Here is a 72,089-nt window from a genome sequence, read left to right as displayed (position 1 = left end):
CATATTCCAAACTATAACCTTCCCACAAAATCACACACCTACACCATCCCTGATGTAATTTTTTCTAAACTACACCCTACTAGCAACCAACACAGTTTAGTAACAATCCCAGAAAATGTAACCCTAAAACCTAGAACCCGAACATATATTCCAGTTTCCATCACTCCCCCCCTCCCCCACAATATCCTACTCACACCCTCTCAGGAAACACTCCTTACATACAATATCCTCATACCCCATGCCCTACTTAACACTTCTTCCCCTCTGTTACTAATTCATAACCCCTCAGAGAAACCAGTCACTCTCAAATCCAACACCCCACTTGGCCAAGCAACCCCATGTGACATTCTAGTAGACATGACAGACACATCCAACACTGATATGACTACCACTACATACGCATGCACAGAAGACAATATAGAAAACACAAGACTGAAGGAAAGTCAGAAAAAATTTGACCCATCTTGCATCAGTATTAACCCTGACTTATCAGAGGCAGACAAACAAAAAATCATACAGTTAGTATTCGATTATGCTGATGTTTTAGCTTGGAAAGGCGATAAACTCACCACAACCCCAATTTATGAGTACGACATTGACATTGGCGACAATCAACCTCCATATATGAGACAATACCCCATTCCTTTGAATCTTAGAGAGCAAATGAAAATTGAGCTTAACAAGCTCTTACAAGATGGCATCATTCGCAGGTCAGAAGGTAGTCCATTCCGACACCCAGTTCTCTTAGTGCGCAAGCGAGACAATTCGTTCCGCGTGGTGTCTGACCTTCGGGCACTGAATAAAATTATTCAGCCCTCTTCTCTCCCAACACCTAACATTGATAACATTTTAGCAGATATGGCAGGCAAGAAATATTACACAACCCTTGACCTTAAATCGGCATTTTTTCAGGTAAAATTAACAGAAAGGTCGAAGAAAATGACCTCTTTTGCAATTAGTAATTGTGGAAATTACGAGTATGAAGTACTGCCAATGGGATTGAAGACAAGTAGTCAGGTCATGAACAATGTAATGTCTATGGCTCTATCTGGCATAGATAGTTCCGAGATATCTGCATATACGGATGACATAATTTGCTACACAAACTCAGTTGACGCAATGCTACAAGTTTTACATAAAGTCTTTGCTAAATTACGTGCAGCCAATTTGAAACTAGGGCCAAATAAATGTAAATTTTGCTTTGAGGAAATTCCAGTCTTAGGCCATCTTGTGTCGCAAAAGGGATTTAAAATTTCTGATCACATCCTGCGTGCAATCAAAGAATTCCCTCCACCTAAATCTAAGAAGAATTTGAAATCCTTCCTAGGCATATGCAATTTCATCAGACGCTATGTACAAGGGTTTGCGGAACCCGCAGAATGTTTGTTCAAATTACTCAAAAAGAAAGTAAACTTTCATTGGCATGAAGAGCATCAGAAAAGCTTTGAGGCATTAAAAGACAAAATTATTTCCGCACCCATTCTTAGACCTTATGACCCAAAGCAGACTTCATGCGTATACATCGACGCGTCATACCAGGGTATGGGTGGTTGTCTTATGCAGAAGGATACTGATGGAATACTGCATCCGATAGCCTTCTGCAGCAGACACCTTACAGACACTGAGAAAAAAGCAGACGTCTTTTCTCTTGAAATTGCAGCTGCCTTTTATGTCCTAAAATCATTCAAATTCTTCTTAATCAACACACCTTTTATAGTTTTCACAGATAACCATGCATTGTCTTACCTTAGAACAACAAAACAGTTGTCCGGGGTACTTGCTCGAAGATCACTCTTCTTCCAAGAGTTCGACTTCCAAATCCACCATATCCCATCATCACAGAATGGTATTGCTGATGCATTATCGAGGAATCCTGTAGACCCAGCCCCTTCCTTGCCCAACGACACAGCACAAGACACTTTCCTTGACACAGACGAGGAGGACATACTAAATCAAGTCTTCATGTTACAATCCGATGACTTTGACATAGGTACGGCACAAAGAGAGGACCCATACTTACAAGCATTAATCAAAATTCATGAAAACCACCCAGATGCTGATCACAAATTAGAGAAAACAGCCTACTCATTTGTTCTTGACAACGGAATCCTTTATAGGAACACTAAATTTTCACCAGGCTATAGAAGACAGTTATGTATTCCCCAAAAACTAAGAAAAGAAGTGTTTCAATTAATTCACTGTAACAAAATGATGGCCGCACATCAAGGTGCTGCTAAAACATACTCCCATCTCTCTTTACGCTACTATTGGCCTAATCTAAAGAAATATGTGTACGCTGCAGTACGCAAATGCAATGAATGTCAAGTAGCAAAAAGAGCTCACGGAGCCGTACAACATACACTGCAAACGAGCCCACCCGCTAGTCATCCCTTTAGCCAAATACATATTGACGTGTGTGGACCACTGACTTCAACCTCTGACACAGGACACAAATATTTTCTATCCGTTGTTGACAATTGTACCAGATTTGCCATAACTACAACCCTCCCCAACCATGATGCCAACTCAATAGCTAACGCCCTTGTCTCGCATGTTTTTCTCATTTTTGGTCTTCCAGAGACGATTATGCTTGACAGGAGCTCCCCCAACTGTAGCAAATTAATACAGGAATTATCCAAAATTACTGGTGTCACATTAAAATTTGTTGATACTGCTGCCCACTTCAGAAATGGTGTAGTCGAATCATCTTTTCACTACTTGAAATCCATCATGAAAACTTATGTGGTACAAAAACAAGGTAAATGGCATGAACTTTTGGCTAGCGCGACCCATGCCCACAATGTAAGTACACATCTTGGCATGAACAACTCCCCCTATTTTTTGCTATTGGGACAACACCCTAGGTTAATTGCAGATGCTGTTCTCCCTACTAATCCCAACACCACTATCCACTCTAATGAACAGAGAATGGAACAACTCCAAGCCGCTCGAGAACTAGCACACAAACATTTAGCAAAGCGATTTGAGCAGCAAAAACAATGTGCCGACAAAAAGACACAACAAACAACCTACTCCCCTGGACAATTAGTGTATATTTTGGACACTACCCCTCATCCCCACATACCCAAGGCATTTTCCTCCTCCTACAAATTTCAAGGGAAAATAATTTCACAAAACGACGCCAATTCCTATTTGGTGGAATACACCGATGGTCGTGGCAAACTGAAAACCGATGCTATCACGATTCACCGTTTGAAACCAAGGCACCTTGACTCGGACGAGTCTGTCACTTAAATATTAAATTTTTCCATTTTTCACCGTTGCACAGTCCATTCACACCTTATAAATAATCTTTTCGCACCCACATGTCAATATAATACTTGTATTTTCGCAATTTTTGTTTTCGCAACGTGATTTTTTCACCAAGCCGCACACAAGAACGAGCACATGTAAAAACGGAAGTTCCGCCATTTTGATTCACGTAGTACCCTCTTCTTCCTGTTCCCTCACTCCTAAACACTGTACACATAAAAGAGTCGGGAATTAACTTTAAAAGCAAGTTCGAAGACTAAAATAAACTTTTAATATTCCACAAAGTAATAATAATAAAGAAGTAGAAAGTAAAAACGGCCAATCAGGAACGTAGTCTCTCAACTGACTACTGGTTGAGTACGTGAATTTTCCACTCGCTAGCGACAACGCGATTTTTTTCTGTCTGCAGCAAGCAGATTGTACAAAAAAAAAAAAACTCGCACAAGTATATGCGCATGCGCGACCTACCCGTAGACGAATCTCGCACAGCTGACGATTTAGTAATCGCCTCGGCTCGAGCAAATACATCGCGGAGCACAAAACATAAACAAATGGTAATAAAATACAAACAAATAAAAATGCAGAAGTTTATATTATAAACTATTCAGTCTCGAGAATCTCTTGCATTACAATTTGTTAATCCTTCTCTTTTATAATTTTTCATTAGTGATCTTTTACCTTTTTATTTGAGTAGCTTACTCGGAAAACAATTTTTTTTCCATCACAAATCTCATGCTTAATACATAATATTTTTTTTATGCAAACTCCGTTTTAAAATTGTATCTTTGTCCCTTTCAGGGTTCACTACCGACAATGGCAGTAATGTTGCTACTTTCCTTTTTTTCCCTCATTTTTTCGGTCACCACGGCGACTGAACATGTGAAAATCATCTCGGGAATTTATCTGAAAGAACTACCAGGAACCATCCCTTATCATTATACCATCCCCATCTACTACAATGTGAAATTACAAATGCCTAAACCCCAACACTTCCCATCAACACTACATAATGCCATGTGCAACAAAGGTGAAGAAGATTCCAACCAATGTAAACTTGCGGTCCAACTCCAAAATTTTCATTCACACCTTTTTTCACACCTTTCCCTCTTCACACGACCCACCCCCAACACTTCCGTAGTTAGACAAAAGCGTGCACTCCTTGGCTTTATCAGTAGCATTGCTAACTATTGTTGTGATTTTGCCACTACTAAGCAACTAGAACCCCTATTCCAAAATGCTCATGAAGTAAAACAAACGATATCTCACATTAAATTACAACTGCAAGCTAATCATATTTTCTATCAAAATTTAACTGGTGAAATTCACTCTTTCCAACATCAGATTGAGGATGTTTTTACTGAATATGCTAACCACTCTGATAGTTTGGCTCGAAATCAGGAAGCATTGATTAATAAACTCAAAAATTTAACAATCAAAGATGCACATCAAGCACAGGCATATCTCATCGAATTTATGACCCTAACCTTGCAGCTTAGCCAATTTTTCACCCTTTTTGAATATGAGAATACCATTAGCAATTGTAAACATCATTTTCTCTCTGAACATGTTGTATCTAAAACAACACTGCACCGAGACTTGAAAAAGATTCAAAAAAATATTCTTCCTACTGGATTTGATATAGCGATTCCTCTCACACTTATTGACATGTATTATCAGATACCACTGTCCCAATGCAGAATTTCTCCTGATGCTGTCAATATTGAGTTGAAAGTGCCTATCACTTCCACTCAGAAGAAATATACACTTTATTTAGCAATCCCTGTCCCCTTTTCATATCAAAATTTAACATGTGTAGTGTCACATAATCCATCGTATATCGCCATTGATGATTCTCATAATGTTGTCACTATTAGTGGTACAGACCTTGAAAATTGTCAGGTCCATACACAGAAATTGTGCCTTCTGCCTTCTCACACAGGAAGACACGATGGGCTCAATTTCTGTTTTTCCAAATTGATTCAAGCAACAACCGTGGCTGATACGATGAATGGGTGTACCTACGCATGTCACGAATCCCACCTCACTGATGTGGTCAAATTAGATTTAAATGTTTATGCAATAATTAATCCTCCTCCTACCATCACCTTTTTTTACGCTAATGGCTCCACTTTACATTACAATCTTACCACTTTTCACGAACCCGGTGCAGTATTGTTACACGTGGCTTGCCGTACAGATGTACTTATCACCCCCGATATCAAAATTCATGCTATCTTTCCTTGTGGTTTCGATCATTCAACAATCCACCGAACAATTCATATCCTTCCTGCTGCCTGGACCAACAATCCCAATTTTCTACTCGACACCCATTATAAAATTTCCCCCCTTGTGAATGCAACGGCTCTTTATCATAAACAATGGACATTTCATATCCCTCACCTTAACCTCTCCCAATATAAAGTTCTTGACATCCCTCCTATAACTCCACTTTACAGACATGCGGATTTTCCTATCATTATAATTTTTGTCTGGCTCACATGTCTCACTCTAGGTGTCATATACCAATTTAAACTTCTCCACATTCCCCTTTTCTTATGTTTTACTTCTAAGGCTCGTGCACTTACCCCTCATGACCTTGTAAAATCTCCTGCACATACAACCTCCTATCTCTTCTTAATTTTCATAGCTCTCCTGCTTCTTTGTATTTGCATTACTTACATGTACTTACGTCTAAAACGTCACACTTCTTGCTGTTCATGTTGTCACCGGCGAACCCCATCTCCTCCTAAGACATGTTCCGTCCCTATTATTAGTCCTCCTATTTCCTTAGCTACTATATCTCAACGTCCCGCACATTCCCCACCACCCCCTCCCACTCTTCGTCAACTTACAACTCCCACTCGCTTAGCTCCTCCTCTTCCCACACGTATCACCTTCGATGATGGCTACTGTCTACCCACCCCTGTCATTTCACTTATGTCACCTTCGCCTCCAACCTTTACTCTTCCGCACTTAGGCGAACACCTTTTATTATAACTTCCCCTTCCCTACGCTTGTCGGCTCCCCCTTGCACAACGTCACCATCTGGCCATACTACACTCACGGCGTTCTCAAGCATCTCTTCGGCAGTTCCGCATGCAGCCAGTCACCCAGCAGTCGGTCAGCGAGGAATCATCATGGCGCAGCAGTCATCCTGGAGCAGCTGTACAAGCAGCCAACCAACCAGCGGCCATCTATTGCAGACATCATGCAGCCAGCCAGCCAGGAGACCTCCTATTGCAGCACACACCATGCAGCCAGCGAACCAGCCTACATCTTATTGCAGACATCATGCAGTCTTCATGCGGCTCATCATGCAGCCAGCCAGCCAGCAGGCATCCTATTGCAGCCAGCCAGACATCATGTAGCCAGCCAGCCAGGAGACCTCCTATTGCAGCAGACATCATGATGCAGACATCATGCAGCCAGCCAGCCAGGAGCCTTCCCATTGCAGCAGACATCATACAGCCAGCCAGCCAGCACATATTCTATTGCAGACATCCTGATGCAGACATCATGTAGCCAGCCAGCCAGGAGACCTCCTATTGCAGCAGACATCATGATGCAGACATCATGCAGCCAGCCAGCCAGGAGCCTTCCTATTGCAGCAGACATCATGCAGCCGGCCAGCCAGCAGATGGCTTATTGCAGCACACCATGCAGACATCATGCAGCCAGCCAGACACCATGCCGCCATCCTGCACCAAGCACATAAACATGTAGCCAGCAGACCACAGGCAGCCTGCAGCTCAGCATACCACCAGTAGTCAGCATTCCAGCTGAACATGCAGCCAGACCCGTGCAGTACCAGCTATACCGACAGCTCCAACTTTTTTTTTTTTTATTTTTATTTTTACACATTATTATATACAGGGTTTTTATTTTTCTTTACTCAATGTACCTTCAATTATTATTTCAAATATACTCTCCATAACCATCTCTACTCTGCTTCGTAACCACTCACAGTGGATACATCTTGGCCAGGGGAATGATGAAGGAATTGGGAGCATAAAAGTCGAAACATTAATTTGCCTCAAACATCGCTCAGAAGCTCGCAAGTTGAACGCTCATTCACCCCACATTCCACCGGATGCAGAGCCGAGCAACTAGAATTTTCCACTCGGCTCTGCACAGTCAGCAAGGCAACGGCCCTCGCCGGCGGTGAGTGCACCTCCACTGTAAATTTCCATCTGCATCCAGGGATACCCCAGGTGCACAGTGGAGGTGCAAAGTCCACCAACCTATGACTCAAATCCAATGTATAAAACCGCTGGAGACAGTAAATCGATCTCTCACTTCGCTCCAATATCACCACCAAACTGATCGACGAGAAGAGGACGACGGCCTGCTGAGAGATCGCGACAGTACGAGGCGGCAACAAGCGAGAAGTCCATAGCAGTCCGGATTAAGCCAACCGAAGAATCTGCAAGAATAAAACAAGTCGCCGAATTGCCCGCCGTCTCTTATCGTCATCTTCGATCTCTCCAGCGGACACCTGTCACCGTCGCCGACGCCAGAAGCCGAGGGCCAGACCAACAGCAAGGGGTGAGTAGCGTTCAACAACACAGGCTCCCAACAATCCTTCATCAGCCTCCTTAAGGGTAGAGGTGGTTAGCCAAGTCAAACTTAAGACCTACTGTATTTATCTGAGCTACGTCCCGGCGTGACTCGATCCCGTACCTTACCCGACGTCACGCTACATTATATAAATGTCTGCATATGTCCATAAAAATATGCGGGCATTACAGGCCGCAAATGTCGGCACCTCCGTCAGCGCCGCCCGCCACGTTTCTCCCGATCTCTCGGCTGCAGATCGAAATGGACGCACGGTATAAAGCCACAGTGTTGCCAGTTTACGGAACAATTTCTGGAATTGTCAGCCATGTGGACACTGGATGGACCAAATTTGGAGGAAACCACGACAAGAAAAATACCACACTATGAGGATGTGTAATTCCAGTGCTGCAATTTTGAAAAGAAAAAAAGAACTGAAATTACGACATTCAGAAATTTTTCTTAATTATAGAAAATTTTGAAATTTGGGCCTTTGTCCACACTCCCCCAGGACAATTAATTGTCAGACTTTACCTTAAAGTGGTGCTTTTCACTCATTCTTGCATTTAGAATTTAAATTTTCAAAAAGATGCACTGGTCGAGAAGTTATCTTCTATTTATCCCGTAGAAGAAGAAAATTGAATTTTTTGAAAAAATTGGCATGCACCTGTGCCCCATCCCCCCAATAGACCAAAGTGAATGAAGAATGTGATATGTTGCAGTGGTACATTTCTACAACCATGCAAAAACAAAGGAAAACAAAGGACATCGTCAAATGGCGCTTAATAATAGCCATGTGGTCCGGTCAAATTTCAAATATTGGGCCTTTGTCCCTGTATTTCCCCTGGACCTTAAATTGTGGGATATTAGTTTTTACTCATTCTTACATGTACAATTTATTTTTTCAAAAATATGCATTAATTTAGAAGTTTTTACCATTTATATAAATCTATCCCATAATATTATGGGGGTAACGAAGGGAAACAAAGAATTTTTCAAACAGCGCTTGTTAATAATAGTATCAATGCATATATTGTTTGGTAATTTAAGTATTTCATACTTTCATATGTATACTAAAGATAAAAAAAGAAAGAAGTGAAATATTGTGTGTAGTTTTCAAATAATGGAACATTAATTGCTGCCATGTACTGTTGGTCTATATATCGACCATCCGTCATCAATAGAAATACAGGCATGCTCGAAATATCAACCATCCGGCCACTAGATGTTAAAGTACCGATATAAAGTAACAATACTATGGGGTCAAACCAATACGAATGCCTGTGTATCAGTGTCTGTCCGATCGATACCAGTGATATTCGTATCATAAAGTATTGGTTGAAATTCATCACCGATACCAACTGATTATTTTCCGGAGTTTTGTTGCTTCACTGGGTCCACAAAAATGCCACATGACACTTTAGCATAGTGTGATTATCATGGAAATTATGTAAAATTCAAAATTTTCATTCATTATTCACCAGTATGGTGTGAAAAAAATAATTTTGTTATTAGATGTAATTCTTTAAATATTTTAAAGTAAAACTAGTAATGTACATATTAATACTAACATTTAATTAATGTTTAATTCATATTGTAAATCTTCAAGCATCAGTATCAGTGAGAATTGGTAGGATATTAGTATTGGTTCAACCTTTAATATACTATACAGGGTGAGTCAAAAGTCAGGTTACATAGATCAATGGCCACCATGGTCACCAGACTTCACACCCATGATGTTTTAATCGTGGGACATGTACGCTAAGAGAAATGAGAGCTTGGACCAGGCCCGTACACAGGATTTTTTTGAGGGAGGGGGGCCAAGCCCGAAACAGTGGTTATATATATTAAAAATCAAAGAAGGAGAAAGGAAACACTCACCGGACAGGGGAAAAATTCAAAATTTCCGCTAACTTAGTAGCATCCTCGGTGTGAGAAGAAAGTGACTGAATATATATATATATATATATATATATATATATATATATATATATATATATATATATATATATATATATATATATATATATATATATATATATATATATATATATATTATTGTCATGAAATATACGTTTGTAAATTATTAAATAATTAATTAATATCATTAAACATATATAAACACATTAATTTGCTAATTCCTTTAACAACTGATTCAAAATATCAAGAAATTAGAAGATAGGTGAAATGTTTTTAATAAGTGTTAGATTTTATTTAATTATTGGTTTCACGTTTATTGTGTTATATTTTTATAATGTTCTAGATCTGTTAATGGTCTCTCAAAAGGAAATATTTCCTTATCAGAGCTGCAGCTAGAGATTTCAGCACCCAGGACGAGAATAGTTTTTCTCACCCACCTGCCTAGATGTATCTGGAATATTTAGACATTGAAGAAATATTATGTAACTACTCTTTTCCATTGAATTCGATGAAAACCTAACATTCAAGAAATATGGGTAATAAAAGGGCAGTCGGTTCGGTTGTATATCCCACATCATCTTCAAATTCGATTGGAAATTAAAGATAACTAGGTGGAGGGGCAGAAAATAAGAAACTTTAAGAAGACATTACTTTCATATTAAATTAACATGTAAGTGCTATGTTCTATTTCCAACGAAAGGAGGTGAGAAATGGAGGAGAAATAACAAGTTGGTCTAATTTCTGTATTCCAGTGGCGTAGGGTGACAATGATAACTCTTTGCGCAGCTACAGCTCTATTCTTTAGTAGTCCAATTTGATATAATTTTTTAATCTAATCTATGACTACTTAAGTAAGTTTTAACCCCATGCTGTTACCAGCCCTAAAGAAAAAAAGAAAGGGAGAGAGCAAGAGATGTATGCAACATTCACACACAGACAGACATCATTTTTGGTTCAAATTCAAATTTTCTTTATTGAAGGGCGAGGTTCAGCCTGTGGCTGTTCTTCCTTGTTTGTATGTGATGATGATATTATTCTTAGTTATGTATGTTTAAAGTCAAAACTAATTGCTTATTTTTGTTGTTGGTTGGTTGATTTAAGTCCACTTTATGCACGGTAAGGCTAATCGGGGTCTGGACCTACAGTTTAAAATGGAATCCGAACCACTATGTGCCTCCACCAGGTATCGAACCAGGGACCCCTTGATTACAAGGCGACGATGCTACCACTGCGCCATCGGGGAGGCCATTATCTTTGTTATAACACAAACTCTTCCCCTCGAAAAATTTTGATGGTGGGAAAATTTTAATAGAACAAGGCCGTTGGTGGAAAGGTGAGAGGGAGATTCCCCTTCCATCAAGGGAATTTGTACCCTGGATGTGACCACCAACTCTATGGTAATATTGCAGCTGGACGTTCAGTTGTAGTGTTGCAATATTATGGACTAAAGTAAGGGGACAAAATTCCACTCAGCAATACCCCCCCCCCCTCTCTCTCTCTCACTTTCTCCCTGACCCAGCAATCAACAATACAGTTGCTTACAGAGAATGGCTGTCGCACGGCGAACAACTTGGTGCTTATTGTTTAAATTCCATTCTCAAAAGTATTTGAATAATACAGTATTCCAAAATTAACAATGTTTGCAATTTTCTTACACCAGCACCACTGAACAGCCATGATTACTAAATTATTAAATATAATAGACTGCAGACTTCTCTCTCCAGAAACAACACATTCATTCATGAAAGAAGATAATTAAAATTCTTGCAAAAACCTTAAAAAATCGTCCATGTTATTTTCGTACATTTTTATAGGTTTGCATTAAAATATTTCATGGCTCGAGGGGGGGGGATGGCCCCCTTGCCCCCCCTCTTTGGTACGGGCCTGGCCTGGACCATCTCAAAGAAACCCACAGGGACCGTTACATCCCTCACTAGCAGAGGTCTTACACAACTGGGAGCGTCAAATTGAAGCATGCTTTCAAGCAGATTGTGCACATTTTGAACATGTACTGTAGCTGTAACCATTACATAGCAATCACGTTATGTCAGTTATTTTTGTATACACTGTTTTCTTATGTAACCTGACTTTTGCCTCACCCTGTACTATAATAAAATAATGGCAATTGGGAGTAACACGCAAGCAACAAGTGACAGGCAGCTTGTCGTGTCATTTGGTACAAAAGGTTTAATTTGTTTCTGAAGGCTTGTTTCCAAGTGAAAAGAGCCACCTGTAGCTTGTCACTTTGGTTTGAAAGCTCGAGCATCTAATAGTTTGCACGGACGACACTAGATAGTGTACGGAAATGACAGCTTCTTTGCTCAACCAAATAGCTCGAATGGGCAAAATGATCGGTATACGCTCGAAGTTCAGTAGTTCACGTAAAACCGAAATTTTTCTGTGGTAGTGGGCCCTCAAATATGGATCGTGAAGCGAAAGACACAGTGAAATTGAAACTAAAGTGAGTCATCATCTCTATGTTAAAATGAAGTTTAGCTGATCTTATTAATACATAGCGGTATATGAAAATGAAGGTGAGGTAAAGTTCCCTGTGCATATAGCACCATGTCATGAAGGCACATTTAGGGGATGTGAGGGTAGGGGCTCACACATTCTCGATCTCACCATTTTGCTCCGGCTGCCTTTACCCCTCATGGTTGACCCAAAGTACCATTGATTGGAGGCTGGGTGAGCCCCAGAGCCACTTAATGTGGGGACAAGGCCAGAAAAATTCCGCCCTTAGATCACCCACCCTGGGAGTCGAACCTGGGTCTCCCGCGTGACAGTCAGATATGCCCTACCGACTAGACCACCGCAGCTCTATGAATTACATAAATATTATCGTAAGTATTGAAAATGAAATAGATCATTATGTGCTGAAACTACCAGGGTGAATTTTTACATGTAGCCTACTATTGGTGTCACATTGAAATGATATTTGATTCTACAGGGTGGCTCAAAAAGTCACTTAACACCCTCGATACAAGGCCACTGCAGCAAGCAACATGGAAATGGTGATGACCAATCATTGCCAGTCCAAGGGGGAACCACATTGACGCCACCCGCATGGTCGGTGGCCATCTTGATGTCCGCCATCTTGAATTCAACTTTAGAATTTTAAATGGGAAGGGGGTGATATGATATATCAAATCAGGCTAGAATTTCATGAAAAATGCAATGGTGAAGGTTTTTTTATGTATCTTTAACCAGTAAAAAGTTATGACTGAATTCTGGTACCAATTTGCTCCTTTTCGAGGTGTTAGAAAAATGCCTTAAAATTTGTTTAGCGCATCGGTAACACATCAAGATCAAAGTGATGTCTAGGGAGAGAAGTTTGCATGCCATTGCACAAGATTTTAATCCATGAAGAGCTGCGCATTATGAATGGTTGTTGCGAACAATTACAGTGTGACGCTTCCATTAAATTACAGATTTCTAAACTTTCTTATGAACATAAACATTAGCCTTGTCACTGTGAAGGACTTCTAATTCAATGGAAGCGTCACACTGTAAATTGTTCGCGACAACCATTCATAATGCGCAGCTCTTCGTGGATGTATCCAATTAAAATTGTGTGCAATAGCATGCGAACCTCTCTCCCTAGACATCACTTTGATCTCGATACATTACCAATGCGGTAAACAAATTTTAAGGCATTTTTCTAACACCTCGAAAAGGAGCAAATTGGTACAAGAATTCAGTCATAACTTTTTACTGGTTAAAGATACGTCAAAAAAAACCTTCACCAATGCATTTCTCGTGAAATTCTAGCCCATTTTGATATGTCGCACGACCCCCTTCCCATTTAAAATTCTGAAGTTGAATTCAAGATGGCGGACATCAAGATGGCCACCGACCCTACAAGTGGCGTCAATGTGGTTCCCCCTTGGCCTGATAACGATTGGTCATCACCATTTCTATGTTACACGCTGCAGTGGCCTTGTACTGGGGGTGTTAAGTGACTTTTTGAGCCACCCTGTATACAAACAAGCTTGGGAGATGTGTCAAATGCAGTACTCTAATATCCAACTTGGCAGTAATATTTTTTTGTTAAGCATTTATCCTTGAAGATGAATTCTGTTGCTTTTGCAGGAAAGTCAAGAAGACGTGAAGAAGCGATGTCTTGCAGCAGAGCCCCACCATGGTGAGCATTGGTGTAAGATCTCCAAGGACATCAAACATTGGAAATTAAAGTTTGATGAGATATTGGTGATGGTAGCCAAGGATATCCCCATACCTGTGTGAATCAGTTAATATGAAAGAGAATCTTCAAATTTAATGTCATGTAAATAATAAATGCATAAATATTTGTGTGGTGTGAAGAGACTGGAGAAATAACATGTGGTACGTGTGACAAAAAATAAATACTTGTTGTTTTGTGTGTATGATTCATATGTTATGTATGAAGAGAATACTTTTATTTGAATAAAGATGTACCAAGTTCATCACACTTTTATGTTCATTTGTATGTCAGTATAGTGAATGCCAGCTAGGAAGGCATTTCTAAGAGTGGTTATAATGTGTCTTAGTGGATTAATGGAACCAATTTTTGTCAGTTCGGGTCCTTGGTTTCATTTTCTTGTACTTCTGTGTAGACCAAAGATACAGAATATGTGAATTTACCCAGAATTGTCATTTTAACCACTTTCTAAATAACATGACCATATTTATGTCTGTCGATAATGATATTTCAAAACAATAAAATGTTTGTTGAAATTTGAGTCGTGACTATTATTTGCCATTATACAGGGTGGTCCAAAAAGGACTTTACAACTTTGTAAGTGTATAAAAATTTATTTGGAAATGTTACAGAACTGGTTGTGGTGTCATTTTGTAACGAAATATATCAAGCTTGACTAGTGGTGTGGAATAATACTGAATTCCTCAAGTGCCAGCAGCGGTTCCATTAAAAAAAAAAGCTGCATTCACAGGTCAATAGTGAGGATGGCTAGGAAGGCCACATTCACTTCCAACAAGATGGTGCACTACCTCACCGAAGTCTGAGATTTCTTCAATGACAGATTTCCAGGTTGAGATGGGCCAATTGCATGCCCACTTCATTCACGTGATCTGACATCCACTTTTGGGTTATGAAAGATCTAGGAAGCTCTAGCTAATCTAGACCGAAGTCGAAGAAGTGATGACTGATATGCTGCTGCAGGTTTTGCAAGAAATTGACTTCACATGGGATATCTGCCGTATTACCAATGGGAGCCACATTGAACTGAAAAAGCTTTTTCTAAGCTAAAACTTCATGCATTTCTTAAAAAAATGGCACAACCAATTCTGTAACTTTTCTGCATAATTTTTTGTACAATTACAGATTTCTAAAGTTATTTTTTGACAACCCTGTACACGTGCAGATGAAAATAAATACAAAAAAGGAACATCCTTTCCTATTACAGTGACTTTTTTTTTCAATACTAGAGATGAATCAATATTAAATTTAATAAAAAAAGTACCAATAATATTTTTACTTACTGATACTAACAGCAAACAGTTTACCGATCTAATATAACATTTCAAGTGGTCCTGGAAGGCGACGAATGGTTCATTCACCTTCTTAATTAATGCATGTAACCAGGTGACTGAAATATGTTTTGTCTTAGTCTCAGGTACGTGGATTATATTAGGGTGGATGAAATGAAAACAGAACAGGGGCTACAGAATGAAATCAACAAGGTTTATTTCAAACGTAATCTCCAAAGTTACACAATCATTTGTCCCACTGTTTCACCAAGCGGTCAATACCCTGCCTTAGAACTCGCTTGACCGAGATCGGAACCAGTTGCGAACATTGTCCATGACTTCATTGTCCGCGTGGAAGTGCCAACCCTTCAATGCCTTTTTCAGTGGACCAAAGATATGGAAGTCGCATGGCAATAGATCAGGGATATACGGTGGGTGTTCCAACACTGTCCACCTGAACGTCGCCGTGTTCTTTGTGGCTGCACGTTGTCATGCAGCAAAACCACTCCAGAGGACAACAGACCAGGCCACTTGGCCTTTATTGCTGCCCGACCACCTGGGCATATCATGCGCTCACGCACAACTATCTAGGGCGAGTCCATTATGCAGTAGGAGGTTTCCTTCCTTACTTCCCGCTCTACCTCTATATGGGGTTGTTGCCATACACATTCATAAATATAACCCCATACATCCACTGTTCTGTTTTCATTTGATCCACCCTCATATTTTTATGTAATGAAATAACTAAAATGACAGAACTGTGGTCTATTTATTAAAATATGAACAATAAATTGATACCTCAATGTGCTTATATTGATTATTAGCAGAGTACTGATTAAAACAAATTTAAAGAATAATCAAAGCTCTGAAGGTTACATAATTTAGAACTACATAATTTGTATTCATGTCCAGATATTATTAGAATAATTAAATCAAGAAGACTTAGGTGGGCAGGCCATGTGGCACGAATGGGAGAGGAAAGAGGAGTTTACAGGATTCTTGTTGGGAAACCTGATGGTAAGAGACCTGTAGGAAGGCCAAGACAAAGATGGAGGGACAACGTTGAGATGGACCTAAAGGAAATCGGTAGGGATGGAAAAGAGTATATAGATCTTGCTCGAGATAGGGAAAGATGGAAGGCCTGTGTTGCTGCAGCCATGAACCTTCGGATTTAAGAAGGCTAGGGAGTTAGTTAGTTAGTTAGTTAATCAAAGCTCTGAAGTGTTATTCTTTTATTTCTAATTATGGATTTTTGTTGTCTGTAATCTTTGAAACTGCTTTATTAGCAGTCAGATGGAATCTGGATGTGGCATCCTGTGACTTATCCATAGATTTTGATTCCGGGGATCATCATTAGCTTCCACATAAGTTAGCTAAGAGATTTAACATCACTGTAATCTCCTAAGAATAAAGCAGGATTATATGGAAAAACAGAGAGTAGCATGCAATCCTATATGGAATTCAATGGCTTACTGTAATTTCTCTTGTGCCCCAAAGAAGCATTCTTGGCCTGCTTGTATTTGTTTAATTTCTTGATAATCTAGTAAATCATTTCACTTTTAATCGAAGTTCTTTCATAACAACCCTTTTTCCATGAACTACTAGGATCATAAACCTGTGACATCATTGAAGGATTCAATTGTAAATATTGTTGAAGAGATGTGATGGTCTTCTGGGACATTCCAGCATTATGTGTGCAACATTCACACATAAAATGAAATATGTATATGTCTATTATTAAATAATTAAATATAAATTATTTTTTATATATTTATGAAATTTATAAACTAGCAAATTAATTTCTGTACCAACTGACAAGAAATTGCAAAATAGTTGAAATGGTTTCATTAGGTGTTGGATTTTATTTAATTCTTGCTTTCTATTAATAATGCCCTCCTCCGTAGTCGAGCAGCTTAAGGCGTTCACTCGTCTTGAGATCGTTCGCTGCGGGACGGCGTAGGTTCGAATCCGTCTCTGGTCGGAATTTATTCGGCCTACGTATAGGGCCGGTGGCAACCCACCATCGTGAGGAAATTGGGAAGCTCCGAGTGAGTGAGCGTAACCCGATCGAGAAGACCTGCAACAGCTGGGGGCTCGTCGGGCTGATCCCCCGACACTCCAATACTGGTCTAAGATCTCCACGCTCTAACAGGTGACGGAGGAACAGTGTGGGAGGGAGACCAGCAGTCGGTAGGTAAGCCAAGGTCCTCATGGACTGTAGAGCTATGGGTTATTTTATTATTATTTTCTATTAATAATGATCAATATTTCCAACGGTTGGCCCAAGGTAAACATACTGTTGTGCATCAGTAATTTTGGCCATGATTCCGACGTTGGCCCAACACATGGTTTTTATGTTGGGCAATATACTGAAAACTAAAGAATAGACAGGTTTGTGTTCTGATATATACATAATTTATTGAGGCCAAATGTAAACAATAGTACAAATTATTTATGAAAGTTAAAAAATACACAGCACTTTCTCATGATTGTTTTCAAGGCACCATACCTTCAAGTGGTAGCACAAAAACCTTCTAGAGTTTACTTAGTTTTCCACCTTTCATGGAATTTAGTCTGCACATAACATTGTTTAACCACCTTCACAATAAAACCTGTAAGAATGTTCTTGTTCTGCTATAGCTAAAGAGACAAACAATCAGCAATTCCCAACACATCTTCCATCCATGGCGGCTAACAAAGAACTAGTGAGTGACTACAAGTTAAGAATAATATATGAAGGGCTCGGATGTAAAACATGGTGACACTTTGGTCATTTTTGTGTTACAAAGTAAAATGTGCCATCCTTCTCAATTTTCGAGTTAATTTGCCGTGATATGCAATTTGCATTGGATTCGGTGAAACCTTGTGAAATTATTAAACACAACACGGAAATTTATCTACAGTATAGCTTCTAATAACGTTTTTTCTTAATGAACTCGGAAACTACTAAAAAGTCACTTACCATGTTTTACACCCGAGCCCTTCATGTAGGGTTACCAGACATCCGGTTTTTCCCGGACATGTCCTACATTTTAGCCGTATGTCTGGAGTCCGGGAGGAATTGGAAAAATGTCCTACATTTTGAACGTCACATAATTTGAACTAGGGAAATGCATGTTTCAGTGAAAATATTTATCTGCTGCTGGTTTTATTGATTGATTTGGTGTTTTAAGTCCACTTTATGCACAGTAAGGCTAATCGGGACTGGACCTACAGTTTAAAGTGGAATCCGAACCACTGTGTGCCTCCACCGGGAATCGAACCCGGGACCCCTTTAATACAAGGCTATGCACTACCACTGTGCCATAGGGGAGGCCCTATTACCTGCTGCTTGAATTTTTCTCTTACAACCTGTGCTACACAGCGATCGATCCATTGAAGTGTAGACCTCCACGTCGCTGTTTGCCTTATTGGCAAGCGAGGCGCTCGCAGCCGTATGTCGGCAGACTCGGCACTGTAGACTGTCCGTGAATCAAGCAATTTCATGGACATCGGAGGGGGACACAGGGGTCAGATCCCCACGTGAATTTGTCCTCATCTTGACATTTGAGGCGGGTTTTGCCCCCTAAAACAGTTTTTTAGCTGAAACAAACAAACACGTTTTTCTTCCTGTGGGTCCCTTTATACACCTGCCAAGTTTCATGGAAATCACAGAGGGGCACTTAGACAACCTCCTTTGTTAGTCTTACACTTTGTAATTATATAACACTGCATATATTATAATGTTTTAGTTTAATTTGTAAAACTGTAACTGTAGAACAATTGTATAATTTTTGTATAACATTTCTATCTTGTTAAATGTGTTAAAGGTTTCATCCTGGAATGGAATGTCTCACATTTATGTGTTTCCATTTCCAATACATTCGAATGAATACATATTCGTTTCAATGGCATTTACAAAATCACCTATGACATTTCATGTTAAACAAGTAAGATTATTTTTGTGCACAAGTGTGTTAGCCGATGCGTAGCAAAGTATTTTAGGAACAACACTCGAAAAAAAATCTTGAAGGTTTCTTTGTAATCGAAGATCATAATACCTTTTAAAGTGTGGTAATATTATAATGGGATTGAGATACCAAACTCTCGGATCTGGATCCGGATTTTTGGATCCGTAATTTTTGGATTCGGATTTTTCGGATTCAGATCTGTTTGGCCATCCCTAATAGTGATCTGGTAACTCTACCTTCATATTATAATTCCAGTATGTGCTGTGACTGAAATATTCGAAAAGAAACACTGTTACATGTCACTTATTTTACACTCTAGAATTTACAGCATACTCGTGAAAGTTGCCTTAGCATGAAAAAGTTGTTTTTAAAACTGATTTTGACTCACTTTTCCATGGTTGGGCAAATATTGGCAACCACCGTTGGCCCAATGCAAGACCAACGTCAATTTGCCAACCTTTCCCACGTAAAAACTGATGTTGGCTTGGGATCCTTCAACATTTGTCAAGAAAGTTTCGAGACAGAGGCTCTGATTGGAAGTAGAATTAGAATTAATTAAAATCAGTTTCACAGCAGGTGGTATGGTTGATCGCAGCTCTTTCTGTGACCATGAATGTACGCGAGATTCTGCCAGGTGGTAGGGTGGCAAATAGTAACACAGCTGTCTTCGCTGCTGCGGTATTGTGTTCCTGGTAATGATAGAGCATGGATGTGATATTCGATCAGCATGTGAACATAAAGTTTTGTGTGAAATTAGGAAAGACAGCCACCGAAACCTGGAACCTTATCCAGCAGGTGTATGGTGAGCATTATCGATGTCAAGAGTATGAGTGTTGTACTGGCAAAACAGTTTTGTGAATGGCAGGAAGCCTCTCTCTGGGCAGCCTTAAACATATATATGGGAGCACCGTATATATAAAATAAATTAAAATACCTATGCCAATTTTATATACATCATTAAAGAATAATAAATAGAGAGTAATTATTCTGGTTTTTGTTAAATTTTGTAAACAATCTTGGTTTCGGCAAGCCAACAATTCTTAGCTACCAAATTCTACAATACTTTCCCCTACCTGCAAAATAGACAAGAGCAGTGGTAGTAATTGGGTTCCAAAATGGGGAGGGGGGACAAGGTCAGGTTACTCTCTTGGTAGATAAGGTTTAGCATAGTGTGAAGGCAAAAGTGGCACAAAGTGCTGAGGCAACTGCCTCCCATCCCCCCCTAATTGAAGCCACTGGATAAGAAAACTATTCTATTTTTTCTTCTGGTGAACTATCATCCCCATAAAGTTACTTTCTTTTTGTGAAAATAAGTTAATTGGTTGATTGAATTGTTGTTTCAAGTCCACTTTATGCAGAGAAAGGCCAATTGGGACTGGACCTACAGCTTAAAGTGAGATCCGAACCACTATGTGCCTCCACTGGGTATTGAACTGGGGACCCATTGATTACAAGGCGACGGCGATAACACTGCACCCTCGGGGAGGCCCAAAGAGAAATTGCGAATTGGCAACATAGAGGTTGCAAAATTACTTGTTGCCAATAGTGCTTATTTGGTATCATTGGTCTGGCTGAATATATTATTATCACATGATAAAAATTCAATTTATGAAAAATAACTAAGGGTAATATTTTTGCTTCTGCTAAATAATTTTACACGTATATTTAGAACTAATGAATGAATCAAGTTACTAAAATTATGCACTTATCACGAGAGTTTAAAACACACTGAAAACAGGGTATTTGGAAGTAAGTATGGAAAATTCATCAATTAAAATTTCACCTCAAACTTATCCCAGACAATTTGAGAGGATTGTGGTGGCAGGGGTAAAAAAACAAAAAAAAAACTCGAATGAATTTCAAAACAAGACCATCCTGTGCTATGACTTCTGAACTTAACAGGTTTCTACTTAAAACAGCAAGTGGAAGCAGGTACCTGTAACTTAACCTTTCATGGCAAATATAAACTCTCCAATAATGTATTAATGTTTATTGCAGACAGATGGAAGTGTAAAAGTTTTCATATTTGGAATATAATAACAATGTTAAAATATTGAACAATATGCAACAGTAGCTATGGAATCACAATGAATTCACTGCTCACCGCAGCGCAGAGGAAAATTAGTTCTATCAAGGTGAGGTAAGGTAACCCATATTCTATTTTGTTTTAATCCTAGTCCGGGAAAATGTCTTGAAGCGCAATGAACATGTACGTGATGTGGCTAAACCACAATAGACATGACATAATATGTAAGTTTTCTTTATTGTTCATGAGAATTGACATTTTGTGCTTATTATCTTTGTAATTCTGCATGCAAAAACCTGGATATGTAACAAATGTAGGATTTGGAGACAAAGAAGTAGTGAATTGAATGCTGTGTTATAAATACATATCAGGATTTGTGATATTTTTTTTCAAATCATTTCAAAGCTTTTCAAACTCCACTATAACTAAAAACATATATATTAGTCTGATAGCATGATTTTATAATTATTTATCTCAAAATTCTAATTTGCTACTCAGGTTTCTTGCTACCAGGTTTGCATGCACAGAATTCAATTTTCTTATACTAATTTTTGTTTTTACATGTGTAATAAATGGCCGCGGTGGCTCAGTCGGTAACGCGTCTGACTACCATGCTAAAGGTCCCGGGTTCGATCCCCGGCCGGTTCAAATCCGGGAACTTTTCTAACGGTGGAAGCGGCCCCGGCGCCTACCCAGCGTCGAATAACATGGGTACCTGGGGGAAACCCTGGGGGGTAAAGGCGGTCAGGGGCGTGATGCTGATCACATCACCCTCACTCACGACCGGATCAAGAAAGTGTGGGGCGTTACCCCCACACCCCCTATACGCCTTCATGGCGTGGTGCTATGCACAGGGGAACACTTTACCTTTACCTTTAATAACTTTAATGCTAATCCTCCCTTCAAAAAAAATCCTGAAATGTGGATATTGTTTTGCATCACATTCCAACAAATGAGGAACAACAATAGTCGTTCAATTAAGAGTTCATCAACTATAATGTAGATCTCCATCTCAACCAGGAAAGGTAGAACTCATATTATTTTGCAGTGGTGTGTCCAAGGATTCCATAAATATGAACCTGACTGAAGAATAGGGGCCAGAGTATTACTTTCTTTTAGGTAACTGGATATTCCTTCACTGCCTCTGACAAGCATGGCACAGAAATAGAGACAAGTCTGTTTGTAGTGGTGAACTAACCAAGCAGGCCATGTGTCTCCCTCGTCCTCTCCACGTACAACCAAGACAATCTTCAGGTTCAGGCTGCAGTGCTCAGTCATGACGTCATCATCTGGAGGCAACCGTCTTACCGCTGTAAACCCATTGTCATAGTAAGACAATTACTATTGTAGAGAATTGACGTATGTTTATTTCTTTTTCGGAAGGACTGGACTCTCAGATGAAGCTCAATTTTGACATTTACCTCCCCAGTGAATAAAGTTACAAGAAAACTCAATCTCTGGTCATCGAGTGGGTGCATTATACAATGATCAGTGGCGTACATAAACAAGTCTTAAATTTTTTTTAAATAATTTATTAAAATAGTTTACTTATATTCTGGTTTAAAAGCTTGTATAATATATGAGCAATTTTCCACATATTAAAGTTTTATATATTAAAAAACACATGAGAAAAGTTGGTTTGTTGGTAGTAATAGCACTAACATGAAGAATACACCACTGATCACTTCATATAAATGCATTAAGCGATAATTTGCGGCATTTAATTTCTAATTTGAGGTCTACATGTTAACCTGGATATTGCCAGAGAAGGAGGAATTCCCATGGTTCGGATACCAATTAAAACTGTAGGACCGTTTCTGAAAAGCATATGTGCGTAGAAATGGACATATCTGGCCGCATTTTTAGGCCGCGTAGCTTCCACTCCCTGAATCCACGAGCTCTCTAATTCCCAGTCCAAACTGGGAGAGGGAGAAGTGCTGGTCGAGTAACCTACCCTTCTTGTTTACGCGGGGCCTTGGTTGAAGTTCCACCCTCCCCTCCTCCGTTGGGCAAGGGTTTACGTGCAAACACAAAAATAATACTATGGGGGTGTGATAGTAGATCAAAGGTTGGGCGCAGGCTGTTCAGAATTAGTGAGCTCTTCAATACTGCCCTTCGCGAAACTTCTACCTTTTCACAGAGTATTGCTCTTATTATGCAGGGAACTACTTCCATTTCCATTGGCAATTTACGTCTGCTTTAAAGTTTCAACTCTCGCTTCCACGTGCGAGGATGCTGCATAATAAGAGTTCTTTTTTTTTCTTTCATTACTTGTTTCTCATCATTGAAATTTCATTTTCTTTCTCGTTTGTTTTTATGCACAAACATACTAATCGGGAACAGACTAACAATTTGAAGTGAGATCCGAACCATTATACCTAGAAATAGAACAACGGGACACTTGATTGCAATATTAAATCACTACACCATTTTGGAGAAGAAAATTACATGTGATGCTGATTTGCGGAGATATTGAAGTAACTCAAAAATCACTGTTTTCGAGTCACCTGAAGAAAATGGAAAGTGGGGAGAGAGCACTTGTAAAACTGAAGCTAGACATTTGGATTTTCAGTTTCTCTTCCAGTGAGATTGTGTTTGGTACAAGCAACTCTGTCTCATCTTGTTTTCAGTCATGCAGCAACGGTAAGTATGCACTTTTGTTTGTAGTTTATCATTAATTATGTTGCATTCTGACTTGCAACGGTGTTCAGGATAGTATCAGTATTACCAGCCATGTCACTAGTTTGACGTCGCTATGTTCATCTCCAATGGATTATTTTTGCTTTATAACTGCTTTCTCCAGTTTTGACACATGACATTATTTCTAAATAATTTGTTATTATGTACTTACGAGGGATGCTCCATATCGATTTACACTTTCAAAATTCCCAATAGCCAAGGCTCGCCAATTGGCTTGTTTTAAAGGTCGCTGATAAGTAGTACATAGGTCTGCCGCCAGGTGTCAGCACAGGACAGGGGGTGTAATACCTATGAACCACAGCGCATTTCACCAACAGCTGTGAGTACGTGCACGGACAGCATGGAGATCGATCAACAGGGACAGCACTGTACGGCGTGCTTTCTGTGGAAGGAGGGTGTAACCACAGCAGAGATTCACAGGCAATAAATATGAAGATCATTCACTGTCATGAAAAACTGTGTAGGTGACGAGACTTGGCTCCTTTACCATGAACCGGAGACCAAAGCCCAAACCATGCAGTGGAAGCATTAAGGGAGCCTCCACCAAAGAAGTTCTGGACAGCACCCTCCACAGGCAAACACATGGCTATGGTGTTTTGAGATTGAATGGCTGGAACCAGGGACCACCATGAACAGCACAGCATATGTGAGCACCCTCAGCACTTGTGCCACTCAATTCAAAGAAAAGAGGCCAGGGTAATGGGTGCATGGTGTGCTTCTGCATCACGACAATGCACCTCACGTGAGTCTCGAGTTGATCACCTCCATCGCTGCTATGGGGTTCCAGGTGTTACCAAACCCACCATATTCTCCTGACTTGGCCCCTTCTGATTACCACCTGTTTGGTGTTTTACAGAAACATATGCAAGAACCTCATTTCGCAGACGTTGAGGACCTGTAAGCAGCTGTCTGGAAGTGGGTGCCACTCACTCCAACAAAGTGGTTGCGGGAGGCCTGGAGAAGTTGCCACACTGCTGGAGCAAGTGTATAGAGCTCAACGGGGACTACATTGAGAAGGTGGACATAACTACCAAGGCGTAACTATTCTGTGCGAGTGCAAAAAAAATATAGTGTAAATCAATATGGAACGCCCCTCGTACATATGTGATTTTTAATATTCCTCTTTGTGATGTCATTGACAAATGTTTTATTGACTTCTCGAAACTGATTGATCGTTGTGACAAAATATAAATTTACAGGTGATATACGAGAACCTGATGAAAAACAAGCGAATTGTAGTAGAAAGTATTTATTTTCTGTTTCAGTGTTTGTAGTGGCTATATTTGTACTGTGCTGTCACCGTCTGCACTGATTGAATAGCCTCACTACTGTCTGCGATTGAGAAATGAAGATACCACTGAGCAACAATTGAATAGCCTCACTACTGTCTGCGATTGAGAAATGAAGATACCACTGAGCAACAAACCCCAAAGGAAAATGGTATGTACACTTAGGTGAACATAAAATTAAATTACATAGAAATTCAATAATTTATCTTCTACATTTTCTGTTGTATGGATCATGTTTTGAGAAATTCATATTCTAATATACGATTAGTTCATTGAATGTTGCCATAGTATTTATTTCATGTACATTTAAAATAGCCTACTAATTTGTTGCCAGTGTGAAATGGAAATGCAAAACATTTAATCCGAAATTGTCCTTTCAATCTACTACCTATGGTCCTTTCTTTGTTTAAGGTTCCACAAAGGCTGCCAACATGTCTGATCTAGTTCAGATGTAGTCCTCAATCAAAATTCACGTGGATCAAAAGTTCAACAAATCCATTATGCAAAAGTAACTGACATAAAGCCAATCATAAAATGGAGGGGATCCAATCTCCAATCAAACACAAATGAGGAAACAATTGAAAGTGAATGAAAGTACTCAGGGAGGATTATGCTATACCTTGGTTAAAGGCCAGCCAGGAAAACATGAAACTTGTTTTCATATTCAGGATTGTGCACAGAAGACATTTTATGGCTGGAAAAGCATGAATAACCAGATGAAAGTCAACTTGAGAGTGAATCAAGAAATCGATACACGTAGTTGTGTGTTGATGGACGTGAAAGTTATGAAAGTTGGGAAAGACTCTCCACGATCCGTTCTACAAAACATCCTAATCCTACTCTGAAACAGAGTTCAGTTACGAAGAAAAGAAAGACCACAGAAGCATATTTGAAGACAGAGAATGATTACAAATATGGAATTCCCAAGGAAAATAAGGATGATTTGATTTTCCCCATATTATCCCAAAGCTCTGTTTAGGAAAACAAATCTTCACATTTTATTACCGTGTGTTCCTCTTTATCTTATAAAAAATTAATTCTAGCCCAGTTACATTTCAGTTCATTTTTATGTAATGTACAAATTGTAACCTATCCTAGGCTTAAGGGTATCTTTATAAGAGTTTTTTTTTAGTTGCATTGCGTAAGTGGATGAATGTAACAGGTTGTTACAAAAAGTCTCAAAAAGAATGTCAAAACTATGTTTGAACAATTTAACATTAATTAGTTTCTCGAATGTTTATATTTAGCTGCAGGTGAAAATGTTGGAGGAGGCTAGAATTGTAAAAGTGGGTTTCACATATCGGATTTCTAGGTAGGCACGGGATAAACTATAAAATATTTTGCAATAACCTTTTTTGAAATTGTTCAAAGACAAAAATGGTATTCAGAGGTTTGTATTTACCATCTTGTTATCTTTTCCTAGTTCCTTACTACTTTCATTTGAATTTATTTTATTTCCTCAGTAACAACGGCTGCTTTGCATACCTTGCACCTAACACAACAATCTACGTGAAAGTATTTGGGTGTGATAAAGTCTGGTTAGAACAACACACTCCTTTTTCTTAGTTTGATTCACACTCTTGTATACAAGTGTTCCAGTGTTCGAAGGAGGAAAGGAAGAGGAATTTCCCGTGGTTCGGCTTGCAAGTAAAACTGTAGGGCCGTTTCCGAAAAGCATATGTGCGTAGAAATGGACATATCTGGCTGCATTTTTAGGCCACGTAGCTTCCACTCCCTGAATCCACGAGCTCTCTAATTCCCAGTCCAAACTGGGAGAGGGAGAAGTGCTGGTCAAGTAACCTACCCTTCCTGTTTACGGGTTTACGTGCAAACACATGAATAATCCAATGGGGGTGTGATAGTAGACCACAGGTTGGGCGCAGGCTGTTCAGAATTAGTGAGCTCTTCAATACTGCCCTTCGAGAAAGTTCTACCTTTTCACAGAGTATTGTTCTTATTATACAGGGTCTACTTATATTTCCATTGGATTTACGTCTTCTTTAAAGTTTCAACTTTTGCTGCCATGTGCTGCAATGATCCTGTACAATGAGAGTTTTCTTATAATTCTTTATTTGTTTCGTGTCAGTGAAATTTAATTTTTCTTACTTGTTTGTTTTTATCCACAAATATGCTATTCGGAACCAGTCGAACAGTTTGAAGCGAGATCCGAATCATTTATGCCTTCACCAGGAGTCAAACAACAGAGCACTTGATTAAAAGGTGCATGCGTAACCTACAGTGTCATCCGTGTTCTTTAGTTGTAAGTGTACAATTCTTTATTTTATGTATTGTTTGCTTCGATTTGTATATTTTAAGTCTTCAGAATCAAACTGAAGACAACAATAAAATGTGATATAGCAAGATCCTTTGTGCATATGAAAATGGGGATCTTGTTGTATTCCGATGCTATTGACATTTATATCGAATCTATATATGCAGTCGATATATTAAGTCAATTGCAGTTGGTTCTCCGGTGCAAGGCTGTAAGGTACTAACGGCCTTGCATCCCTCTTCCAACTGAAAAAAAGAGGCCCTCACAGATGGTAGAGACTTTGACGCAGTTGTGGGGCTTTAAACCGACATCTACCTGTACCAAGTAAATTTAATATCTGCAGGTGAAGCTCTCTTCTCTGTCTTGAAAGTCTACATCGATGAAACATTCAGGTGAGAGGACAATCTTATGAATGGGACCGTTCATTCGCAAACATTTCTGGTGGCGGCGTCAGCCTCGTTGTGTCCTAAATTCTGTTTGTCATTTGGTTGCCTTAAGCTTTACATTAGAGCACGATGGAATGGCTATTCAAATGTTATTTTCATCGAAGGTAAGAGGTTTTCATGTAAATTGACAATAAAAATGTGTTTAGTGAACCTTTAAGATTATGTAGTAAGCCACAAGCTTCCGAAAATTGCATTCCTCTGAACCCAAGAATTAACATTCTACCGAATGCTACATTCCTTCTGAAAAATATAACAACTTATTTCTGAAAATTTTTCAAAATGGCTACTGGATTTTAAATTTTTCAAATTAACTCAAAATCTAAGAAATTATTATTAAAAGGATATTGAAGGAATGTGATAACTTCATATTGATGGAGGCAACATTATCCTATGAAAAAAAAATAATTTTGGAACAGTTAGAGAAAATGGTAAGTGGAGAATAAGAACACACATAAAACTGCTTGATCTGTTTACAGAGGTAGATATAGTGACGGAAATTAACACAGGATGAATAAGGTAGATAAGAATGGAGAATGGAAGACTATTACCTAGAAAGGTACTAACCGGATGACCAGGAGGAAAAAGGGAAGACCACAAAGATTAGTTTCAATTGTTAAGTCCACTTTGCGCACATATAGGCTAATTGGGACTGGACCTTAAAGTGGGATCCAAACCACTGTGCAATGTGCCTCCACTGGGAATCAAACCTGGGACCCTTTTATTAAAAGGCAATGCTGCCATCAGGGAGGCCAAGCCACAAAAGATGGTTTCATGATATTCATAAAGATTTAAGGAAACTGGGAATGAGACGACGGAGAAGGAAAGTGAAGAACATAGATGAAGATTGGTTGTGAAGGAGGCCAATTCCCTTTGTGGACTGTAGCACCAAGGCGTGAGTAAGAAAGAAAGTATGACAAATTATGCACTCACTCTCATCTCTGAGAAACTCTACTTTATTATAGGTTTGCTTTTCTTTGCAAGCCAATCTCTAACACAGCACATTCTTCTAGTTATTTGGTGAGTATTTTTAACTTTCCAAAAGTAAGTTTCTCATTGGATATCAATTCTAGTGACAAATTGCTTTATAGACAAGGAGATAAATATCATTGACCAATCCCACTGACACTAACTCTTGTCCAAACCTACACTGCAATAGCTATGCATGGTCTCACCAGGCTCCTCCCGATATTTTTCACATTCTTCAAAAATATTGAGCAATTGACACAATGGGAAATGCATCAGAGATGGAAGAACTTGTTCAATGCAACAAACTATTTTCATCAAATGTCTATGGACAGCCTGGAATTGCTTTCCATTCTTCCTGCTGCCAAAACTACAGCAGGGAGATAGTTCTCCACCCTTCATTTAAGAAGCACCTTTGGTAATGAATGCCGTAATGGGCTAAACCAGGAACTTGCATGGAATTTAAAAACATTTGTAACTGAAGTTTTTTAGTGACACATTACATTACAAATTGTTATTTCAGTAATATTTTACCCATAACCATTTTCCAATAAACTGTAATTTACAAATGGCACATTTCACTTCGTCATTGCTAGTGTAGTGGTATTTTCAAATATGAGATCTGGAAGCCACCTAGAGCCAGGGCAAAACTGAAAATATGGAGTGGGGGATAATGGGTCCATGCATTCTCAGCTGAACTTCACTTGATGAAATTCTGTTGTAGCTGCCGTGCAACTGTATTCCTTGTAGAAGGTAGGTCAAAATTTAGATTAATTTATCTGCAAATTGTCTTTGTATTTCTATTTTTTTTATTAACCCATTGACGTCATGTTCAAATACCTTCGGAGTTGACCAAGAAATCATACTTAAATTCTGTACTGCGGCAGTTTGGAGCGCAAAAATAAATTAAAATAAATTGCCTACATAAAATCAACTGATTATTACAAAATTCTTACTTTTTTGAAATGTTGCATACATGGTATTGAAAGCATGATCTTACCCATTTGTTATACATAATAGGATTGTTGAGTGTGGTACACTTCAAAATTCTTCTAAGTGAAGAGCAACACAACACTTTTTGCACTGCCAAGCACTTTCGCTCCTTTTACCCCTACTGTAGCACACAACACACCTTTTGGTTACATTTTTTTTTCCTGTGGGGAGAATATGCATCGGAAAGTGGGCCCATGCTTTTGCTTGTAGTCTCATGGGGGTGTTGCTGGCTGAAGGTCGACCTCGAAAAGCATACTCTGGAAACTGTACAATGCCATAATGGCAGCTGAGGAGAGTGGCATAAAAAAAGTAAAGTGCTCCCCTGTGGGTGTGGGGGTAACGACCCACACTTTCTTGATCCGGTTGTCAGTGGGAGTGATGTGATCAGCATCATGCCCCTGACCACCTTTACCCCCAGGGTTCCCCCCCCCTATACCCATGTCATTCGATGCTGGGTGGCATACGATAAAGAAATGTTTTTTTTCTTACTCCACAGAAACACATCGAATGGCACCACACTAAAAGAATTTCAAACATCACATGTCTGGACTTCGTTTTAGAATTAATACAAGTGACATCTATGAGCTACACACTGAACTACGTACATTTCTACCAAGCATTGTAGCATTGCGAGCTGAGCTCGTCATACTACTTATGTGTCATAACAGGTTCATGCGAGTCCTGCTCATCATATGACACGAATGGGTTAAGCATCACTTTTCTGCCTCTTTCATGCCCACACAGACTGAAACCCAGGAACTTCAGTGGCAAATCGGAAATTTGACCACTGAATTGTGTCCATTAGTTTGAAATTTATAAGGGAAAATCAGGGGCCGAGAGAGAATGAAACACCGGCTATATAATTGGATCCATAGGAATAACGATTGACACAGAATAGCATGGTAAATAAGATCTGGCACTACTGAAGCGGGGGCTAGAGGAGCACTCTCTCAAGTCCCCTATCACCGAAGGGATGAAATGAAATTGATGACCTTCTATAATACTAGGGTCAGTTAATAATTATCTGCACTATTAATGTAATTTTCTTTATGTTGGCTGTACTGCTATCTGCATGCACATGGTAGAACAGACACAGGCTGAACCTCGCCCTTTAATAAAGAAAATTTGAATTTGAATAGTGCATTTGTCGTAGGTTTAGCGCATATTTGACCTCTCACTTTGGGGGGGGGGGGGGTGCTATACCATGGCAAAGTGTGTTCAAAACGACAATACGTTTAAAAACAAAGTGACTATCGGTGAACTAGCATGTCTACACATTAGTCCCCCATATTGTGATGTTGTTGTTCTTTGGTGCAAAGGAGAGTTGAACGACCACATTTACCTTGTAACAACAACACAAGAAAACTAATGATGAAGGTTAAATATGTGCTAAAGGAATGACAAATGCACTTTATTGACATACATGCACAATCTAAAGCAAAAAGTGTGGATAATTATTGACTGACCCTTACAGTTTATTTATCAGCAATATTTTGATCATCACTATGGTATCCAATCAAGGGTGGCATTTGAATTTGGATTGTACAGTCAACGGCAAAGATAACAGTAGGCAAATTGGCCATCAATATTTTCATTACATTTTTACTCTACATTTTCTAAGGAATGAAATTCTGTTGATTCGAAGCAGATTGACATTTTTTTCTCTCAATTCATCATCATCATATTGTGTACAACAGACTGAATGAAAATGCGCAATTCACCTACTGTTTCTCTTAGCAGATAAGCACCTGTTCTAGCTTGGGGCAAACAATTCCAGTACACTGAAATAGGTCAGCAATTCCAAAAAAATAATTTCAAGTAAGTAACTGGGGAAAAAGCTGTATATAAAATGAATTATACATAAACCACAAAACCTAAGTTCATGAAAAATGTAGATAAGAAATACAGGTTCCATAGAACAAAAATATCCAGTAAAAAATATAATGCCTATATACTACGAGCCACAAAATTCCCATTGGGTCAAAAATGACCCACTTAAGAAAAATGAATGACCGAGTGCTCAGTAGCTCATGAGAAAACTGTGATTACAAATATAACGCACTAGGTCGATTAACATGATTCTTTTATTTATAAGTGTGTTCAAATAACTTGAAATGAACTCATAATTGCATTAACATCACCTCAGTCTTTGTTTTTAGTTGTGTAGATATTTACACTAGTTTTGTGCAAGACAAAGGTCCAGGGCACCATCATTTCTCTTCTCGCTCATGAAGTTGACACTGGAGCCACAAAAACACTTGAGTTTTCTGCTATATTTTGATACAACCTTCAAGGATTTCAAAGGTAGGAATATTTTTTTCCCATATGCTGAAATGTGTAAAGGAGAGCTTCAATAATTTTACAGCTCAAATAAATTCACAACCATTATTTTATTTTTGAATTTCCTTTTGGGTTTTTGAGAGACTGTGGTGCCCAGCTCATGTTAAACTGATGGAAGTTAATATTTTACACAGTCATCCTAATTTAACATTATCAACGTTCATTGAATTTTCATAAATCAAGCATTTATTCATTCAACTTATGTTTCCTAAGAGTTGTCATTTTCATACTTTTCAAAAATCTTGAATTTATTGAACAATTTTGGACCAGAGTTTCATGATAATTTAGTACATTTGCCATTACATAAATGCATCTATCCAATTTGAATGGGAACATTCAAAAAATGATCAATTTTGGATATGTAACAAGAGGTGAAAACAAAACAAGCAGTGATTCCAAGAACTCATTTTATATACACAATATCATGAAACTTAACTTCTGAATAACATCCATAAAGACCAGCTTTTGTTGTATCTCAACAACATAATCAGCAATGTGAACATCAAGCCATGTCATGGTTGGTGAAATATATCTTTTGTTGTTACATTTTCCAATACATTTGGGAACAACATTGCAGAATAAGATTAATAAAATATATTTAATGCATGATTAGTTTTTATGACAATTTTCGCATAACAATCAAAAAATTATAATCTACAATGCATTATACAGCATACTGCGACAAAACATTGAATAAGTTATCATTATGATCAACTCAGAACAATTTAAATAAACTTTTGTTCACATGGAAAGCAAAGTACAAAGTGTGAGTATTGATTGATAATAAAAGAAACCTATATTGCCTCATTTGAAAAAATATTGTACATACCACGGCAGACTGACTAGATTTGATCTTTTTGGTACTCTCTAAACGCAAGCTTTCCAACTAGAGTTTCTGAGTTTCTTGCTTGATTAAAAACACCACAAAAAGAGGTTTTTATTTGTCTAGATGTTATGGAATGTTCGTTTCTTCTGACAAACTTATTCCACAGACAGTATGAGAGAAAAATTTTCTGCAGGATGCCAATGTCTGTTATGAATGTTGTGATTTGCATTTTTTAAAAAGTGACATGCTACAGAGAATTCATTTCTGCTGTTTTCCCCACTGCAACACCTCTTGCACACATGCAAACACATGCTTACATTGTCGCAATGTAAGACTTTGCCTGTGTAGCCACTAACGTTTGTCCGTCTAAACGCTGTACACATTCTATTTTCTACACTTGACTATACATGTATGTATACATATTCACATTAACTTTCCTTTCACAAGAGCATCGTATGAGGTTTCTCCAGGAAGCGTCTGAATTCCATCAACCACTGAGCACCCACGGCTCCATCCACTACTCGATGGTCACAGCTCAGGGTTACAGACATGAACTGACTTGCCTTGAACCTAAAAAGAAAGAATTAAATTTACAATGTTTATGAAACATTACATACAGGGCAAGTAAAACAATCTGCATATCCCTGCAATCAACATGGGTTTTAGTAGGGATGGGACAGATTAATCGTAATCTATCAGTATCGGCCGATATAAACATATTGGTGTTATCAGTTTATCAATAATATTACGTTATTTTACCGATCCGTATAGGCACATATTTTTGGTAAATAGCAAAGCAAAATTTTGGTACAAAAACAGTCAATTTCGGGTTCAAAAGCAGTAAATAAAATAAAATTTCATTGTTAAAGCGGTGAAAAAGCAGTATATAAAATGACATTTTGGTTTTAAAATTGTGAATATAACCCTAAATTTGATTTAAAAATCGTTCTTACTACACAAAATAAACAAATCCCTTCTAATAACACATTTATGTCATTATGCACCTCGCACCTTTCAGAAACATGGAAAATTAACATTACAGTGTGTTATTTCACATTTCGTGTTTTTGTCAAAAACGAAATATGCATGCCCCTACCGATCCGATATATCTATAAATATCTTAAAATTCAATGCAATGTTGTGCCATTTTGTTATAATTTTTATGGATATAACATATAATCTCTAGCAAATACTTTTTTAAAGTAAATATCTAAATACATATACAACTTACTTCTTTTCCATTAAAAAAAGTTTGGTTTATCTGGTAAAAAAGTGCTTCCCTGTGCTTTGCACCATGCCATGAAGGCACATAGGGAGTGTGGAGTTAGGGCTCCACAATTTCTTGATCACGGCTGAAGGTGAGGGTGATGTGATCAGCACCATGCCCTGGCTGTCTTTATCAGCGAGGACTTTTATTTAAGTTGTTAATGGAAAATGCCATATGTCAAGCTGTTGAACATTCAATCATGCGATCCCCACTTTTGACTTGTAAGTGTGCTGCAGAATTGGATTTCATGAAGGTATTGTCAATAAAACCCACAACCCCAGAACCAATTTCCTGACCCTTCCTAGCTCATCACTTGTGACAACTTCACTTTTAAGGACAAAGATTACATTCAGATCCAAGGCACAGCCATGGACACAAGAACTGCCCCATCCTACCAACCTCTTCAAGGCCAACTCGAACAAGACTTCCTGGAGACCCAACCCCTCAAACCTCTCCCCTGGGTCCATTTCATTGACGACAACTTCATGCTCTGGACACACCACTTTCCTGGACCGAACTACAACCTGTACCTACACCAAGCCTTGATCAACAATGGATATCCATGCACCCTGACCACCAAACAAATATCCCGAGCTGTCTCATACACTCCCACAAACTTCCCCTTTACAGTGGAACCACGATTTTGTAGTTTTCAAAGGACCAAGATGAAGAAACTTAAAATGTGGGAAAATGTAAAATTGATGAAAATTTTACAACATTTTGCTTTGTTTGGACTATCAAGATTGAATGTATAACTTGGGAAAATGCAAAATCAGGGCTCCACTCTACTTGTCACCCAATACAACCGCAACCTCAACAAAATCAGACACCCCCTACGTTCTCTCCTCCTCATCCTTCACATTTATCCGGACACCAAAAACATTTTCCCTGGCACGCTCAGGGTTGTTTTCAGATGTTCCCAACTTCCAAAACTTCCTGGCTCACAATACCCCTTCACCCCACAACCCAATAGTCAATCATTTTTGTAGATCCAAAAAGGGTAAGAATTGTGTCAATTCAGGCAGGTATTGATTTGACTCTGGGCTTCTAAAGTTATCAACTACTTTACAATTGGTTGTAGATCCTATATCTATGAAACCCTGCAAAATATTGTGGATTAAAATATTCTTTCATCTTATTTCTATTTCTAGAGCTCTCCGAAATACAGTATTTATGTCCAGATATTATTAGAATAATTAAATGAAGATGGGCAGGCCATGTGGCATGAATGGGAGACGAAAGAAGAGTTTAGAGGTTTATTCGATTTTTGTTTAGAAACCTGTTGGTAAGAGTCTTGTAGGAACACCAAGATGAAGATGGAGGGATAATGTTGAGATGGAGCTACAGGAAATCGATAAGGATTGTTGATTTGCCAAGGATAGCGACAGATGGAAGGCTTGTGCTGCTAGTTTAAGAAACTAGAGAGTTAGTTAGATAGTAAACAGTACACTTAATGAAAATAGTCTTGCCGCAACTATAAGAAATTATAATAATTATTACTCACCCTTTTTCTGAATCTTCGTCTGGCACTGCCCTATCTTCTGATGTTCCAACGGCAAGTATGCATGACTGGGGTGGATTTATAATGGCACAGAACTGTTTCACTCCAAACATTCCCAGATTGGACACAGAAATTGTTCCACCCTGCAAACAACAACAAACATTTTTATTTTCAATAATTGTATATTTTGCTATGTTACCAGGAAAGTCAGTCCTACATAGTCCTACCCCTCTCCATGGAAAAGTGGTGAGCATAACATGCTACAATATCAAGAGTTCTAGATTTGACATTGTGTATGTTCCTTCATTTATTTTAGGGATGGGACAGATTAATCGATACTAGTCAGTATTGGCCGATATAGGCATATCGGTGTATCAGTTTATCGGTAAAATTATCAATTATTTTCCCGATTCGATGTTTCTATAAATATCTTTATTATTTAGTGCAAAATTCTGCCATTCTGTTACTTCATCGGTATTGGCTAAAATTTCATATAGGTCCATCCCTAATTTATTACGTAAGTTCACCATTCATTGTCATCAGTATTATAAACCCCCGAGAGGTGGTGTACAGGTGGATTGCACCTGATGACAAAACAAAGTGGATTCAATCATCGTGAGGGCTAGACCATCTTCGTTACCTTTCAACCTCATCCTTATCACCTGATTATGACACATGTTCTATTCCTGGAACCATGGTTACAAGAATTTCTTGGCACATTTTTCTTATTGGGTCCTTTTCACCCACAGTGCCACTGCACTGAACAGCCACTTTGTTTTCACACTGACTGGACCATCAGTTGTAACGTGTCTGTTGCACTAATATTGTAGGTCTTGTATTTGTATTGAAACATGTTTTTTTTTTTTTATTGGCAGAACGTAGAATCAGATGTGCTTATTAAAAAAAAGCCTTTTCGAGCAGGCCTCATCTCCAGGAAGATATTGGGGCAGGCCCCGGCACCTATCGACCTGTTTGGTGAGATGAGTCAAGGCAAGAGCTTCCTGCTCCTGCCAAAATAGGCAATAGTTAGGCTGGAGCGTTCAATGAACTAACCGATCTCTAACTACGCACTGGTTAGATTTAAACTAGTGTTCCTCTCTGTAGAATCAGATGTGATTTTTTCATGAAGCTTTTTGTGTGTTCCCTGAACTATATTGTAACTTTTTAGTACATTTCTTTTCATTCTATTCTACACATTCTAAATCTCAAAAGAAGCATTTATATCATATTCTTCTGTTTGGTAAAATGTTAGAGATTGTTAGCCAACTAGTGTGGAAAATGTAGGTGCTTCAGGAATGACTGGAAGAAGAAAAACGTTTCAGGTCCAAACACCCAGGTGTCACTTCTTGCATCACCATTTGCACATCACTGCTTCAGCATAATCAAGTGAGGTAAAAATGACAAGTTTGATGCACAGAAGTAGTTTCTTTTTTTCCTTATTCATGCACATTTTTTCCCCCCTTCTTTGACTCTCAGCACAATACACTTGCCCCATCTAGTTCACTGCACTTTTTGACACTAGGTGTAGTACAGGTGTATCCTGGTATAAGGAAATTATATTCAACCAAGTACACGAATAGCAGTGTTCAAGTTCAGAACATTCAACAAATGCCTGTCAGCTGCTTTAAACGTTCATCTGATTAGTCGGCACGCACCACGTGGCTATACACCGGAAGCACCATGGCTCGAGATCGTACTGCAAACGGAGACACCAAATACACTACTTGACACTAAATCAATGAAGTAGTTGCACAGTGTAACCAACTAGATGTGTGAGTGCAGAGAGAGTCAAAAGTGCAGCGAACTAGACAGTTACTGTGTTTCTGACAGTTACTGTGTTTCTGAGAGTACCTTCAACAATTTCATATAACCAGCATTCATCATTATTATGATTAGTAGGTTTTTGACTGTAATAAAATACTGCCAGCATAGATTGGAGGCACATCGCACCACAGTTTGGATCTCACTGGAGGTCCAGTCCTAATTAGCATAACACAAAAGACATGACAAAATACAATATAAAATTCAAGTCAATAAGTGTACACCTGGCAAAGAAAATTAATAAGTTCATCTTCACTGCCTATAGTTAGGTGAAAAAGTTACCAATAGAGGAAAAAATTTCCAAACAGATGAAATTTTGCACATAGCTTCGTGGAAGCATGGTGACATGTTCTATTACTGCCATATTAAAAAAATTGCTGCACGTAGAGCAAAATTAGACAAGGAGTTGAAAATTACAAATTAGCTCAAGACTTGTGATTTAACATCACTGCAAATCCAACTTGAACTATGGCCACCGTACTAGAAAATGGCTACCACTACAGTAAAATTAGACAAAATTTTTGGCAGATGCATTCCTAAAGAACCATCATATGTTGGGTTCACGCGAACTTTTAGTATGGTTCAATGCTTCCCGGAAGGTATGTGCAAAATTTCATCTCAACTCTTTGGGATTTTTTTTTCTCTATTTTGTCTGTACTACTATTTTGGAACCTTGTTTATTTTACAGTGTCTTTGAATGGAAATGCTCATCATTTTTGTTGTCTGTTATGCCTACGTACTTTACATTTTTTAGTGTCTATAAATCTACACCATTAACTACAAAAGTAAAAAGAAATATTTGAAATCTTATACCAAGGAAAGAAGTTAATTAATATGCCAACCAGGAGACTGGTTAGCTATCAGTAGGCATACATATATACGAGGGCAAGTCAAAAAGTTCCCAGAATTGTGGCATAGCACTGTTATGGCAATGCTTATGTAATCACCTTTAAAGCAGGTTCCTTGCTCCCATGTGCTTGTGTGTGCACTCACACTCTCAATCATTCTTGATTCCTCTATTGATGCTGCCATTGTTGGAAGCACCAACAGAAGGCTTCTGTTGGAGTATTCCAAGGTCTGGCTGTCATATCGATTTGATGTCCTCAATGGTTGGGAAATGCCCATTTTTAAGAGTAGGAAACAGCCGACAATGACAAGAATGCTTTTCTTGTGAAGAATTGTTGCAGAAAAGCCATATGTGGCCCTGCGTTATCATGATGAAGAAACCACTCTCCCTGCAACTTGTCATGCTGTTTCCTCTGAAGTGCATCATGCAACCTCTACAAAACTTGCAGATAGGAATGATCATTTAGTGTGATTTCTTTGGCCAGGGAGATGATGCTGCATGCCACTCTGATGACTGCAGTGGTCATTAGTAAACACTCATGACTCATTACCAGTGATGATCTTTTGTGACAAGTACTGGTTCCTTGAAACAGCCGATTTGCACATGAACTTGATGTTTGCAAGGTGTCTAAATTGTGACACTGCGCTAAATGACTAACACATCTAACTGAAACCGAACACTAATGACTAGGGCTGAGCTGATACCACTTTGAAGTAATACTAATGCTGATACTCTTACTGATTCCCACCAATAATGAAACTAGGGCCTGGGACTTTATGTGCTATAAAAGTGTAAAATATGTATGTAATTATGTCATAAAAATTTAAAAATAGGCCATGCAAAATTGAAAATATGTCAGAAAAATTCATAAATATTCCCAGTAAAGCCAAAAATATGCACAACAGTACTTTTGAATTTCTCATTATGCGGAAAGTCTGTATCTTCCAGGGAAGATCGACTAGGGTGGGGTATTAAATGAAGCCAGAATCCCTTTAACCGAAGAATGTAGTGGAAAAATACTGAAAATATGTTGAGGTTCACTGCAATTACCCTAAGTTTCACTTACTATTATGTCAGATTTACACCTTTATGGAAACTAAAGCATAATTGGCTGCTAGCTACAGCTTTGGTAAATCTAGGCAATCAGTACACAAACACAACCTTTTTAGGTAGATTTTAATGTTCGCCATGTCTAAATGCTCCAATACTGAAGATCTCTTCGAATATCCTACCCTGGTTTCACACAACTTGCAAAAACAGAATACTGTCGACCCCAAAATCTAAGAAATGCCCACAGGCTCACCGCAACAGATTCCTTTTGAGGAGGCTTTCTATTCACTTGCACTTCTACATACGATATGTGCCTCACTCAAACACAAGTGATGTTGAAACTGCCATACTCGATTGCCGATAGAGTAGGGAATAGGGTCTGTAATGTATTGAATGTTATTTTTAGTTTTGAGTGCTTGTTGTGAGAAGTGAAAAAAAAGGTAAAGAAATGAGAACAATTGAAACTTGTTTACATCCTGTCCGGTGATTCTCGTGCAAACACAACAATGCCATTTTTCCTCAATAATGCTTGTACAGCTATCAATTGTCGACGGGGTAAAAGAAAGAGGGAGGTATTATTGTTTTAGTACAGAACAATAATTAGAAGACTGCAAGAAGAGAAGAAAAGACGGCATCCTTTTTTTAATGTCTTTGTCCGTAATTTCCTTATCCTATCGTTGATAATGCAAACTATCCATTATTTATGTGCAAGACAATTGCAAAATTATACAGAAATATGTCTTATTACGAGAAAATTGAAGAAATACGTTGTAAAAATGCAAAATTGGTCAAATATGTTAAAATATGTTTTATGAAGTTCATCTATTTCGGCTGACTTTCATCCGATACGTAAAGATCTCACCTCAGTATTTGATCCGCTACCAAATAAAGAATATGTTATTACATAAACTCCGGGGCCCTAATGATAACGATGCTCGAAAATTGTAATAAAACCTTTTTAGGTAGATTTTAATGTTCGCCATGTCTAAATGCTCCAATACTGAAGATCTCTTCGAATATCCTACCCTGGTTTCACACAACTTGCAAAAACAGAATACTGTCGACCCCAAAATCTAAGAAATGCCCACAGGCTCACCGCAACAGATTCCTTTTGAGGAGGCTTTCTATTCACTTGCACTTCTACATACGATATGTGCCTCACTCAAACACAAGTGATGTTGAAACTGCCATACTCGATTGCCGATAGAGTAGGGAATAGGGTCTGTAATGTATTGAATGTTATTTTTAGTTTTGAGTGCTTGTTGTGAGAAGTGAAAAAAAAGGTAAAGAAATGAGAACAATTGAAACTTGTTTACATCCTGTCCGGTGATTCTCGTGCAAACACAACAATGCCATTTTTCCTCAATAATGCTTGTACAGCTATCAATTGTCGACGGGGTAAAAGAAAGAGGGAGGTATTATTGTTTTAGTACAGAACAATAATTAGAAGACTGCAAGAAGAGAAGAAAAGACGGCATCCTTTTTTTAATGTCTTTGTCCGTAATTTCCTTATCCTATCGTTGATAATGCAAACTATCCATTATTTATGTGCAAGACAATTGCAAAATTATACAGAAATATGTCTTATTACGAGAAAATTGAAGAAATACGTTGTAAAAATGCAAAATTGGTCAAATATGTTAAAATATGTTTTATGAAGTTCATCTATTTCGGCTGACTTTCATCCGATACGTAAAGATCTCACCTCAGTATTTGATCCGCTACCAAATAAAGAATATGTTATTACATAAACTCCGGGGCCCTAATGATAACGATGCTCGAAAATTGTAATAAAACTTTTTTAAAATATGCTATTAACATTTCACTATTAACATTAGTTATAATTATACACTATTAAAATTAATGTGCAACTATTCCACTTATATCAAGCAATTTACAAGATTTTTGCTTTCGAATTACCTACATCAGAATATTAAATGATTACAAAATTGGTTCAGAATTAAAAGACTGGCAACTTCCAGGATAATTAGTGCCACACGACATTTTTCAGGACTCCGTGAAGACCAAAATGCCGGAGAAGTATCGGCAGGTATCAGCAAATAAATTCCAATCGATACTTTCCGATACTGATACATCGGCTCAGCCCTACTAAATGGCACTAGACAGCAAAACCTGTCCAGACCTGTTCCAACTGCGAGCAGACAGATGGCAACAATGTGCATGCTGTCTTATAGCTCATTCTACATCTGGAGACGAATTCTGAGAACTTTATGATTGTGTCACATAATTAGTGTATTACATTAAGTAAGAAAATAACAAACCTGGAATTCATGTGGTTGGAGTTTGCCTTCTCTCGCTTTGCCTGCTAACCTTTTAACATCTTGACTGATAGCAACCAAACCTTTACTATCAGCATTGAACACAATAGGCGTAATGAGTCCCCTATCTGTACTTACAGCTACACTAACATCTACTTGATGGAACCTGCATAGAAAAACAGAAAGAAATTACTTATTTTAACAACCAATAATGGTAGTTCTTCCTTAAATAAAATATCCATAATTACTCTTTGAAATAATAAGCAAGTTGCAGCATGCTCAATACGTAGGGACGTGAAGTTTTCATTTTAACGATAACACAGAAAATATCAGGAAAGCACAATAAAGTGTAAAATGTATCTGGGAGGTTAAGGAGGCAAATTTTTACCGTTTGAAAATTGCAAATAAAGCAAATTATGCAATATTCAGAATAACACCAAATTTTGCACTGTAATGCAAAAAATTCCACGAAATATGCAATGTAAATTGGGGATAACACTTCTTCTGTTCAAAGAGAGTTACCTGAAGTGCTATGACTTCTGTTATTTCTAGACTAGATGGTGAGTGTTCGATTCAGAAGAGATTGTCATCCTCATTTATTGCAGTTTGGCACTTTAGTGTTTATTGTATATTTAGTGGCGGATGAAATGGTTTTGCAAATGCAAGAAATTTGGTCATTTCTCACAAAGGTGCACCTCAATTATTATTATTATTATTTTCTCATTAAAACTTTGTTTCAATTTTCCAGAAATAAAGTAATGTGAAAATCTTAAGCATTGAAGGAGCAGTAAAAATGCATGTAACACGGTGGAACCCCAATATTACTTATTGTGCAATAAGTATAGTTATTAAATCAATCTGAACAGCAGATAGTGTTTCTGATTAATATGACTGGTAGTTTAACCTTTAGCAGATTGATAGTCGATATTTCCACCACCACTTTATATTCATAATTGGTTTTGTGCACATTACTCACAGTTGACAAATGTTAAAAAATATTTATATTATGAAAACACAATAAAAATATCAAATAAAAAGTCACTACTTACGATATTGTGAGTCTCCTTATTTGAAACTGCTAGGTTTCTGAGGTACAACCGCCTCCTTCTTCAGGCAATTTTAGGCATGTGTCACTACCATGCTGCGTCAAGTTTTTCTTTCCACACGGGAGCATCAGCTGATGACAGCACGTTTGGCAGGGAGTTTTGATTTTATAGTTTTAATCGTTTTAACCTGTTTTTGTAAATTTTAGTGAACAATAACAAGGGGTAAGGATATATTTTTTAATATGAGAACACGTTTTATCAAATTTTCTACCTTCATTCCAACCCGCAAAAACTTTTCCTTGAAAGATAAACTTGACTAATATGAGAACATGCCTAAAATTGCATGAAGAAGGAGGCGGTTGCACCTCCGAAAAGTAGCAGTTTCAAAGAAGGAGACTCACAACATCGTAAGTAGTGACTTTTTATTTGATATTTTTATTGTGTTTTCATAATATAAATATTTTTTAACATTTCCACCACTAAGTGTATAACTGTAAAGGATGGATGGTCTATATATTGACCAGCAGCACACAGCAGCAATTAATATGACATTTCTTGAAAACTACACACAATATATCAGCTCTTTCTTTGTTATTCTTTAGTATACATATGAAGATATGACATACTCAAATTACAAAACAATATATCCATTGTTACTATTATTACTAAAAAGTCCTTTCTTTCCCTTCATTACCCCTGCAGTATTATGGGTAAACTACTGTATGCATCTATTTGAAAATTAAAATTATACATACAACAATGAGTAAAAAGCAACAGTTTACACAACATGCGACAATTAAGGGTTCAGGGGGAGAAAGGCCCCATTTTCAAAATTTGCCTGGACCAGGTGGCAGAATTAGGACACCATTTCTTTAAAACTATACACTATATTTCAGTTCTGACTTTTTTGTTTATTAGTATAACCTCTAAAGGTATTGCATACGTACGAGGTTTCAGAAAGAAACAGAACTTGCAAATTTGCCCAACAATGAAACAACCCACGTTTGTTAACTTACTAGCGCTGCATTGAAGGATCCTTTAGAAGTATTATGTCATTGAGTTTACCAGAAAAAATTGTTTACCGATGGTTCTGGTTCACTTTAAGTCCTAAATCACAAATAATTTACGACACTTATGTAGCAACTTAAGTGTCATGAAGTAACTGTAAATGGACCTGTAGAAGTAACTGTTGAAACATTACTTCTGTTGGAAAAAGTAACTGTTACTTGTAACTAGTTACTTCGAAACACTGCTGTAATCACAGTGCAACTCAGTTGTCGGTGTCAGTTTGGGTTTGATCCATTAAGCATTGGTACACACTATTCCTGGAGAAAGATTGCCTGTCAAAAGGCAAAAGCACTGGTTGCCTAGCACTATCATGTTTGGAGGAAGTGGATAGAGTTGAGCAAGACATCCAGCTCAGTCATAGGAACTTTTGAAAAGTAAGCACTGGATTGCAAACCACTCTATGGTATGGGGAGCTTCATAACCATTTGCAACTGAAGACTTCGTACATGGCAGAACTTGTGCAGGAACTCACTGTGCCAGACAAAGCACTTCGCTCAGTCTTCAGCGTGAACATGCAGGAATAAGCACTCCACAATGGAAATCAGCTGAAAGTGATCTTGTCAACTCTTAACTTACGTTAATAAAACTTGGAGAGATTATGTTCCTTCTGTTTGTTATGGGAGAGGAAAGAAGAGTTTACATGATTCTTGTTGGGAAACCTGATGGTAAGAGACCAGTAGGAAGACCAGGACGAAGATGTAGGGAAAATGTTGAGATGGACCTAAAGGAAATTGGTAGGGATGGAAAAGAGTGGATAGATCTTGCTCAGGATAGGGACAGATGGAAGGCCTGTGTTGCTGCAGCCATGAACCTTTGCGTTTAAGAAGGCTACAGAGTTAAGCCCGCATCACACGGAACTGGATTTCCAGTAGGTATGCCCTAGTTGGCGCTGGACTGGCTACCAATTTGCTAGTTTTCGCCTCACACGATACTTATCAGCGTACTCTTCGATAGACTTTTGTTCCCATACGAGGGAAGTTGTAATGGCGGCCGCATGAGATGTAAACATTAACAATGTATCACTTCACATTTTTAAAAGCCGATAACTATTCAACCGAGAGGAATAACGTTTTGTATAAAAAGTTATTAGGTACAAAACAATGGCACTGCTTAAATACATACTTTACAACGTTTACTGTACACGTATGGAATAATATTTTAGTTGTTTCAAATGTAAACACCGCACATTCAGCATAGATGGTGTAACTTACGTGACTTTCATGCTGTATATGTTATACATTGCTGGAGTAACACTCTGAAACCACAGACAAAAACGCTCCTTTGCACACTCAGATTATCTTCACATGGCGAAACTTTTCTCTGATTGGCTGTTCCACAGAATCCAGTCAAGGAAAGCAAGTAGCAATTAGAACATGTCCTATTCCTCCAAACCAGTCAAGCAGTCAGCCAGGTGGCCATGATTGCTACCTAGAAAGTTAGTACAGTGCCAACTAGGGCATTCCTACTAGAAATCCAGTTCCGTGTGATAGGGGCTTAAGTTGTTTCAGAAATCATGGGGCTGAGAATAAATGTTCTGACCTTTATATATGTGTGACATGAACCAGTCATTTGGTAGTTACACACAAAGAAACAAAAGATAGATGTACTTACTCCCTAATGATATTTCCAAGCCACGAGGAGTTTGCTTCAGGAACCTTCCTGCATGCCAACGCAGTAGCTTTAATGATGAAATCATTTACACTGAGTTTCACTTTCTCATCCTCTAACTGTTTATTGAAATTTTTCCTCAGCTTCACCACCTCATCAACACAAATATCTATTGTGAGATAATAATGTGGTATATTCTGTAATGAAATATGAAGACAAATTACCACAAATGAAAATAATATCAAGCAATATGTACTACTTAAAAATATATCTTATGTGTATATCAGAGGTTCTTAAACTTTTCAACTTCACGGTGCCCTTAGTGTTTCAAGATTTTTCCACAGTGCTCAAGTCAGAATGTAGGCCTGTCTAACACTTGCAATGCTCAATAAGTGTATTTAGGTTGCTTGGCTGAGTTAAAAAATAAACATATGTTTCAAATTCAGAAACATTTTACATGTAAAAAGTACGATATAAGCACATATTTGGCACAATCATATCATTTCAGTGAAAATAGTGGAACATTTCACAGTGCCCTTGTAAGCCATCCACGGTGCCACAGTTCACACTTTGGGAACCAGCGGTGTATATAGTTGCATACTAGAGTGAATTGACCATAGTACTATAATTATTGATGTGTATGGATTGTTACGTCTATCTTCTCAAAATGCAAATTATACCGAGTAACTTTAAAACGGAATCACTATATTTATGTTAATACCGAATTACTGAATTAAGGCCGCGGTAGCTGTCGGTAATGCATCTGACTACCATGCTAAAGGTCCAGGGTTCGATGCCCGGCTGGTTCAAATCCGGGAACTTTTCTAACGTTGGAAGCAGCTCCGGCACCCACCCAGCGTAGAATAACATGGGTACCTGGGGGTAAAGGCAGTCAGGGGCGTGATGCTGATCACATCACCCCCACTCACAACTGGATCAAGAAAATGTTGGCATTATACACACCCCCTATATGCCTTCATGGTGTGGTGCTAAGCACAGGGGAGCACTTTACCTTTTTTTTACCTTTTACTGAATTACTTAATTTTAGTAATAATTTTAATTTCATCTTGAGTTAACTTACAGACACCTAATACATTTTTGTCACTCTTTCGAGTGATTCATAATTATGTGAACATGTAAAACAGAAGCATAAAAATTTGTGAAATTTAATGCAAGGTTATTCTACCACCTCCATAAAAATTTGTTCAATGCATTCATATCAGCAATCGGTAATTCTGGCCCATTAAAAAATAAACCTTACACTTAAAGAATTTACTTTCCAATATTTACAATCTGATAGATCAATGTAATGAAACTTCATGAATATTTATATCAGATCTAATAATAACTGACCTGTCATTTGAACAAAGGAGATAGTATCATAACAAAGTATCATGGATTTTAATTAGAGATCAATTCTGACAGAGAGCCAATGAAGTACCTTATTTACGTGTGTATAATGCACATCCTGGTTTTTGACTGGGAAAAGCAAGAAACAATATATCTCGTATATAATGCATGGTACAATTTAGGTTCAAGAAATGGTACTCACGAAGTTATTTTCTATTGCTTCTCGCCCAATAAATACTGCTGATACACATTCCATGTGATGAGAGGTACATGCTTGGATTCTAGCAGAACAGCGCAGCACTGCTTTTCTCAGTGTCGCAAAACGTTCAATTACAAAGTGAAAAATCATGGGAAATGGACATTTCACTTTCATAGTGTTTTTTTTTAATATTACTATTAAAGAAGTCCAACCTGGCAATTTGTATAATTTGTTGATTGATTGAATTGGTGTTTTAAGTCCACTTTATGCACAGAAAGACTAATTGGGACTGGACCTACAGTTTAAAGTGGGATACGAACTACTGTGCCTCCACTGGGTATCGAACCCGAGACCCCTTGATTACAAGATGACGACACTACCACTATGCCATCAGGGAGGCCTTTGTATAATTTGTATTTGCACCTATTGATATATACGTGTTATACGCAGTGACATAGTGAAAACATGCATGGTTTTAATGTTGGCTGTCCGAATTATTCCATGCATAATACGCACCACAGAACTCGTGGTCAAAATTTTTGGAAAAAAGTGTGCATTATACATGAGTGTAAATATGGTAATTAGATGAAAGTCACATGGAAAATTGTTTATTAACATTGTTTTGAAACTTGGCATTTCATTCAGTTGCATCAATTACTCAACACATCAGATCTGCCATCAGTTACAAGTGAACTCGGCTCAGCTTTATACATAAGTGTAAAAAATTTACCTGTTTAGATTCCAGAAGCCTTTTTGCAATAACAGTCCTAATGTTACTAACAGGATGGTCAGTAAAAGCAGCACCTGGCTGTGGTGCTGCTGTCATTGCTATTCCTGCAGGAGCCTTTCCTAGATCTTTGGAGGTCACAGTACCATCCATTCCAGAGCCTCTACCTAGTGCCTGGAAAAAGCATAGAAAGTGATTATTTCAGCATTTGCTCTTGCTTATTTCATGTTGCTTTCCTGCATTTCTTTAAAGGCTAATCATGACAAGAGGATGAATGTTGAACTGGTAAAACAGATGAATGGGCAGACACAACAAGACACCCATGTCTTACCAAGGAATTTGACACGTCCTTTCTCCTTGGACTAATATTTATTGTTGTTCCCAGTTGTACAAATATTTATTGTTATTTTTTTATCTCTTTCACTTGAGTTCTGTTTATTCAACATTTAGACCTATCATTGATGATGCCACAGGATAGTGGCTGGCCTGTATGTACAAATATACTGGGTGGCCAGAATTAAAGTTACCCAACTCAGAGCCCTCTGTAGCCTGTTTGAGGCATCGTAGAACACTGAAATTTGGTGATTCCACTATGCAGACCACGAGGAAGAGGATGGCGATAAAAAAAAATAGTTCAATTTTCCGCCACTAGGTTGAAATGTGGTGCTGTGATAATGAATATTGAACAACATAAGTCAGGTGTTTTAAGTTAAGTGATTTAGCTGTTATTAATTAGAAAGACATTTGTTAGTGGTTGGAAGTTGCGAGAAAATAATCTCGTTTATTGCAAGATTGCAAGGTAAAGGCAAATCCATAACCGATTGAAGCAGTTTATGTCATTATTACAACCCATCATGGAAGTACAGCGCCACGTTTCAACCTGGTCGTGGAAAATTGAACTATTTTCTTTAATATCCTACGATGCCTCAAACAGGCTAAAGAGGGCTCTGAGTTGGATAACTTTAATTCTGGCCACCCAGTATCTTGTAAGAGTTGTTGCCATGGGAATTATGACTGTGTTTTGTCTTTAGTTCGGGCTTTGAATTTTAAAAAAGAGTGGTCAAGCTGAATTGAAAGAAGCTGTTGTTTCTTTGACTCCAATGGATTTATGCACATAAGTACAGTATTTCTTTTGCTAAGAAGTAAAATATACTTCTATTTCTTACTGAAAACTTGACTTTGATTTTATTTGAGTAACGAACGAACATATATTACCCATACCCTGAGAGGTATCAAGTGAATGTTGTGAGTCCTCATGTGAACTTATTATTTTGTGTTTTCGATTTAAATAATGTTATTTGGCTGAAAGAACATGTCAAATTGAACATTTGAACTTTGCAAGTTCAACTTAGAATAGAAATCCATAGCACATAACAGCAACAAAGAAACCAGTTTCAATATTTGAAAATCATATTTCTAATGAACTTACACTGAATAAGTTTAAATAACATGTATATGAAATAAAATATATGCAAGTCTCTCTCCACATTTTGTCATGCCAGGTAGGTAGGAAGCGAAGTTCTGAGCTCTGCTTCCTTCTCTAAATGAAGAACTAATGGAAACTTTGACATTCTAATAATTTATAACAGTCTGAGTACAGCGGACTCTCTTTAATTCGAACTTGGATAAATCATACAAAAGTTTATTCCCCTTGAAATTCCTATTAAAACCATTAAAACCAATGCTCAAAATTCATATGTAATTCGAATTTGGCAACCTGTTCTTTGGATACTTCAAAGGCAGTTATCCAAATACAGCCATAGAGAAGAGAAAGTTTTTCTTTGCTTGAATGCAGTCTCCACCCTCTCATCAATAGCATGGGAGTGCCCACCCCTTTTGTGTGCAGGTGTTGGTCTTACATCCCTCATTAAAGAGTACATAATTTGTGAAAGTCTTCTTATCTGCACTCAGTTGTCAGTTGTGATTAGTCAGGGTATGTTGTTCACAAAGCTAGAGCGTAGCAAGTTGAATCTCAAGCAAAAGTTACTGATGACTCGTTTCACGCAATAAATGAAACTGAAGATTTTGTTAAAGGTAAAAATAAAGTTTCCCATGCATATAGCACCTTGCCATGAAGGCACGCGGAGGTAGGGTAATTTTTGGCTAAATTTAATCTTAAATACCTTTTCTATTTGGAATAACACATTCACCAAATTTTAATATTATGTTGAACCACAAGACCGGTGCAAATTTCAAAATTTTCCTCAATCCCGCATTTGTGGATACAGTGTGTCAAACTTTTGATTTTTCTAAACTAACTAATTCTCTAGCCTTCTTAAACCCAAAGGTTTATGGCTGCAGCAACGCAAGCATTCCATCTGTCCCTATCCTGGGCAAGATCAATCCAATCTTTTCCACCCTTATCGATTTCCTTTAGGTCCTTCTCAACATTATCCCTCCATCTGTGTCTTGGCCTTCCTACTGTTTTTGCCATACTTAAACGGCCTCCGTGTCCCCCATCGGAGGCAAAACCACAACTATAAATCTTGGGGTGTAGTATGCACCGACAAAGGTGGCTAGTCCAGAGTTGCCAAGCGTATGACCACCACTCTCCCCCCACTTGAACAGTGCAGTGAGGAGGGAGTTTTCCCTGGTTCGTTCGACTGTTTTTTTTTCTTTTTCAAGGGCAGCAAAATATCCAGTCCAGTCCCTTCCACCAATACCAGTGTCAGTAACATCTCTATGAACAAAGGACAATTTGATCAAATCTCGATGTTTTCAACTTTCATTATGTCTATTAATTATAGTCATTATTATTATACATATTCAAACTTACATTCAAAAAATGTAAACCAATATCAAGTTCAACAAAAGATTGTTTTTATAAAGTTCACTTTATACCCAAAAAGGTTAATCAGGGTTGAACCTACACCTGAAACTGGGATCCGAACCACAATGTGCCTCCACCGGGTAAGGAATTCTGCACCCCTTGATTTCAGAGTGACGACGTTATCATTACGTCCTGTAGAGGTCAAGTTCAATGAGAGATATTCCAAAATAGAAAACTTTGGTTTCGCAGTGGTTTCATTGATTCATTTGCTTTATTTTACTTTGCTTTTTGTGCCACTTTTGGCTAATTTGCAAAGGTGGGGTTGAGTGATCATGTGATGAATAAACACTCACAAACATTCATGCTCAGGGCAGGATTCAAACCTGGGACCCTGGCATCGTAGCACCAATGTGCTAACCACTCCACCTCGAGGGATGGCTGGTTTCTCTGTGTAATACTTGTAACTGTGAGGAGTACAGTACAGAATATAATAGCCTTGTAATTCAATATGCAGTGGAGATGTACTACACACTGTTTCATATATTATATGAAATACTCTATATATAACATTAATAACTTAATTTTTGCTTTGCTCAAAATGCTACCTTCCACCGCCCTTCGAGGCAGAGTGGTTAGTACAGTGTGCTATGATGCCAGGGTTTCTGGGTTCAGATCCCAACCTGGGCAAGAGTATTCTTTATGAGTTAGGAAACATCATCGTGGTAAGATAAAAAAGGCAGAAACCGTTATTAACGTCGCATAAGAATAAATACTTCTCAACAGAAATAAAATTATTAAATATATTATTATTATACACTGTGAAAAAAGTAATGTTACTTCTTTTTTAAAATGTGTCAGCCACAAATATGTTTAATTACATCGATTTTAAGAATTTTAAAAATATATTATTATTTCAACGTACTTGTGTTTATTGCGAAATGAATGAGAATGTTTATGGGTGAATGAGAAAAGGAAAAGTATCTGACTTCCAAGAATACTGAATGTTTCACAGTGGATTAATTTTGACAGCAAGACTTGGCAAAACTCCTCCACCCTCAGCCCACAGTGAATGAATGTCCAAGCTGTGCAGTGAAAATGGAGACTTTCTTCCATCTGCGGGTGAGCAAGATTTGTATTTATGATTATAAAAGTTTAGCATATTAAAGAATATTTCGGTTATGTCTTATAGTCTCCGAAGAAGATCTTTAAAAACTTACTATTACTACTAATTTGGGAAACAACATTTTGGCAGTGTGTAACCAGAATATACCTCTCCTAATTGTAAATTTCTCCTTCGCATAATCTGACTTTGCTGTGATTAAAAAAAAAAAAGTTTCTATGGCACCCAGAAAACTATCCTACTCCTCGCTATGGGCCTGTCTTCATCCCTCGCCCAACATGCCGCTGGGCGATACAATGACCGTGCCCAGAGGAGGGCTGGCTGCAGACACCCAAGAAGAGGGAAAAGATGTGGCAACGTTTCGACTGTCAACGGAGCCACGCGTTGAGGTTTCGGCAGAAAGAGGGGCAAGGTAAGGTCGCAAAGCAGTGGCAAACAGAATACAGGTCTCCTACCATCAGATTCCACAACAAGAATCCTGAGTTTTCAAAATTTGGGAGCTTATAGAATAAAGGGGGCCTAGGCACCTAATATGTTTAACAATTTTCAGACTTACCTGCCACCACACAGTAAACGTAAGAAATATGATTAAGGTGCTTTGTCCCCTTCATGGTTATTGTGTGCCCCAAAGATGAGAAATAATGAAAAAGAATCTATCGGATTTATGGTAGTATAGCATGGAAACTACTAATCTGCGAGCAAAAATCATAACAAACAAAAAGAAAGAGAGTTTATCTTTTAAGAAAATTGTGTTTAAATCATTACATTTGGAATTATAGAACAGAAGTTACAACAATTTTCATGAAGGTCTGAAAATGCTACAATCACCGCATGCCAGACATATCCATCCATATCCATAGCCTGTAACTCAGTGTAAAATTGGGCAGGTAATTCTGCTCATTACTATACTGGCAATTCCATTGATGGTAAATAATGGGGAATGGGTACGCACTTCTTCCATAATGGACTATTCAGGTCTGTCATGGAACGTTTGCATTTTTCTATCAGACAGATAGAATATCATCGTTAGACATTGGTTAATCTCATACGAGGTCAGTTAGAAAAGTAAGGAGACTGGCAATACTGTGCACGAACCGGCAAAGCTGCTGCCTCCACCTTCACACAGCAGTTAGGGTAATGCATGCCGTTGACTTAGTACAAGTTTCAACTTGCTACAGTTGCTTAACGATTGATGAGAGCATCTGTATTCTGTGTTTGTGAGGTGCGTTACGAAAATGGACTGGCAAAGTTTGAGCAACGTTGTGCCATCAAATTTTGTCTAAAGTTTGGTGAATCCGCTACTGTGACTTATGAAAAGTTACAAAGGGCTTATGGAGAACATGCACTATCCAGGGTACAAGTGTTCAGATGGCACAAGTCCTTTTTAAAAGGCCAAGAACAAGTGGAAGACGAACCTCGTGCGGGAAGACCTTCAACCTCAAAAATGGATGACAATGTGGAAAGAGTGAAGTCTCTTGTGGGCTCAGATCGTTGATTGATGGTTAGTATGATCAGTAGGGAGTTAAATTTGAACGTGTTTACGGTCCATCAAATTTTAACACAAGATTTGGACATGAGAAAAGTGTGCGCAAAGATTGTTCCAATGCACCATATCACACAGCAGTCTCCAGCCGGATCTCAGTCCCTGAGACTTTTTTTTTTATTTCCCTTGCTCAAAAACCACTTGAAAGGGAGCCATTTTGATACTTTGGATAATATCCAGAAGAGCGTAACCGACAAGCTGAAAGGTATTCCAGCAAAAGCCTTCCAGCACTGCTACGAACAATGGAAACAACGCCTCCATCACTGTGTAGCTGCCCAAGGGAACTATTTTGAAGAGGATAACCTTGATTTGTAAAAAGAATAAAATTCAGTCTCATTACTTTTCTAACAGACCTTGTATCAGTACTTCATTGTTATTGGCGTAAGATTCACATTGGTCCATAACTATTATTTTTTTTTTTAATTTCATGAGGTTTATCCAGAAAGTGTTCCATTTGCAAATATTGCCGCTGCACTGCAGTCATGATGATGCACAGGTGCAGAGTTTGTTGATTCTCTAAGAAGGCATTGGCACACACTTGAACACCACTTACGCCTCCCCGATGGTGTAGTGGTAGCATCAGGGCCTTGTGATCAAGGGGTCCCAGGGTTTGATACCCGGTGGAGGACCATAGTGGTTTGGATCCCACTTTAAACTGCAGGTCTAGTCCCGATTAGCCTTACTGTGCATAAAGTGAACTCAAAAGACTTTTGAACAACACTTACACAGCAGCCTGTGTGCTTATAATGTTTAAGAAAATGGATAAGCCTGCCTCATTTGAAATGAAATTTGTCAACTTTGTGAGGACTATGTAGGACCCAAGCGCTCGGTGGGCCACTCCTGGTAAGTAGGACTGGCACTGTGGGATGAACCAAATGCAGGGTTAAGGTGCCCGAATTGACACTGCTCAGACCATGAAAGCCTTGGGTTGCTCAAGATAGCACAGTGGTGAGCATGGATGCCCATGGAAGTTGAAATCCGCTAAGGAGTGTGTAGTAACTCACCTGCCGAAGCAACCGACCCTGAAAATGGATGGCACGACGCTCGTGCCTATACCCGGCCACCACCACAGTGCATTGCAGAACAAAGAGGTGTTGGTAGCGCAGCACTTCGATGTAGGCGAAAGGGAAGTGGGGTACCCAGCCCTCCACCTACTCTTGGGACCAGGAGCCCATCACAAGTCCCCTCGAAGTCCGTTAAGTCCAGGTAACTGGTGGCACCAGGAGTGGCCATTGGGTCCTGGGAGTCGAGTTGTCTGTTCTGTCAGAGTAATCCCCTACGGTCCCCAGAATCTTCCCAGAAGAAGGGGACACTGCGGAAAGCTAAGAGAACCGCAGTTGTGTGCAGTTTCCCCAGGTGCCCGTTGGGACATTGAAAATCTTGGTGGAAACAGCGGAGCAGCATCCCGAGGCTTGTCTTTCATCATGAAAAGATCAAAGAAGTTGTTACCACAGGATTTGCTCACCAGGGGCAGGGGCATTCCATCATTATGATTGTGACAGTTTACACGCAAAATTTAACGTTCTAGACATATTAGATTAAAATATTCAAAATGGACTGATTTCATCGAATGATGATGTACTTTATGGTGTCGGCTAACAAATGAAAAAACTTGAGTAATGGTGGCATACGCTGAATACATTAAAAGCATTAACAAAGTATGCAACGCTTTAAAAATGTAGCAAATTTTGACTTCATGTGTCTGAAGCATATAGATAGGCTGCAGATGCTAGTACCTTTTATTGCTGAAATGTGCAAATTATATGCATTTAATGCAATGAAAAACAATAATAATTTCCATATTAATTCATTTTGTTATTTACATGGAGTAGGACCACTTTTTGTGGAATGACCCAGCATTGTTTTGTGATAAAAGGAATACAAAAACTTGTGCCCTGATGCAAGTGCCTCAACAATGGTGGGTAACTATGTCAAAAAGTAGTGTATGGTATGCACGTCAAATGGGAATATAAATACACAGGTATATTCAAGTTTTTCTTAATAGTTACTTTCTGGATAACCGTCATATATTAGCATTAGTTAAAAATACACAATCAAGAATACTTATTAATCTCCTAGTAAAACCACAAATTCAGTGAAAAGAAGCTGCAATGCAAGTTTTATATATGTATACAAGAATAACCAAGAATACGTACGCTAATATCAATTCCTTGCTCACCAGCTAGCCTTCGCGCAAGTGGACTGGCAAAGAGTCTTCCCCCTGCAGGAGGGCCAGCCAATGAGGGGGCTGCTGTGGGTTGTGCTGCAACTGGAGGAGGTGCAGCTGCTGGTGTAGGCGTTGGAGGAGCTGCAGCGGCTGGCTGCCGTGGTGCTGCTGTTTCCCCTGTATCTTTGAAGTCTTTAAATGCTGCAATATCATCTTCACTCTCCACAATGATGCACACTAACTGGAAAATGGGAATAAAAAATACATGTACAACTTATATAGGCATTACTATCTTCACATATACATAAGGCTAATGCACAGATATCTGAAAATTCAGTGCACACTTCTTGAGCAATGTAAAAGACATCCTGATAAAACAATTTGAAATATGGTTGGAGTGATATTTGTACAGGTTCCTATTAATATAGGCGGACTCAAAAGAATGGGAAATTTTGAATCGTGTCCTGGCAATTCTTGGAGGTTGGTAGCACTGAATGGCATACACAACATCTTGCCATTTTGTAATAATGGAGCCGTGGAGTGGTGTGCAGCGTGCCTTTGCGGTTAAAGCATATTACAAGAATGGCAGCGAGGAGTCCATGTGTAGATCACCTGACCTCACAGCATGTGATTTCTTCTTGTGGGGTCATCTTAGGAGCGAGGTTTACCGTACTCAACTTGCTACGACAGAACAACTTGAGACAAGAATACGAGAGGAACTTGCCAGGATTCCTGTTGCAATGTTACTTTGCATCTCTTACAGACTGCAGGAACGTCTCCGCAGAGGAGGTGGTCATCTGTCGGATGTTAACTTCAAGAAACAATGTGTATGTTGTGTGTTCTCTTTTATTTATCTCCGTTCCAAAATCTCCCATTGTTTTGAGCCACCCTGTGTATATATACTGGGACATGTACTCTCCAGGTTGCTATAGTTTTCTTTTTGTTGTTGCGCCAATTTAACCCTTAGATGCCAAGATCTGTGGTATTATACTCAATGCCAGGATTGTTTTCAACTTGAAATTTGACATTATGTAGTTGTAGTTCTCTAACTAAACTTTAACATCTCGGAAACCATAAGGGACCTCATTTTGTTCATCATAGATGAGGTTCTAAGGTAGAGCTAGCTCATTAAAGATTCATGAGTGAGTACGAGGGGCATACAATAAGTTCATGCTCTGACCCACTTTCTGGTTGTGTCTGTTGAACCAAATTCTGTAGTATTACTCACATATCCTTTCATTGTATGCGTTGCAAGTTTCAAGCATGTATCTAATAAACTTTTTGTAATAGATGTGTAAACATAACAGAAGGTGAGGCTATACTGAAAAATGGAGCCTTGAGTTGAGAGCTGTGATGAAGTATCTACGGTTGAAAGTTCTATCACCTCAAGAAGTCCATAATGACATGGTGCAGACATTGGGGGATAAAGCACCTTCATAGTGGCATAGGGAATTCAGCTGTGATCGTGAGTCATGTGAAGATAAACAATGTACCAGAAGACCAACAACAGTCATTACCCAGGAATTCATCGTGTGCAACAATTAATCAACACTGACATGCACCTTCACGGTCTTCTAGGGTCTAGGTTAATTACTATGTTACCCAAGATCGAACTTCTCAGATAGCTGTTAGGGTAACTATCTTACAGACCCTAACCTGGTCACTGGTGTAGGATTTTAATACCTTTCCTTAGGTTTTAGCAATGAAAAGGTATGGAACTTTCTTCCAACAAAAGTCGAGTTTATTAACATTAATGCACAATATACATTAATACTTAATCCTTGGCAATCCTGGATTTAGGTTAACTGATGCAGATTTTTATGACAAATCCAGAAACGGGTAACTCTTCCAGGATTAGTCACGATTGCTTTTCGGTATCGCAAGCAACTTGAGCCAAAGCAGCAGGTTTGAGAAACTAACGGAAGCAAATTGCAGCCTCCGAAGAGCAGGCAGTTCTCCCTACAAGGTAAACTTGTGATACCGGCAATCAGGTAAGATAGCCGAAATATACAGAAAATCGGCTACCTTTTATACTTCACGGTTATTTACAAAAAAACCAAGGAAAGTTGGTGGATATTTACAGATTTCTATAGATTTAATTAATTACGACATGTAAAATAGATGTTTACAATATTTACATAAAATAGTTAAAGTTGTAAATAACATACCTTTCTAATATATTTTTTTCAAAGCCAAGACCGTTTATACAATGATTCATTTTGTTGTCTTAAAGAAATTTAAATTAGTTCTTGAACATTCTCAATCTTGTGCGAGTCATAAATAACGTATGCACACGCAGATGTTGCACTTTCTATTTACAAATGGTAACATGAACAAATTTGACTGGAGCGACACAACACTGATAGGAGATTCACCACCAGGACACTTGGTGACATTGTTGGCATATCAAAAGGTAGCATTCATACTATTTTAACTGACCACTTGAGATTTAAATGAGTAAGTTGTCGTTGGGTGCCTGGAATGTTGACAGATACTCAAAAACATGACAGGTGTAAACACACTGGCTATCCAATCCTGTGGCATCAAAAGCTTATGGCACCACCTTCTTCTCCAGATTAGGCTCCCAGGGACTAATAACTGATTCGTAAACTAAAGGAAGGGCTGTATGGTAAGAAATTTCACAATGATTCTGATGTAATGGATGCTGTGGAGGGGTGGTTACAGGAGCAAGACAGAACATTTTATTCCACTGGAATTGCAGCATTAGAAAAACAATGGCGTTAAGTGTCTGCCACTCGGATGGGACTATGTCGAAAAGTGATGAAAGAAATTTCCCGATACCACTACCGGAAGTGGATCAGAGCACGAACTTACTGTATGACTCTTGTAATTAGAAAAGGACGTAAGAAAATTACTTTCTCACAATTATTGTCCACTGGCCCCGTAAATGCTTTATGGTTACAGACAGTACCAAAATAATGGCTGTTACATTCTTCTCCAGTATAAGAACATCTGAACATTTGCCACCTTCACTTCAAAGAAAAAATGTGAATAACATTAAATTTAATATGCTAGAAACTAAAAAAGCAAACGTGCAAATCATACCTCATTTTGTTCAGTGCAGGTCATGATATAAGGACCTGTTCATAAAGGACTTATATATATCAGTAATTCAAAAAAGAAGAATTATGAACAACTTTTTCTGTAATGAAACCTTTGCAAGACGGCATGCCACAAGATTTTACGCTATGATTTGAGAAAAGGAAACTGAACTCATGAATTGTCCCTCACTCGCTCACAGTAGAGCAAAAGGAACATTGGGCATCAGTGGCTGCAGAACTGTTGCAAAGGGCTGAAAGTGATCCCACCTTGGTGTGACATAATTGAAGAGGAAGAAACACGGATTTATGAATTCAACCTACGAATCAAGCAACAAAGTACTGAATGGCAAGGTTTCAGGGCACCAGCATAAAAAAGGTTAAGACGCAACCGTCAAGAAACAAAACATTGTTGATTGCTTATTTCGATGCCAGAGGTATTGTCCATCATGAATATGTGCCTCGGGGTGAAACAATAAACCAAACTCTCTCTGTGAGTGCATTGAAACATTTGAAGCATGACAATGCATGACCACACATCGCAATGTCTGTCCAGGAATTTATGGCAAAACACAAACTTAGAGCTCTTCAAAACCCTCCATGTGATACATTCCTCTTTCCACAGTTGAAAAGGGCACTGAAGGTGAGATGACAGAGACATTGCAACTATCCAGGCAGCTGCGACAGCTGAAAATTGATTAATTATACCGTATTTTGGAACTGATGAAATTGTTTGAAGAGAGAGTGAGTAAGTTAGTGAGAAAGTGTGGTGTGTGTGTGTGGGTATGAAAATCATACTGATTATCAGGGCTCGGATTTAGATGAGCTAAAAATCTTTGAAAAATGATCTTAAACATTAAAACAAATCCTGTAAAATGACCTAAAATCTTTGAAAAATGACCCAAAAATTCATACAAAACTCAATCTGCTTATTGAAAATAGTATATATATTCCAAGACAAACAATTTAACAATTGCTTCTTTACCTTGGTGTGTTGTACGGAATGTGAATAAGAAACTAGACAATGTTGCATTTGCGATTTTCAGACAGGCTTTGTTGAGCTGGTAGTTAAACACAGAGTAAGTACCACAAGATAACATTCACACAAAACAGAAATTGTCGAACTTCTTATGTTTCAGCATGCAATGACACAAAATTTTAAAATAAATGACCTAAAAATGATGCAAAATTTTTAAAAAAATGACCTAAAAATGATGCAAAATTTTAAAAAATGACCGAAAAATAAAAAATGACCCAAAAAATTACATTTCTTCAACTTGAGGAGGGTGTTCAGGATTTCTGTACTAGTTAGTAATGTCTACGTTGCACCAGTTAAAAGATGAAATGTCATCAAAATCCGGGCCCTACTGATGAGAAATACAAAAGTTCAGATCTACTTTCTTTTTCTTTTTTATTCATTATTTTTAATTTTTATTTTATTTTCAATGTGTAACTCTTAAAATACTTGCCTTCCCTATTGGTACATCTTTGGATCCTGCTGGTACTAATATCTTGGCCAGATATCCTTCTTCAGGTGTTTCGAAACCCATTGTTGCCTTGTCAGTTTCAATTTCAGCCAGAAGGTCCCCTTCATTGAGTTTGTCTCCTGTCAAATACAAATGCATAGAATTAGTTAATATTTTAACAGGAAATGACACTATTCCCTTCTCAGAATAATTACTTCCTAATGGAACAATACTTACATGAGAATTAAAAAAATATGTGTCTGACAGTTAAGTAACCAGGCATTTTGTCAAAAATAAACACGTATTATAAAGCTGGGTGTACAATTCAATATCCTGGTTTAATTACTCATCATCCTTCTAATTTCCAATCCTCAGTTTTGTTGGACATGAAGCCCCTACAATTTCAATGACCCATGCATGGGAACTTTGATGATAAAATCAGAAGCTGACTGCTGAACGTGCTCAACACAGGGTGGCTGGCTACTCTACGACCATGATAAAATTCAAGTATAATTCCCGGTTTTCAAGGCAAAATTTATCAAAATTCCAGGTTACAAACAGACGTTTTCTCTATTTCAACCTTATATATTAGCCCTCTCACCACATACACAAATATATTAACAATATAAATGGTCTGTGTGATTCTAATGTATCAAAAAATTCGAATTCAATTAATAAATAAACGGTACATAATGTAAATACTTAATTTAAATGTGGAGTATACATTTGTCATTTCACATATGCAGACTCAAAACACAGTACATCTACAAACAAAAGTCACATACGTTACGGGATAATAATCTACGAATAATTGTTAATTGTAATAATAAGTATTTCAACTCACATTTACCTAATCAAACTAAAGATGTCATATCTTGCAATAAGCTTCCACCTTTCAGATAGATTGTTCTGCAAAGGATACTAACAAAGTAAATGGATTCAGAGAATTATTTTCCATGCAGCTTTCTTTTCCTTCCAACATAAAAATAAAACTAAACTGTGAAAAACTTTCCTCAGAACATTTATAAATATGTATAAATTCAATGGGATTTGGATCAAAAACAATTTTTCACGTCTACGGAGAAAAATTCACGGAGAATGCCTGCATAATTCCCAGAGCCAATAATTTACCCAGAATTCAAGAAATTCCCGATGAGTAGCCACCCTGTCAACAACAGAGCTGGCACCTCCTCTTTTTGTATTACATTCCAATACTGCTTTCCTATTTTTAAACATTAGACAGAATTGTGTCAAAAGATCAGTAATGCATTAAGCAATGGTCATTTTAAGGGCCATTTAATAACACTATGCAAATATAAAATTCAACAAAGAACAAAGAGATATAAACTTAAATTTAAATCTTTTAGCTTCCTCAGTGGAATATTTACCTTCTTAAATATTTCCATTACTTTATATGCCAAGAAGTTACTGTTGTAGTCATCTTTCGTTGTTTCATTGCAACGTACATTTTCATTCTCTTCAAGGATGACTATTGAAAATCTCGTATGTAATCAAGGGGTGTCAGGTTCAATACCTGGTGGAGCCACATAGTGGTTCGGATCCCATACTAAGGACAGAGTGGTTACATCTGTCCTCTTACGTCTTCCTAAATCTTTCATCTTGTTCTTGTTGGAATGTTAACAAAGCATGATAATATTGGTTTTAAAGTGCAAAATATGTTGAAATTTGTAAAAACTATAGAAATTGCATAATGAGTCAGATTTTTCATTACTTTGCAATTTCATAGTCATAAAAAATGTGATTAGGATACATTGTTCCATATATAAACACTTCCTTGCAAGAATTAATGTTTATTATGTTGATGCATTTGCGAAAAATCAAGGTCCCTAGTTCTCATAATGGTAGAACCTCGATTTTACGTTTTTCAGGGAACCAAGGTGTAAAAACTTAAAATGCAGGAAATTTAGAATCGAGAAAAAATTTAGAATACATGACTTGGCATGAAAATTGATTTTTGTTTGGTTTTGTTTTGTTGGGAGAGTTTCTGTAACACTTTTGTCATTTGCATCACCAATATACACCATTTACAGACATGGATTGCTGGAGCAGAGCTCAACGTGCTGTAGCTGTGAGAGCATTTCTCAAAAAATATTGACATTCTCGCTCCTGCGAGACGAGAACATAGACATTATATCAAATCAACCAATGCAATCAGAATGTGGGTGAAGAACTTTGAACCTATGGAAAATTGAAGCAGAAACAGTCAGGTTTCAGATATTAGAACGTGTAATGGACAATTTCTTACGGAGAATGTCCGAGAATCGACAATGACATGGTCATCTGTAGGACGTAATTTTCAAAACACGAACTTGACTGTGCATATCACAAATGGCAATGTGTAAGGATGTAGTTGATAACTGCATTTAAAAAAGTCAATTTTTATGCCACGAACCCTAATATTTCTCTATTGGTTAACGCAAAGATTGAATGCATAACGAGGGAACATGTAAAATCTAGGAAAGTAAAATCAGGGTTTTACTGTATACAGCTATCTTGGAATAACAATACTTGTTTTTTTAACCAAACTTTTTCTGATCTTGACAACAATAATTCTGAATGTAAGCATATATTACTCTTACTAACTAGCTCACCTTCTTTCTTCTCCCAGCTGATGATTGTGCCTGTTGTCATAGTTGGAGAAAGTGCTGGGAGAAGCACCTTTGTATGGGATGGGAAATTATCTGAACTGTAACATCTTGCCAAATATGCCACCTTCCACTCCTTTTGTTTATTACTTAGGGAGGAAGAACCCAGCCTGGATAGGGAGAAAGTTTCATAAATTCACATGTAAATAATTGCATTCATGGGAAGATTTTACAAAAACATCAACCACAACAGAAAAATTCACATATTTTAGTAATGTGAACTTATTAAGCATGACTATAAAGATAACCAACTGTTTGAGAAGCAACTGTGATTAATTTTGTACTTATATCAAATCAACTGTGCAACAAGTTTAAACTCTTGACCCTTGACCCTCTGTACCCCCTCAAGAATGTGAATATTTTACATGGTTTATGAAGATTATGTTGTTTTTAGCTTGCGGAACTGTGTTAGTGTGAAGCAAATCATGTGTGTTACCTTAACATGAAGCAGAACAGCCCAAAGGTTTTGGGCATGTGAATACAGCACCTAACAAGACATTCCACAAAGCTGCAGACTAGCGTTTCAAAAATGTATTATAAAATAAAGTAAATCAAAGCAGGTCTGAAAACTTATGAAACCAAAATATAAGTGAAATTATCGTTACGAGTGTTAGATTTATAGGTATTTATAATTTAACGTTGTTAGGTTAGGTTTGCTTCTGATAGCAATTTTCAATATTTTTGTTAAGTAGGTATGATGGTGTGATCTCTTGCACATGTTCTTTATCTATTTGAGTGTGCATACAACTGGTTTTTACTAATAAAAAGAGGGAAAAGTACTCCGATATGGCAGATTTTTACTTAATGCCGGCCATACTTTGGGATCAAAAATTTCCGTCATTTGTGTGTTTTCTGCATGCTGGAACTAATTTTATATCACGTAAAACATCGAAATCTGCAGATTAAAAAAAATTAAAGTAATTCTTGAGGGAGTACAGTGGATCAATGGCCCCATTTTTGCTACTTTTCTTAACCTCTGCATACATATTAAACATAAATACAAATAATTATATATATCAAGTAAAAGAGGAAAGAGAAAACATTTTCCAGACACAGGAAAAACTCAAATTTTCACAGCTGTGAGACGCATCTTCAGGTGTAAAAACAAAGCACGAGAACAAATAGCAACATGCAGGGTTTCCAGATCCAGAAACAAAGTTTTATATAGTGCCAAAAAATGTGATTTTCTAGCCAGGCTTGTCAAAGACTGTGAGTTGATTTTTTTTTGGGGGGGGGGGTGCAATGTGGGGTGAAGGTAGTACGGAGGTGAGAGATGGGGAACGTTAATGGTGTGAATTAGTTCAGGCAGAGAGGTGTGTGATGTTTGGGTGCCATTTGCCTTCTGCTTCTCTACTGTGCACTTGCACCCCAGAGTATGCTGGGTGATGTTCAAGCTGATACCTGGTGGGAAAAGTGGCAACCATACTGCAAGGCGGCATGTAGATTTGGATGATTTTGACCTCACACGAAAGCAACAGGAGAGAACAGAACGGAAGGTAAAGTTCACCGTGCATATAGCACCATGCCATGAAGGCACATTTAGCGGATGTGGGGGGAGGGAGGAGCCACACATTATCGATCTTGGCCATTTTGGAATTTATGTGATCAGCACCATGCTTCGGCAATGGACGATGAGACTAGCTTGAGAGGACAAATCTATACACTATTGGGGAAGTTGATAGAAACATGTCACAAACAATGCTGTAGGTTTCATATCGCCATTTCATTTGTTGTTTATTATTAAACACTTTGCTGTGTTTATGATGGGTTTTAAAAATCTTAACTCTTCCCTTAAGGAGAAGAGGCACAATTTCCCCAAGGTCTTTCTCGCTGCGTCATCTGCTGATCACTGTTGCCCACTTTGCTCTTTTGGAGCCAGATCTGGCTCTTTCATGCACTCGTTTGGCTGTGGCACCCGCTCCCTACCCCACTAATATGCCACCACTGGCTCTGGCCCACAAAGAACAACTTTTGCATGAGTGTACATTTTGCACGTGACGTGATATTGTTATATTGGCTGCGTCACCCACCTCCTCCTACCTCCCCAGCCACTTTTATATAGCGCCGTGGCTAAGGTGAAGATGACAATATTGATATCCGGGAATCCTTTATTTTCGATTCCATATGAGCACCAGTGGATTATTGAGATGGGTGATGCTGCCAGATTTAGGCAGTGAAAATTAAGAATAAATTGCCATTACTTTAAAGCTAACAGTAATAGTAGCACCCCCACCCCTCTGACACCTAAAACTACCCTAGGAGACACTTTATGCAGCCTTCGTTAATCTAGCTACTTGAAAGTCATCTTTAGCTCTATTAATGGTGAAATTTAGCTCTTTTATGCACATCAGGTTTGGCAACAATGCCAGGATGGCCGTAGGAGTCAAGGGGAAATGCATTAGGCTTATGTGACAATTATTTTATTCGTTCTCTCGAGAATATCAAACATCCAATGACATAGAAAAGTACATGGACGGAAAAAGGACACATTGAACTATGTCATAGTAGTAGGAAAAGTCGAAACTCCCATTTCATTAGCCGTAACTTGAAGTTGATTTACCATAAGGAATACATGGGATTCTGTAAATACTTATTAATCATATTTTTCAATTTCAACACATTTATTCAAATTTACAGGAGAAACTACCTATGGAAGTGAGCTTCTGTAGACTTTTGGAAGCTCGTGGAAGTGTTTTCTCCCTTCGTTCAATTTATTCAGCCGGTAAATCATGTATTTTTCGACATCAATGTCTCTCCGATGCACAAAAGCTCTTGCCTCCATTACGTTCGACTACGTGAACCAAATGTTCCGTGCGTTCAATGACGTAACCTCCAGTCAGTGTTTCCAAACTCGCCATTGTTTTGCCATAACATGACAATTTTAACTAAGTTTGCCTAACCTCACACAACCTAACCTAACCTTGCGTGCATCATTTGTGGGGCTATTTATGAATCGTTTGTGGGGCTATCTGTGAATGGTGTGTGGGGGCTATTTATGATTGGTTTGTGGGACTTTCCGTGAATGGTGTGTGGGGTTACACGTGCATGGTTTGTGGGGCTATTTATGATTGGTTTGTGTATTTATGATTGGTTTGTGGGGTTATCCATGAATGGTGTGTGTAGCCACACGTGCATGGTTCGTGGGATTTTCGAACCTGGAAAAAAATACAAAATGAGTAACGGTTCTGATTGTTTTATGATTTATCCTAGCACAAAGATTAATTATCGTAGAATATTGGAAATCATTGTCACACAAAATTTCAACCTTCCTTAAAGTAATGAGCACTGTTTAGACTCGAAAAAGTTATTTATGTTGAAAAAACAACGTGAAAATTACATTACACACTTCTCATGGACAAGATATTCTCCATCGACAAGCAACAGTAAATATCGTAGGAGCGTGGGAATGAATGTAGAAGTAAATCGGAACCTTAGCAGAATGCATTTAGGGACTTTATTTTAATGCTAAGGGGACCTAACCTAACCACGAAAGCATATTGGGAATGGTTTTGGGGCTATCCGTCAATGGTTTGTGTTGACATAATGAACACGAAAGTACTGCATACCACTCCAAATCGACAAAACACAAGCACGACGCGCGATGATCCACAGCTGTGCGCGCCATATTGTATGTTCCGCAACGGAAGAAAGGACCCAAAAGAATTACTCGTAATGTGAAAAGTCGAAGTTATTTTCGTGTAAAAAGCATAATGGCACCTTCAACTATGTTCCGCAATACACAATTGGTAAGTATGAACCATTTAAAACTGAAAATATTCGATAGAAATGTGTCTCCGATATAACAGACAATTACCATTACACGCACATATACATATGCACTGAGAAGAGCTGTAATCATTCGAAAAAATGTCTTGGTGTAGATTCACGCCAGTAATATAGTATACATATAATGATTTAGAGCTCATAAAAGTTCAATGCACAGAATACATATTAACAAGTTAGAAAAGCCGGTGGACTGTGTAAAAAAACAAATTCCTAATTTGTACAGTGACAATAAGAGAAAACTCAACACAGATTGCATAATCAAATTAGTTTCCCTTTAATGAATATGGCTCTGTTTAGTCTAGTTTATTTTCGAGGTTGTTACACACACCGCATGCGTGGATACACCGTGATCTTCAGTTATTACGCGTACGGAATGTAATATAATCAGTTTAAAATAAAGTCACATCATACCTAAGTAACGTCCTGCCTCTCACGCACTCTATACTTATACATCTTATGACAGTAGTCCTTGTTATCGTTCTAGCAGACGATCTTGACAAACCATTGCGAACAAGAAAAGATATTCGAAACATAATTCGAGGTTCGTAGTCTTCGAAGGTCTCTTCTTTACAACCAATATGGCTCGAATGACTTCCTGATGTCCTCAGAAGATGGCAGCACGATAGTTTCGTTGCTATAGCAACGTCCCACCACACTTGAGCTAAATGATCATCATATGATTTGATATTGAACTTGCTACTCCCGAGTGTGCATTTTGCTAAATTATCACGTGATTGTTTTTACTTACTACTGGCATGTTTAATGCATCATGCGTGCATTTTAAATTTTGAATTTCTTTGAGCAAACTTTTGTAATCTCTCAGTCAATAAGGGACCGATTGGGCAGGAGCATAGGAGGATCTAGATTTTTTTGGGGGGGGGGAGGCACAGTGCACGTATCTAGAAATATGTTTCGGGGGGGTCCGAACCAAGTGTCTCAGGAATAATAATAATAATGTTTAAATTAAAATAATTTTATTAAATAAAATTAATACTAAATACAATACATAAATAGTCCTCCTCCGTAGCCGAGCGGGTTAAGGCGTTCACTCGTCTTGAGATCGTTCGCTGCGGGACGGCGTAGGTTCGAATCCAGCTCTGGTCGGAATTTATTCGGCCTACGTATAGGGCCGGTGGCAACCCACCATCGTGAGGAAATTGGGGAGCTCCGAATGAGTGAGCGGTAACCCGGTCGAGAAGACCTACAACGGCTGGGGGTTCGTCGGGCTGACCACCCGTCACCCCAATACTGGTCTAAGATCTTCACGCTATACCAGGTGACGGAGGAACAGTGTGGGAGGGAGACCAGCAGTCGGTAGGTAAGCCAAGGCTCTCAAGGGCTGTCGCGCTGTGGGTTATTATTATTACAATACATAAATTAATATTATATTATTATTACACGAATAGGTAAAAAGACTGTATAAGAATAGAGATATAACAGCGCATTTTCATTACGTAGCTTACCTGTAGTTAAGATCGGAATAATTTACATAAAAAGAAGTGCCCTGGCAATGAGTTGGGTTTGATTTGGTTTGGTTTGAGTTGGTGTTTTAAGTCCACTTTGTGCACAGTAAGGCTAATCGGTACTGGACCTACAGTTTAAAGTGGAATCCGAACCACTATGTGCTTCCACCGGGTATCGAACCCGGGACACCTTGATTACAAGGCGACGACGCTACCACTGCGCCATGGGGTGGTACAGAAACGAATACAATATCACTGGTTAAGTTAAAGTTCCCTGTGCATGTAGCCCCGTGCCATGAAGGCACATTTAGGATATGTGGGGGCAGTGCCCCACTTATTTTCGATGCCGGACATCTTGGAGGTGATGTGATCAGCACCACGCTCCGGCCGCATTTACCCCCCCCCCACAAGGGGTACCATTTGATTTGATGCTGGGTGGACCCTGGATCAGCTTTTTGCGGGGACAAAGTAGGAAAAATTCCGACCTTAGATCAAATCAGGCTACAATTCCTTGAGAAAATAGTGTCATATCACATCACCACCGGTGTCGAAACAGGGAGGGAGGGGCAGAGGGGCCCGGGCTCATCCAGTTCTCGTTTGACCCCTTTATACGGGGCCCAATGCATATCTTCCAACATATTACATAACTTTTGCACACAGAAACTTCACACACAACAGGTGGGAAATTACGCAGGATTCTGTTCTGAAATGTGCAGAATCAATAATGTGGGACTATCACTCAGTTTGAGGGTGTTTCTTGTGCTTGTGCGTTTACTATTTTAGTATTTCCTTTTTCAAACTGACAATGAATTAAGGAAAACGCATGGCATATTATGAATGAATGTGTGCGAGAATAGAGGAAGAAGTGGGAATACTGTAGTCTTCATGCTCTTGAATGAGCCAGTCCATTGCAACATAGGCTCCGTTTCCCTTCGCAAATATCAAAAATCGCTCGCCCAGATGAAAATTTATCTTGAGCCTCCCTTTTTTATGTAAATATGTGTGAAGATATTAAACTCCTATAAAGGATTGTAAGAATAAGTATTATAAACAGAATATGATAAAAAAATTCTCAGTCAAAAGTTACATGTAAAGTATTATGTTGTATATTTACATAATCACAGTAGTGCAGTGAAATTTTTGTCCAGCTAATGAAGTTCGATGTACCCTGATATATATGTTTTGTTGTCAAATACAGTTATTGCAATTACTATTTTTCAAAGGTTAATTTAAGTGTATTAGGTTCCACCTTAAGGAAAAAAAAAATACCCCTCTTCCCGCAAACAGAAAGAAATCAGTATTTATGCTTTACTTAGCTTTACCCACCCAAATCTCTTAACAAATCGGCGTCTATGCACATCACCCCCTTCCCATTTCTTAAAAAAAATTAGTTGAATTTAATATGGAGGCCACTATCCGCTTGGAACACACCAACGTGGATCCCCCTAAGCCTAACCTGTTTAATAATAATTCCCTTTATTACATTATTACATTACATTACATATTGAATTTGCACCCCCACACCCCCTATACGCCTTCATGGCGTGGTGCTATGCACAGGGGAGCACTTTACTTTTTTTTTTTTTTATATAATTATAGACAATTATCAACCATAAGCAACCAATATACACGTATTACAACTAATCAATACATGTAATAAGGGGGGGAACCCTCGAAGAAAGCCCGCCTCCTCCCGCATACATTCGAGGCTATGGTCTTATTGTCCTGGTTCCTAAAAATATACCAGGACGTCAGTTGCTCCGAATTTGACGGTTCCTCCGACTTTATTTTCTCTATTTATTACTATTTATTTGCATTTTACAATAGGTATAATAATAAATTTTAATGCTATATAAAGGAATGTATGTATGACATAATTGATGTATACAATACTTTATGTGATATTATTTCTGTTCTAGGATCCAGAACAGAGGACATGAACCTCGTGAACGACATTACATTACACATTTTTATTTTTTTAAACCAATTGTGAATAGTGTGAATATAACATTTTCCATTATTGTACTGTTTCTGATTTCGACTCTTATGTTTACATGGTAGGACAGTATTAACCAGTGGCGTACGCAAGGGGGGGTTACCGGGTTTAACCCCCCCCCCTTGAGCTTTTGAAATATTATGGAAAATGCTGTAGAAAAAAATAAAAATGGCTAATTTATCACAGTCAAAGATCTGCGACGGTAATAATAATAATAATAATATAATAATAATAATAATAATAATAATAATAATAATAATATGAATTATTATTCCCATGCAGCATGAAGAAAACACAACATTCCAAATACAATCTAAGCGGCCGCAAAATTCAATTTTGCAATTTTTTTGCAAAAAGTCGCACAGTGACTCTCGCGAGAATTGTGAAAATTCCGTGCTTCGTCGCAGTGTGCCGACCTTATTGCAAACGTTCTTCCCGGTACTGATTTCACATCCCCTTGTGAACTCTCAAGTGATGCTGAGTCTACATCCACATCATTAAATAATGTTGAAGAAGTGCTTTGTGAATCACCTAGAAGTGATAAATGTGTTGGAATGTCTATAAACTTACTTTTGAACGAAAACATAGACTCAGTGGAATTTAGCAACATGTATTCTCGCGCCTCATCATCATCCTGGGCGAGTTCCATAGGTAAAGGTAATGTAAATTCCCCCGTGCATATAGCACCGTGCCATGAAGGCACACGTAGTGGTGTGGTGGGTCCCAAAGATTCTCGATCGAACTATTTTGCAGGTGATGTGATCAGCGCCATGCTCCGGCAGCCTTCATCCCCCAGGGTTGCTCTCAGATACCCATTGCTATGAGGCTGGGTACGGAGACAAGGCTGGATAAATTCCAACCGATTCCGGGAATCGAACCCGGATATCTAGTTGTCAGACTAGACCAACTACTTGAATGAGTTTCATATTTCGATTATTTCAATAAATTTAATATATTTGCTTGTTTTTATGGATTTTCTTCACACTTAAAATGTCTCACTTATCATATACAAATAACCGTTGACTAGACAATTATTTTGTAACAAAGAAACAAAAGAAATGTAATTTTGTTCTATTTCTTTCATAAATAGCAGCTGCATTAGTAGTAATTAAACTAATTAATTAATTAATTATAAGAATTATTAATTAATTTATTATTATTGTTATTATTATTAATTAAAGTATAATAAAACAATGGTAATGTGAATTTGTAGAAAGTTTTCGAAATAACACCCCCCTTGATGAAATCCTGCGTACGCTACTGGTATTAACAATATTAATAATAACATTTTTAATAACATTATCAATAACATCTTCAATAACATTCTCAATAACGTTTCCCGGGCAGTGAGACAGGCATGCATAATCTCGGAGTTGCAGTGGATTTCGTTCCGGCATTCCAGAGCGGTTTGATATACAAGATTATTTTCTTCATCAAACTCACAGAACCCAACTCACAAGTCGTGAACCCCAGTCTGGCATACCAGAGCAGGGAGCCCAAGAGAAGGCAGCATCCTGCGCCCACACTGATTGCTATTCATTCAATAAGGAAGGAGAGATAAAATAAAATTCGGAGTGTGAGATTTGTATTTGAATATTGGTTTCCTTCTTGCTTGTTCTTTAGGGTCGTTTCCCCCGCGTGCATAGCTGCTTATCTGACACACGTCGATACAAGAGTGCAGCGTCTGCATTCTACGGAGGGGACAAGGGATCACGACCGACAAGGAGCAATGTCCGTGTGAAGAATGATGCTTTATTGTCTTTGCGTCTCCACATTATTCAAAGGGCCGTGCATTATGTTTCCTGCATCGAGTTCGTTTGGAAATGCCAAAAATAAGATAACGTGTAATTAAAATAAAATGGCATCCTATCACACCCGGGGTCATATCAACGAAAATCAAGTCTGATATCATATTGTAGATTTAACTATTTTAGACTGGTAGAGTCGGTGTTGAAATAATTTGAATTTGCTCCAAGTATGAGATTAACATCATATAACTTAATTTGGAAAACGTAAATGACTCAATTATAAGAACTTTTTGTTTTATTACATTATTATTTAATTATTTAATCAATGTAACGGGAGTAAAAGTACGTGGTTAATGTTTATGAAAATAAAATATGATTTCCCTGAATTACCTTCACCTGTTAAAATGATATATGTGTAAAGTACAGAAAATATAAACATATTAATATTACATAAGAAAAATAAAATACCAATTTTGCATATTGTTTGTGAATATTATATTGTGAGATATATATATAATAAC

General features: G+C 38.2%; 2 protein-coding genes across 2 annotated transcripts in view; one reads left to right on the top strand and one right to left on the bottom strand.

Annotated features, from left to right (window-relative positions):
- Positions 1-14,446, top strand: part of Prp6 (pre-mRNA processing factor 6) — a 98,151-nt gene extending 83,705 nt beyond the window's left edge. The window contains exon 17 of the mRNA XM_083115267.1: positions 13,840-14,446. Within this exon, the coding sequence (XP_082971393.1) occupies positions 13,840-13,992 (153 nt within the window). The 3' untranslated portion in view covers positions 13,993-14,446. The remainder of the gene's footprint in view (positions 1-13,839) is intronic.
- An 18,139-nt stretch (positions 14,447-32,585) lies between these two features.
- muc (dihydrolipoamide S-acetyltransferase muc) lies at positions 32,586-66,953 on the bottom strand. The gene is made up of 9 exons (XM_083115639.1): positions 66,773-66,953; positions 62,522-62,685; positions 59,913-60,049; positions 55,374-55,625; positions 47,788-47,958; positions 45,512-45,705; positions 41,790-41,952; positions 35,793-35,932; positions 32,586-33,591 (listed from the first exon to the last, which is right to left on the bottom strand). The coding sequence occupies exons 1-9, from the start codon at positions 66,892-66,894 to the stop codon at positions 33,462-33,464; spliced, it is 1,473 nt and encodes a 490-aa protein (XP_082971765.1). The 5' UTR covers positions 66,895-66,953; the 3' UTR covers positions 32,586-33,461.
- Positions 66,954-72,089: the final 5,136 nt, after the last annotated feature.

This window comes from Lepisma saccharinum, chromosome 30 (genome assembly GCF_977018435.1).
Source record: "Lepisma saccharinum chromosome 30, izLepSacc3.1, whole genome shotgun sequence".
Taxonomy (NCBI): Eukaryota; Metazoa; Arthropoda; class Insecta; order Zygentoma; family Lepismatidae; genus Lepisma; species Lepisma saccharinum.
This window is presented reverse-complemented; position numbering and strand designations above follow the sequence as displayed.

Bases quoted from the DNA above. Each gene is read 5' to 3' on its own strand.
- muc (XM_083115639.1), bottom strand. From the start codon at position 66,894: ATGTTTCGAATATCTTTTCTTGTTCGCAATGGTTTGTCAAGATCGTCT. The intron at 55,626-59,912 runs GCAAGTATTTTA...CCCATTTTCCAG, and splicing joins AAGATGTACCAATAGGGAAG to TTAGTGTGCATCATTGTGGA. The intron at 33,592-35,792 runs GTGAGTAATAAT...CTTTCTTTTTAG, and splicing joins GACGAAGATTCAGAAAAAGG to GTTCAAGGCAAGTCAGTTCA.